Below are 72,089 nucleotides of genomic sequence, written 5' to 3'. Positions count from 1 at the left end.
CAGCACAGAGGATCAGGTAGCTGACATCTTCACCAAAGCATTGGGTACAGAGAAGCTCCACAGATTTAGGGCTTCGCTTGGTGTACATGAGATGGAGTTGAGCTCGAGGGGGAGTGTTGAGATATCGAGCTCGTCTAGTGAGGCGGTGGACACTGAGATGACCCGCCTGGGGGATAGGCCCCACACTTACACCACTGGCATGGTTGGTGAGATCTTAGGTGATATGCGGCCAGTGGGATGACAGGTTGTGTGACAGCCATTCTAGAGACTGGCATAGTTATAGCGCCAGCTCATTTTAGTTGGGTTCACACTATAGAGAACCCGCGTATGTATTTGGTTGAGTACCTTTCATATTGTGTGTACTCTTATCTTGTATATGGTGTGTTGAGTGTTGTGAGTGAAGAAGAAGAAGACTTTCAGCCTCTCACCTTGTGTGTTCTCTATTAGGGTTTTGTGAGTGTGTGTGTGTGTGCTTGCAAGAGCTCAAGCTCTCTTCCCCCCTACATCTTTTCATGCAACCAAAATTGTTTTGGCACTCACAAAGCGAAACATGAGAAAAAATGTCAATGTCACTCTCACGCTCTGAAACCTAGAAAATCTATAGGTAAAAAGAAGTCTTTGAAGAGCTGGGGAATGTTGTCAGGTAAATACAACCCTCCAGATTCCATTGAGGATCTTCCTATACTCGATAAGTGAGACACAGAACCCATTTGAATCTCTTCAAGACTTAAAGTTTGGTTCTTGTCAAATTTATATCTGTTGGTAAACAAAATAACATTAATCAATCCCCAATATCCTTTATCATCAAATTACGACTAACTAGGAAAATCCAAATTCAAAATTTGATTCATTCAGATTTTTGTAATAATTGGATTTTTCCTCGAGATTTTTCTACAATAAAATGCTTGAAGGACCAAAAGTTGATGTTTTTGAGGATGAGTGAATTGAATGTTGTAAAACCACCACAAAATCAGTCACTTGCACTTCAGCTCAACGTCATAGGGTTTTTCATACTCGTATGTTTCCCCATGTAGACGTATGCAACACATGGTGTATGAATGCATATGACAAAAAATAACATACTTTCCCTCATCAATATAGATGACGTTACTTTCTATCTCAAATTTTCATGTATTTAGAATAATTCTATATACACCCTCTAAACAAATTACTCAAAATAAGGCACAAGAAGTTTATGCATTTCTCCTTGTGGGAAAAAGATAAATTTCCCTTAGTTTTTCCCTATAGTATTCAACATCATGAGCTTCTATAGGGGAGGCACCGCATACCTAGCTAGGTGCAGTTGGGGGTAGGGGACAGCCAGGCCCCCACCCTAGAGATGGCAGTCCCAGCCCTCAACCACACCTAGCTAGGAACGCAGTGTGCCTCCCCTAAAGAAGCTCATAATGTTGTCGTAACTGGTAAAGCGGGAATTATGGTGGGAGTTTGTCTAAAACTTCTTTTGAGGGGTCCGCATATGTTTGAGATGATGAGAAAATACCGTACTTCAAATAGACTTTCGAACCTGTGTGCATATGTTGTGTCTGATGTATGAAAAAACTATGTTTTGCTTTAGTAGCAGGTTATTTTTTAGGGACGGTAAAGAAGAACAAACATGAAATCGAGACTGAATAGACACATTGAAATGACAAAGAAAATTACATCAGTTGTCTATACACACAACCCAAAGTTAGTGACAGACTGACATGCCCAACCAAAACAAAAATACTGAATAACATGATATGTTAACTTTCCGTGTACTAGGACGGAACTGATGTGAGCAGGGAAGCCACTATGTTAGAATCACTCAACCAACTGCATGTTAAAGATGGCCCACATAATTAAAACTAACCCCACAACCATAAAGACATGTGATCCAGCACTCAACCCACAGAAGTAGTAAAGCCTGTATGGAACCCTATTAGGTCCAGTCCCTATCACTCCACCCTAAACAACTCCATTACGACATCTGATCCACTATTATTGACTCCATAAATCTAGGCCTTGAAGACGACATCATCCCTACCTCTTTATTCCAGCACCTAATGTGGGAGATCATCAGATGAAGTTTCTTCAGTCTCTAGGTCCACAACATAGTGATCTACCCATCTTATCGCTACATTGTATTATACTTCTGTATGGATTCCTCCCCTCTACTCCAAAACATAGGGTTTCCTCAATCCTCCATTATGGTTTTTTTATCCTTTGTCTTGCTCTAGCTAGCATAGCATCACCCTTTAGAGATTTTAGATGTTTTCATTTCATTTTTCATTTTGTGCCTCAGGGGATGTATCCATATGATGATATCGATCTACTATCATGGTCTCATAGGCCATTTTGGCCTCTCACTAAAGACATTAATATAGGTTTCTTTCTCTCTCTTGATTTTAATATTCTCTGCCTTTCTTTTCCATTCCCCATATCTTCTGTGCACCTCTACCATGATATCAAATATAGGGCACGTAGACCTCAAGCATGCAGATCCAAGGACCTATTCAATGGCTAGAATCTTTGCAGCTGAGGCATTATGGGGGCTCATTTGCCCTGTTTTACAATGTTTGAGAAAAAGGGGTCACCTATGCGGTGTGGTGAAACTTTCCCAGCAATTGAGCAGCTTCCCTGATGGTGAACGTAGCAGCATTTTGCTGATGCACACCCTCTTCTTCGGCATCTTTGCCCTTCCAACCTTTTCTAACAAGGAAATCCTCTACATTTTCTTCCACCTAGGCTGCATTTCTTATTGAGGAGGGAATCTTGTAAGTTTTCATCAGCTGTAATTTATTTGGAGGATAAATGGAGGTACCATAGGCTAACCCAGTACACAGGTACCTACCTTACTGAAATTTCCCTCGGATGCAAAGCTGGATGGATATAGCTATGACATTTAGAAAGGTCTGGTAGAAGCAGTCTTGGAGACCTATGACCTTCTTGAGCTCATTACTCTTCTTGTAAAATGGCGTAATCAAAAGCAGAGGGTCTGAGCAGTGACAAAATCAGGACATTGAGAGAAGACGCTGTCAAGCAAAAATCTGAGAAGTGTTTTGGGCTTGTGTATATATGGGATGCATGGTTTGCCAATAAGCTTTGCCCTGAATGCCCTGGCAAATGTACAAACTGAGTGGCTTTGCAGTGAGCTAGTACATGCGTTTTTTTTGGGAGAAGATGCTAGAGATTTGGAAGTTTTTTATTGCAGCAGTATGTGTGCGGGTGGTTGCCAAATGTAGGGCACCGATCGATTCAAAAGAGAGGCCGCCTTTGGAGCATGGGGAGTTGACATGTTTGGCAAGTCGAGGTGCAGCTGATGATTAATGCTGAAAGCTAGGGAAAAGAGTGATTGTAGCCATCCTTGAGGCCTTAGAAAAAAATAAAAATAATAATATAAGTGTGGCCAGTTTGAAGGGTCCACGTGGAGGCTTGTGCTGCAGCCAACGCCTTCGCCAGCACGATGAGGGAGATGCTAGAAGGTTGGCGAAGAGTGGTGAGTCGGGTTGGGTACGCCTGGAAGGGAGACCTCTCGACAAGAGAGAGCCAAGAGAGAAGAGAGCTGCAGAGGCTGCTGGTCGCAACACACAGAGGAGAGAGCCTGAGAGAGTTGAGGGTTGCTGGTGGGGCGCTTGTGCCCATTTCACAAGAGCATCCTCTAACATAGTCGTAGACATCTTTTCTCATGGAAGGTCAATAGACTCCCATGCGTTCTATTCTTTTCAAGGTTTGTTCTCAAGCCATGTGAATATTTCCAATTGCAACATGCGCTTGCTCCATATAAGGTTTGGCTTTGCTTGCATCAATGCACAACCAAAGAACTTCATCTTGACCTTTCCTATATAATCTACCTGCTATCATCAAATAATTTTGTGCTGCTTGAAAAGATGCAGGGGGGAAGAGAGCTTGAGCTCTTGCAAGCACACACACACACTCACAAAACCCTAATAGAGAACACACAAGGTGAGAGACTGAAAGTCTTCTTCTGCTTCACTCAACACTCAACACACCATATACAAAGATAAGAGTACTCATAATATGAAAGGTACTCAACCAAATACATACACGGGTTCTCTATAGTGTGAACCCGACTAAATGAGCTGGCGCTATAACTATGCCAGTCTCTAGAATGGCTGTCACACGGCTTGTCATCCCACTGGCCGCATATCACCCAAGATCTCACCAACCATGCTAGTGGTGTAAGTGTGGGGCCTATCCCCTAGGCGGGTCATCAGTGTCCACCGCCTCACTAGACGAGCTCGATATCTCAACACTCCCCCTCGAGCTCAACTCCATCTCATGTACACCAAGTGAAGCCCTGAATCTGCGGAGCTTCTTTGTACCCAATGCTTTGGTCAAGATGTCAGCTACCTGATCCTCTATGCTCACATAAACAAGGTCAAGGTCTCCTGCCACCAAGACGTTCTCTCTGACATAATGGTAGTGGACCTCTATATGCTTCGTGCGAGAATGAAAAACTGGGTTCCTGGCCAACTGTATACTGCTAATGTTGTCACAGAAAATGACAACTTGTCTATCCACTGATAGACCCAAATCTGCAAGTAGCTTTCTCAACCAAGCTACCTCACATGCTGCCATAGCAGCTCCTCTCTCTGTACTGGATAGAGCAACCGTAGGTTGCTTCTTGCTGCTCCAACAAGTCACAGCAGCACTCCCCAAAGAAAACATGAAGCCACTGGTAGATCTTCTATCTGAGATACTACCAGCCCAATCAGCATATGTGTACCCATGTACACATATCTTTGTCCCAGTCTCATAGAATAGTCCACAATGCAAAGTAGACCTCACATACCTCAGTATGCGTCTCAATGCATCCAAATGCGATTTCTGTGGAACCTACATAAACTGACTCACCAACCCAACTGCATAGCTCAAATTTGGTCTGGTGATCGTCATGTAGATCAAGCTTCCTACTATGCACCTATACATAGTAGGATCCTCCAAGATCTCTCGTGAATCTGCACTCAACTTGCCATTCTGATCCAATGGCACGGAAATAGGCTTATAGTCTATCATATCATACTTGGACAACATGTCCAAGCCATACTGTCTCTACAGTAATCCCTCTGGAGAGAGAGAGTGGTCATCTTTTTTTGGTGTGGTTGGCACAACCGCAGCGTAGGCAGAGGAAAAGCGAAGAGAGTGGCAAGTCAAGGGACTTGGAGTGGGGAGCCGCCTTGGCTATGCAGAGCCTGGAGTACAGGCAGAGACATTAGAGGTGGCCTTTTGTTTGTTTGTGTGTGGCTCGGGTGAGCGTGCAGGCGCTTTGGTGATGAGCGTAGAGAAGGTGGAGCTGCCTTGTGTGAAGGGAAGGATGCCTCTTGGGTAAGCGGGCAGAGCCAACCAGAGAGAGAAGGATGCTGTAGAGGACAGACGTGGAGAGAGTTGCAGCTGCTGGCGGCGACTGGGAGATGCCCATGCACAGTGGTTGCGGTGTGACTGAAGCTAAAGCACAGAGGGCTGGCGATGGCTGGGGAAGTCGCCTAGGAGGTCCCTGACTTGTTTTCAAAGCTGGTGAGCGACTGGCTGGAGAGCCTTTGTAATACAATAAGAGGGGACAGAGTGAAGCAATGAAGGAGGGTGGTGCCGACTTCTGAGAGAGCCACCTGGGGAAGCAAGGAAGCAGGTGATTACGGGAAGACTGCTGCATGGGCGAATGTGATGTGTTTCTAAGGAAAGGTGACAGGGATTAGCCAAGATTAATGGGGACAGCTTGGTGAGTATACACCTTGCGTTGATGTGAGAGTGTTTGTATGGTTGTGTGAGTAAAGGCCTCTGTGTCGGAAGAAGCTTGTATGAAGTGTTGACTGGGAATTAAATTGCTGGGTGTTTACCTTGTCTATGGTGCCCCTGTTTTGAGCTATCTTTCTGGTGTGGGTGGGTGGTGAACTCTGTGAGAAGTGTTCCAGCTGGTGGTGACTGGCCGTTTGTAGTTGTTGTATCAAAGTTGGGAGGTGAAGGGCTATAGAGGCTGTTGAGATATCGAGCTCATCTAGTGAGGCGGTGGACACTGATGACCCACCTGGGGGATAGGCCCCACACTTACACCACTGGCATGGTTGGTGAGATCTTGGGTGATATGCGGCCAGTGGGATGACAGGTTGTGTGACAGCCATTCTAGAGAGACTGGTATAGTTATAGCGCCAGCTCATTTAGTTGGGTTCACACTATAGAGAACCTGTGTATGTATTGGTTGAGTACCTTTCATATTAGGTGTACTCTTATCTTTGTATATGGTGTGTTGAGTGTTGAGTAGAGAAGAAGAAGATTTTCAGCCTCTCACCTTGTGTGCTCTCTATTAGGGTTTTGTGAGAGTGTGTGTGTGCTTGCAAGAGCTCAAGCTCTCTTCCCCCTACATCTTTTCATGGTATCAGAGCGTGGTTCGTGCTAAGGGCTGAGCTGCAAGCAAGAGAACCACAGGAAGCGGTACGCTTCAACTACTCTTCCCTATTTGTGTTGGATGGTGACTACACCCTTGTCGGGAGCTCTACGAGAGGCACCGGCAAACGATTTCTGATTGAGGAGCTTTCTTTCCGGGAGTAAAGCTATAGGGAAACTATAAAGTCCTATCGGACAAAATTTTCAAGGTCGAAAACACGTTTTGGGCACGTCTGGACCTCCATTTTTCAGAAAGCAGGCGATTTCGAGCACTGCGGGTAAGTCATCGATTCTCTGCAGAACTCTGTTTTAAGAACTGCAAGAAGACAGATTGACTGTGCAGACACTATGGGTGCTGCAAAGAGGTCAACAGTTGCCATTGGGTGTATGTATGCACATTGAAGTCAGTGATTGTGACATTTGAGAGTACTACAGTACCGCTGCAGAAAATACAGCAGTTTGTGTAGGAAAAACCAGTGTCCTGTTCCTGGTAAATTTGTGTATCTGGCAAGATGTCAAATGATGGCATAACCGAGATTTTGGCTGAGAAGCTTGATAAGAATAACTTCCATGCTTGGAGGTTCAGGTTGACAAGTTTCCTGATGGGAAAGGGCTATTGGGACTACATAGAAGGTGAGCATGAAGAGGCACCAGAGATACCGGACATAAATCCGACTGCTGCAGATGTGAAAGAGTTTAAAGACTGGAACCAAGGAGCCAGGAAAGTTATGTATTGGCTCTCCATTAGTATACAGGACACCATGATTGGGCATATTCAGGATGCCAAGTCCTCCAAAGAGGCGTGAGACACCTTGGTTAAACTCTATGAAACAAATACCAAGGCACGCAAGATATAGTTGAAGAACGAACTTCATACTGTAGAGAAAAAGAGCATGTCCGTGAATGACTATAAATTGAAGATAAAGGGTATTGTGGAATCCCTTGCATCTATTGGTGTGTCAGTAGATGATTATGATAAGGTGGAAGTCTGTCTACGTGGTCTCGGGCCACAATACAAGGCGTTCAAGACGTCTATTCAGACTCGGGAAAACATTCCCAACTTTACAGATTTGGTGTCTATGCTGATTATAGAAGAGAAGAGCTTGGGTGAAGACCAATAGTCTTCACAAAACAAAAACAGTTCAGAGCAACAGGCCTTCTACACAAGTTTAGGAAGAGGACGAGGTAGAGGAGGCCGTGGACGCGATCAAGGAGGTGGCCGAACAGGTAATCAGAATTATGGCTAGCAGCAGCAACAACAATCCTAGAATACACAACAACAACAACAACAACAACAACAACAACACGCAGGTGGAAGAGGAAAATTCAGAGGCAGGGGGAGTCAAAGAGGCCGTGGAAATTGGCAAAGGCAGTATAATGATGCACGTGAATGCTATTATTGTGGTAAGCCTGGACATGTGCAGGTAGAATGTTATAAGAAGCAAGCTGACATGCAAAATGGGAAAGTGCAGCAAAATAACTATGCATCTTGAAGCAGAAATAATGAGGATAATGAAAGGTTGTTTGTTATGTAGCATGTCGTGAATGCCATTCTCTATTAGGGTTTTGTGAGAGTGTGTGTGTGCTTGCAAGAGCTCAAGATCTCTTCCCCCTTGCATCTTTTCAGAGGCATGGTCTTTTTTTTCTTGTTTTCACCTCACAACGCTGCTGCTTAATAGCTATAGACAGCTGAAGGGCAACAAAAGTGCTGCATGATAGACTCAAAATGCCAATGGCACAAAGCAGCAAGCATTGGTAGAGCCCTTTTCATTCTCATTTTCGTAGAAATGTTAGGTCTGGACTAGGCCAACAATAGCACAACTTAAATTGAGCATCAGATTCGTACAACAAAAGTGTTCATAATCAGCATGACGCCAAATCTGCAGATTTATAATGTGTATCTCAATCATCACAGAAGACAAGCTGCTTGAGAATCATGAACATCAGCTACATGCTATGATCAAAGAATACGCAGCACTAATCAATGAAGAAATAATTGGCTTATTACTGCTTACTTGCGCATGAGTGTGTCCCCAACTTTTTCATTTATCAGCATAAATGTTGGCTTATCTTTTGAGTTTCTACAACACACGCTAAGCATATGGGTTATTCTTATTTTTTTTTAAAGGCTTTTTGAGAATGATTCATGAAAATGGTTCACAAGAAGTTTTAGACATGTTCCCATGTGGGAAAAGGGGGTCTTTTCCATTGTTTTTCTTATAGTAGTCAACATCATGAGCTTTTGCAGCAAGGGAGGGCACCGCATGCCTTGCTAGGTGGTGTGGTTGGTGTGGTTGGGGACAGGGAGCTGAATGGGGCCAGCACACCCCCTGCCCCCAGCAAGGAATGTGGTACCTCCCCAAGCACAAGCTCATGATGTTGTCGAATTCAGCAATGTGGGAATTATAGTGGGAATTTGTCTAAAAATTCTTGTGTGTATCAGAATTCAAAAGAAACAACACTTCTAGGCCACGGAAAATAGCTACTTTTGAGATATACGAAGGTGCACATGTGCAAATCCTTCTTGTTATGCAACATGCTCAAGTACTTTTGCAGAGCAAATCCTTCTTATTATGCAACATGCTCAAGTACTTGTGCAGAACAAATCCTTCTTATTATGCAACATGCTCAAGTACTTTTGCAGAGCTGGCATCACACAACTATTTATACTTCCTGGATAGTGATGAGCTGAACAACAATCTATTCATTTGCAAAAATCTGATCATCACCATCCTTTTGTTGTGTAAAAAGTGATTACCCCCAAAAAAAAGCCATTGATTTAACCTGGAGTCATGGTTTCATCTTGTTCTTACTTGTGGTAAAAATGAATGATTGAGAGAGTACCGCTTGTTTTTTAAGATTGATTGCAATGCATCATTTAGTAGCGGGTCTTAAAAGGACTATGAGACAAAACCTGTGTACAATCATCATGTCCAATGGACATAAAAAAAACTGAAAAGTACAAAGAACTGTATACAAGGACTCCAAGTCATGGGGGAAATCTGTATGAGATATCATCTATATCTAGGCTTAAAATCATCTCTAGAACTAGGCTCAATGTGAAACATGATCTCCAAAGTAGTACACTGAGGGGTGATACAACATGTGGGGTATATCCACTAGCTCCACCTGGATCTATGATGTCATACATGGGGCATGGAGCGACTTGCCATCTCCTATATACATCTCTTGTGTCTCCACAAAATCACGTCAATTTGTGCCTAGTGAGGACCTAGAGGTCGAGGTCCTAGTGGGCGGGGTCTCCTCATCGCTCTTGCCACTAATCTTCTAGCGATGGTCCCTCCTCGAGGGGCAGTGTGTGAAGTATAGCAAGGGGGTCCTGTGGCATATGTGGGCCGAAAGAAACTAGTAATCCTAGTCTGAGATGAAGTGTTGCTCTGGCTCTACTCTGTTGCTGTAATAGACTCACCCTATGGCGTTATCTCCATGAGGAAACTCCCCAAATATCTCTAATCTGGATACCTCATCTCCCTCTGAAAGTGGGCCAAAGCCCTCTCTGAAAAGACAGAGGTATGTCCCTTGAATCTCATAATATGTTGGGCATCTACATACATAATGAGAGAGAGAGAGAGAGAAAGCTTTATTACCGTCTACTAGAGATCGGAATCAGCCTATGAGACAAATTGATATACAATCGTCAATGTCCTCTAGATATCTAGGTAAAAGAAAAATATGTAAGGTACATAATTGAAAACTAAAAGCTAAAATATGAGGACCTGAATAACTGAGGGCTAATTATGAAGGAGGGAGTGATGGAGCTCTATCACTAGGGTAATACTATATGCATTGGGTATATAATCATGTAGTGCGAAACTAGCTAGCTCCATCCAATGCTAAACTAGGGGTGTAAGATGGTATATATCAATGGGGAGGAGGTTAGGAACCCCTGCAAGACCCTCCCAAGATCCAAGCGAACATGAGTGAGCCTCTCCTAAATGTAGCTGGTGGTGCGATCGAATCTGGCTAATCTCTCTGATAAAGTCTAGGACACCAATACCCAGGTACTCTCTATCTCTCGCATGCTCAAACCTCCTCTGCACATTGTAGTGTAAACCCCTTCTGCAGTGGTGGGGTTGGCAATGTAGTTCTAGTAGAAGTCTGTGATCTAGGACTGGTGTCCATCTCTCTGTGTCGTCCTCTGTTTGTAGAGTAACCCCTCTCGATGTCACTGTATCTCTATCAAGAACTACCCAAATCATCTCTAGTTCTGGTAACTCCATGATCTGGCAAAAGAAGCGGGGCTCCCCAAAGAGTGTGGGGTATCTCTCTCCGATAGTACTATATGCGTTGCATCTACACACAAAATTCTCCTCACTCTACCTCCTTTTGACAGAGTCTACAAATCCTCTCAGCTAGACGGATGTGCAATGGTTGGCTCATCTCAATCTTGAGCTGGTGTGATGACACTCTGAGCTGGACCAATGGCCACCCTAGCCTTATGTGACAAAAAAAATCCATGTATCCTGGTTTGCTATATGAATCCATCTCTAGTGATACTCAAGAACTGGTCTCTATAATATAGCATCTTCGACAGTATATAGAGACTATGTGTCCAAGTCTCCTAGACATATCTCTACCATAGGTCTTGCCAAAGAACTTTGTTCCCCTCGTTGTGAGAGAGACAAATGTGTGGTGCACGTGGATCATGGCAAATGGTCGATGTCAATACCATGCTGGGTGAACCACTATCATCTATGCATACCATGATCTCCTATCTCCATTCTCTGCAAGCACTTTGGAGGCCACAGAAGCTCTATGTGATAGTCGATCTGGTGGTAGCTCCTTAATCCTCTGTATGAAGAAAATCATCTGAAAGAAAGCCTCTACTAACATAGGGGGTGCAGCAAACTCCGCTTGGATGATATCATGTGGGACAGATGGTTTGCTTTCTACAGATCATGCTGCAGATCATCCATGAGAACATAAGGATCTAGGGTCTCTCAATTTGAGACCATAAAGAGGTGGCAAGTCCTGGTGCCCAAACTACTACAGTATATATCCAAGCAAGTGTGACCAACGTGTCAAAGAGCCACCCCTTTGTGCAGGGCTCCTAGAAGTGTGCCTGGTGGCATTGTCTCTCTAGCATGGCCACGACTACATATCCACAGGTGAGTCTATCTATGGCTGCCTAGGACATAGTGAATCTCCCCCTAAGGATGTCACAAATGTAGCCCCTAGGTACACATGAGTCTACCACTTCCACCTGTTCGCCTGCTAGTGTGAAGAGAGCCTGTCGTCACCGTAGTGTGGAAGATCATGACCTTGGTTTTCCCAAGGTTCACTGCTATAAGCCCCCTCTGTGTACAGAAGTCATCTAGTGCGTGAAGGTGATGTTGTAGCCCCTCCTATGACTCAGAGACTAAAATGATATCGTCCCTACCTCCTCCACCATGGATAATGTACTAGTGTACTTGAGATATCATCCCTACCTCCTCCACCATGGATAATGTAGTAGTACTAGGACCTATCCTTGGCATACTCTCCACCAATCAATGTCACCATTTCTAGAGTATGTACCACTCCAAAGAGTGGATATTCAAGTTACAATTTATAGGTGACATTAATTGGTATCGCTAATGGAGGACATGGGGAAAGTCATTATGGGCAATTCTTTTTGAATGATTCATGGTTGTATAATCCTAATTTAATAAATTTCTTAATTAAAAGTTGTTTAAATAACTTGGAGAAGACTGATAAATATCCTAAAAGTGCTCTAGCAACAACCAAGGAGCAATTTTTCCCTCCTACATGATTTAAACTCGAGGGACACTTTAGACTACCATAATTTGAGTGATGGTAAAGACCCTTTATTGAAGCATCTATAAATATAGGTGAAAATATGGGGGCATCATACTGTAGATATTATGCAGACAAGAAGGTCCGCTTGGGTCAATAGAAAGGTGAAATTCAAGATTTTCAATGTGGGGGATTGGGTACTGGTGTCTTCAACCTTATTTGGAGCCTTCCTCAATATACTAACCAATTGATTGGTTGGGTGCCTCTCCAATGAATAAAGAATCAAGCAAAACAAGAGGTAAAAGGAACATTCAGCTTGAGGGATTATTTTGGTACTGATATTCCAAAGCTAGTAAATGGATTTTGAGGGATTATTTTGGTACTGATATTCCAAAGCTAGTAAATGGATTTCGATTGAAGACCTATTTTGGTTCTGTTCCAGTGCGGAATGTGGAGGTCATTAAAATTTTGGATTTCGGCGGGTGCCCGTAGAATGAGGCAAATCATAGAAAAGTGTGGTCAAATTTTGATTTGAGGGAGATGAAATCTTCTAGAGAAGCGGGACAGAATCAGCTGTATAATTTTTTGACCTTTCAGTTTTATATGGTCACATATCTTGCCTTGTCGCATGAGTCTGTGTGCGTTCGAAGAGCTCAAGGTATGTCTGCTCAAACCAATTTACAACACCTAAATTTTTTGCGCGCTCAGCTATTTGCAGGCATTAGCTATGGTTCAGAGTCTACAGAGCTCCTAGGTCTTCAGTTTGCAGGCACAGGCACACAGAAGAGGGAGAATCCAATTCAGGAGGAAATTTCTTACTCAGAAGGAAATTTTGAGGGGATTCGTCAATCTCAGGAAGTTGAAGAGGTGTCATATGACTCTTTTGGGATAGGTCTATGCAATTCTAACATAGAGCTGTGAAAAATTGGCCTATGGGAATTTGCCAATTTACCTTAGCATGATTGGGGTCAGCAGGTCAAAGCAGTTCCCTACATGCAGGTTTTGACAAAGAATAAGGGTCATGTTGCGCTGGGTGTGCCTTTAACCCCACAACTCATTAGTGAGGTGTTTAAGCTTCCACATCCTATGGGTGCTGATATCTTGATGGTGATCGATCATGCTATAAGGGTAGAATTTGGCTCTCCACCAGTGGGGGCAAAAGGTTACTTTATGGTTCGCCATACATACCCTCTTCGTTGATCCCATCTACAATGGTATTTGTCTCAGGTAATGCTTGTTGGCTAGATTAGATTGCATGAGTAGGGAATGCTTTCAACTTTTATATATTGCAGAACCTGGATGAAGGATAGGAGAATCCTTTCAAATTGGTGGCCTGTGGATCAATATCTGATCCTAGTTTTGCTGTTGCTGCTGAGAAATTACATGTAGAGTTGATAACTCCGAGTCAAATTTTAGGAAAAATTTCAAGCCACCAGGCTTTAATAGACCTACATGCAGTCACAACTCCATTGTGGCCCATGAAAAAAGTAGAAACAAATGACATACAACCCATAAGCATGCTCAATTAGCTCCTACCAACGATGATAGAAACTTACCAAAACTCTTCTCAAAAACACTTAGTAAACACTAAAACATAGTAATCAAGCTAGTTGCATAAATACACGAGCTTCCATGCCATAATCAATGGACAAATGACTTAGAATCAATGAGAAGAATAATGCTAATGCTTTCTATTTGTCAATGGCATCACTGAATACACACAATGAGAGCAATGGAAGCCTATAGAATCACCTTCACCTGCTAAATTATAGAGTTCAACTTTATGTGATAGAAGATACATTGAAAAAGTCCTTACCCAATCCCTAAAAATGCTACATGTAAACCTAGGGCTTGGTGAAATTAACCCTTTGGGTCAATTGCTTAGGTAAGAAGAATAATCATAATTTGGAAGCTCAAGACCCCACTTAGGCTCTCAATTAAATATATTACAAGGGCAATTTCATTACACAGACTGAAAGAATTAATAAGGTGAAATCTGCAACCAAAAATTAATTGCCGTTGTCGCTTATGTCTCCATTTTTGTAGCTATCTTCTTGTTCCTCCCCAACACTCCCCCACACCTACGTCACTGTCCATCCCTAGACATTGGAAATGATGTTCAAAGCCTTTGTTGGTGGTGGTGTGTTGACATAGAAAGCTACATTTTGAAAAGTCTACATCAAAAACGTTAATATCTTTTAGCAAAAACCCCTTTTTTGGCAAGAAAGAAGGCTATAGGTAGGCTATAGCAAAACTGTTGGTTGATGGAGATGTATTTACATATAGCCCCATTCTATCCCATTCTGCCAATGAGGTTAATTTTAAAGGCCTGCTTGCCATCTTCTTCTTTGGTGCTCCTTTTCTTATGATTCAATGATATTATGCAGAGGATTATGTAATTCCATAGCCTGGTATGCCATGAGCCTTACTCTACTAGATCTATTACCAGTGGCTTGAATATCTTTGTTTGAACTTCGCATAGTAAGTTCTCATTTGAGGATGTTTTTGGGACCGGTTGAGCTGCCATTTATGTTGATTTTCTAGAACTGCCTTTCGCCATTCCTCTAGTGTTATTACCTGATATCCTTTGAGCTCCTAATCTGGGAAATTTGGCATTGTTTTCTTTCTGTAGAGTAGGACTTCATGCTTCAATAGGGCATAAGGCAGTGTCAGTTGATTGTATTTTTTTTTTGGCCATGCAATACTCAAAAAATGCAAGATTTGTTGTTGATGGTAGTATGCACACCTCCCTTCCATGCACATTTTTTGAATAGGCTCTAATTCACTCGTTATTTGCTCTTTGAGATCTTTTTTGACCTATGAGATTTCTTTGATTTCTTCAATTGTATTGCCTTGGCCACTTGTTCCTGCTGCCTTGCTCTCTTGCAGGTCTTCTTCTTCTTGATGTGTGCTTTAGCAGGTCCAATCCTTCCTGTGAAGATCCCTGTTCCCACCGAGCAACGGATTCAGGATACTGGCAGCGGAAGTAACACATCAAGTGCGGGTAGGGGTCTCACACTCGGGGCCTCGCCCACGGATATCCGGACAAGAGACTAATCCGTCGGTTTGTCCAAAACCGAAACCGGAAAAACTTCCTTTACCCGGAAAGCACGGGCGATTCCACCAGGATAACTCTTTACTCTAACGTAGTCAAGATCATTACTGATCAAACTGATCTGACTGCACCTTTAACGGTACTTGGTCAAATCAAGGAAGAACTTGCACTTGGATCATTGGGATCAACGCTTTTTTCCCCATCAAGAGGCACAGCCGTTGATTCCTATCCATAGAACAATTTCTATCCGGGATTTACTTCATCTATCGTAATAATAGAATTTAAATCTCGATTTACGGATCCATCAGTCCAGCCTAACCCCATCCGATCCCATGGGTTAGCCAACCGCCCAACCACTGTAGTGATGGGATCCAATTTGGAATTTGGTTAGGTTTTGTCCCGGGTACCAAGGAAAGAGTTCCAAGGCCCCCTAGCCGGAAGTTCATGCAAACATAAAACTAGCCACACCACTTACACACCCAATATGAAATTGCCTTTTTCTTAGCATCAGCTAACTTTAAAACAATCCTTTAAGGAAACCATAGTACCACTGATCACAATCTTCCAATTTATCCAGTTGATTCATAATTTCCCATCATTCCTTCACATCAGAGTATCTATGGCATCATTGGCAACTAGAACGCTCACCACCTGTCCACACAGGGGCCTTTTCAATAGTTCCTAGCCCATAATACTCGGCAATATAATCACTTATAAAAATCAAGATGGACTCTCGTTGAAGATCAGCAAGATCAACCAACAGATCCATATAAAGAGCCATGGACTCATCCATTGAAGACCAGCAAGGTCAATCAACCAGATCCATGCCCGTTTTCACAAAACAACTCTTACTCCTTGTTCCAATATCTTCCTCGACGCACGCGTGGGTATCCTAGGCGACCCAGAGCCCGAGCACCGTATGGTCAGCACCCTCTAGGATCCTTCGCAGGTGACCTAGCGCTTCACTCATAGGCCGCTTCCTTGGTCCCTCATCCACCGTACCGGAAGCTCACCATTTTAATCGAACCGAGGCTGGTCAAGACCTCGGTCGACCTTGCTACGCGAGACGTCCTCCATTGACTCTCCGTCAGCAGTTGCAACTTTATCAGTTCGGTCTCCACGACCTTAATCACAAGACGGTCAAAATGCTTCCCCAGCATTCTTGACATAAAACAGCCATTTGCAAACAGCATTTACAAACAGTTTACAAATACAGTTTCTATATTAACTCTCATTTTTCCACATTATCTCTCATTAATCCACATTACTTATTCCACATTCCATTTATATGTGTACTCATCCAATCACCTCATTTTCCATCTCTTCACTTCGAATTCCTTCACATCACATATCATATATTCACATCCATATCCACATCCATACATCCACATCCACATCCACATTCACATCCATACATCCACATCTACATGCTTATCTCCATTTTCACATCTTCATTTATACATCCACATCCCATATCCACATTCATACATACACATCCATATCCACATCCATACATCCACATCCACATCCACATTCACATCCATACATCCACATCTACATGCTTACCTCCATTTTCACATCCTCATTTATACATCCACATCCCATATCCACATCCATACATACACATCCATTCATCCACATTTACATCCACATACATACATACATCCACATCCACATTCCACATTCACATCTATACATCCACATCTACATTCACATTCACATACATCCACATCCCCATTCCCATTCTCATCTATACATCCACATCTACATCCACATACATACATACATCCACATCCACATTCCACATTCACATCTATACATCCACATCTACATCCACATTCACATACATCCACATCCACATTCCCATTCACATCTATACATCCACATCCATTCACATTCACATACTTCCACATCTACATTCACATTCACATACATCCACATCCCCATTCCCATTCACATCTATACATCCACATCTACATCCACATACATACATACATCCACATACATACATACATCCACATCCACATTCCACATTCACATCTATACATCCACATCTACATCCACATTCACATACATCCACATCCACATTCCCATTCACATCTATACATCCACATCCACATCTACATCTACATTCACATACATCCACATCCACATTCCCATTCACATACATCCACATCCACATCCACATTCCCATTCACATCTATACATCCACATCCATTCACATCTATACATCCACATCTACATCCACATTCACATCTATGCATATACATCTTCATGTATATATCCATTTTCACGTTCCTACATCCACATCTACTTCTACATTCACACATCCACATACATACATCCATTTCCACATTCCCATTTATATAACCTCATATACCTTCACATCTAATCTTTTACATCACATCCATTCTCGCCCTATCACAACCCATATACATCTTATCTTATCACATACACTTCTTACCTCATCCCCCCATACACATTTTAATTCATCTTATCACCTCGTAACTTATTTCATAAGCATCTTATCACCTCTTATCACACCTCTTATCACATCCTATCACATCTCTTATCTATTTATAGAATACAAGAGATTTCTTACATTTGATATAAGATTTCTTTACACATTTATTTATGCATAAATTCTATTTAAGGAGATTAATACTTTCGAAGTAAAAATCAATCTTTTATGCATCTTCCTATGCATAAATTCATTTTAAATGAAAATGACACTTTTGAATTAAATTTCAATCTTTTATGCATTTTTCTATGCATAAATTTATTTTAGATGAGAATGACACTTTTGAATTAAAAAATCAATCTTTTATGCATAAATTCAATTTGGTAGGAATTACACTTTTAGAATAAAAAAATTTCTCTTATGCATAAAATCCATTTATGATGAAAAATCACACTTTTAGTATAAAAAGAATATCTTTTATGCATACCTATATGCATGAAATCTAATATGATAAAAGTAACACTTTTGATATAAAAAATTTTCCTTTATGCATACTTCTATGCATGAAATAAAAATGGTAAAAATAACACTTTTGATATAAAAATTTATCCATTATGCATACTTCTATGCATGAAACAAAAATGGTAAAAATAACACTTTTGATATAAAAATTTATCCATTATGCATACTTCTATGCATGAAATAAAAATGGTAAAAATAACACTTTTGATATAAAAATTTATCCATTATGCATACTTCTATGCATGAAATAAAAATGGTAAAAATAACACTTTTGATATAAAAATTTATCCATTATGCATACTTCTATGCATGAAATAAAAATGGTAAAAATAACACTTTTGATATAAAAATTTATCCATTATGCATACTTCTATGCATGAAATAAAAATGGTAAAAATAACACTTTTGATATAAAAATTTATCCATTATGCATAATATTAAAATTCAATTTCTCCATGATTATAATGAAATTCTTTCAATTAATCTAGGATGATAATTCCTAGAATATGGTAGGAAGTCCTCTTTTTATGCTTTGAATGAGATTATTTTATGCATAATTTTTATAAAAATTTTGCCATAGCTCCGCTGCTATGACTGATAAATCTCAATTTTTCTAAGAGATAATGCTTATCATTAAGAAAATAATTAAAATAATCTCTAATTGGATTATCAATCCATAATGGATTGAATCATTAATATACATAAACTAAAAGCATAGAAAAAAGCCATTAATTTGGCCTCAAGCATAGCTTAATCTTGGGTTAAGGAAAAGCTTTATGAAAAGCTTGATTTGGATTGAGAACGGTTCATGAGTATGACCATTTCTTGAGTGAGAGAGAGAATTTACATAAAAATCATTAGAATCTAAACATAAATGAAAATTAACTTCAATAGCATTATGTAACTCTTCACTACTATTCAAACTTCAATAGCATTAAAAAAAAAACATACCAATTAAACTTCTCAAGCTTGAGAGGGGTTGAGAAGAGAGAAACATTGAGAAATTATAGAAAGATCAATATTCACTAATTACCTTACAACTTGCTTGATTCTTTGTTCACGGTAGAGGCCCCCAACCAATCAATTGGTTAAGTATGTTGATGGAGCCACTAATTGGGATTGAAGAAAGAGGGAAGCTCCAAAAACTAGTGAATTATTAAATGAATTCACAGTTCTTGGCTTAGGTGGAGTAGAGTAACGATGCATAAACACTATCTCTTTTTCAACAAGGGGGAGGCTTCTATTTATAGGAAAAATTGAGCTCCTAACCAAACAAACTGATTCTAGAATTTTCTAAATCAGTTTGGTCAATATTTGACCATTTTTAGGTCAGTTAAGCTAACTTTTTGGAACTAGACTTGAATGAGGAGAGAGGAGAGATGAAATATCTCAATTTTTATGAGTTTAAAACTCATTCAAGCATGTGAAATATGCACCTCCTTTAAAGAACTCCTCTTCCTTACATATGGAATCATTTTAATATTGCTCATAGTTTTTTTACTAATAATCCTTGTACATTTTCAACTCTTCATCTTATGTGAAATATGCACCTCCTTTAAAGAATTCCCCTTCCTTACATATGTCATATTTTTAATATTGCTCATAGTTTTTTACTAATAATCCTTGTACATTTTCAACTCTTCATCTTATGTGAAATATGCACCTCCTTTAAAGAATTCCCCTTCCTTACATATGTCATATTTTTAATATTGCTCATAGTTTTTTACTAATAATCCTTGTACATTTTCAACTCTTCATCTTATGTGAGCATTTACTCATTTTTGGGTATTTTCTTTTTACAAGTTGGATTTATCTCCTCCCTACACATGGATTGATGCTATTGGTCCATAGGAACCTTAATTGGACCATAGTCTAAAGATTTCTGAAAATCTAGACCCTTAGACTAAGGTTCTTTAAACCTATTTCCAATTAATTCCAATTGCACATTGGAAAATTCTTTTTGAATTTCTGTTTCAGGGGAACTCATCTGAATTATAAAAGATATTTTTCTATCCAAAAATATTCAAAATCTGAATATTCTCTCTCTAGAATAATTTTTCTCTCTCTAGGCTAAAATAGTTAGCAACAGGGTCTTTATATTTCTGAAGAGGGTTGATTACAGGGGAAGATACTAGACATCAAAAAGGGGCTGGGGGAGGAATCTTACATTCTACCCCACTTAAAAAACGCGAGATGTCCTCATCTCGCAACTTGTGATAATTTCGCAACATTCACGAATATGAGACTTAGAAAAAAAATTTAATCAAGATTAACCACCAAGATAAGTCTTAAAGAGAGCAAGATTCAAAATACGAACAAGATTTAAACTTTATTCGTTCTCGGAACTTATACAGTAAAGATAGAGGAACTCTTTACACTTCCATAAGCCCGTCCATCATATGGTCACAAAAGCAGTCCTCACAAGCTGCACAAGTATAAGGTAACTCATCTATGGGAATGATTCTGTGGGTTATTGCTGCGCCTATCTCAGTGGTATGAGGTGTTCTAACAAAAGGACCTCTGAGAGGCAAGCCAAAAACGGGGTAAAGGCATATCTTCTCATGAGGAAGAAAACACGCCAGTAAGAAGACCCGCTCAGAAAACCCAGGATGCCTTGATCTCATGACGCAGTAGTATCGGGGACCCAAACCCAAAGCTTCAATAACCATGGCCAAGCGGACATTGTTACGAAAGTGCTGCTGACCCCAGGGTGTTACCCTAGTTATGTTTTGATAGGTCCGCCATTTGGTTTGCGCTACAGAAGTTCCCAAGTGAGGGAAAAGTGAGCGCTCATACTGCTCTATAAAATCCTTCTTTACAGATTCACTTGCGTCTTGAAGGTGAGGAATCATTATGGATAAAACTAGTTCTTGTTGCCAAGCCATGAAGGAGATTAAGAAAGAAAGGAGATCGATGGAAGTAAGATTACTGTGAGCGACAAGTAAAAGTTACGACTTATATAAAGGAAGGAGCTAGCGTAACTTAGAAGCCAACGGTAACTTGCCACTGAAGTTTTACCGTCTTTCCATGATTTGGGTTTGACACATTTTTCTATAGAAGGCATTAAGAATTTTGAGATGAAGAGATAAAAGAAGCTTGTAGGCTAAGTCACCTACTTTCATTGAATTCAGATATAAGGCTCACAATATCTGGGGGATAACTTCTTAAACTCCCCAATAGATAAAGAACTTCTTTTGGGCCGTACTCGAATGAAAACCAAAACCTTGGTATCCAAAACACCGATTTTCACTTCTGAACTCATTGTTTGAATCCTTAAAATAGGCGTGACTCCTGAGAAGTATTCTAGGAAAAGGGTCTTCCTTTTTTAAACAGAAACTTTCTTTTATTTTAGAGAGGGAATAATTATAAGATCAGAAAGGGAGATTCTTACTCCTGTATACCTTGAAGGTTGGGGAGGAATCTTACATTCTACCCCACTTAAAAAGTGCGAGATGTCCTCATCTCGCAAGGTAGAGGACATCTCTTTTTCTTAAGATCCAATTTTATTCTGGGGTTCCTTATATTCTGGTCAACCCAACAGAACACTAGGATAAATATCCCTTATATAGAACTCATCATTAAATAACAATTCATTCAGATTATATCATTCATATCTTTAACATGATAATGGTCCATTAGACCGAAAAGTTTCCTTCGGAACATTCCTCCACGGAAATTCAGTCAAGCAAGTCCTCAATTTGACATCCCTTAACTTGATCTACCGATCAAGTATTAACAGCAGCAATCTGACAGCACAACCCACTAATCTCATAGTGATTTGCTGAATTCATTATCATCATTCTAGTTATGAATATCATCACAGGGACTCGTCCCATTCCCCCTCATTGTGGTTTCATTATATTTCAACTAATTTTTAAAAATCATCATTTTTCAATCAGAATTTTCAATCAGAATCCAAATCAATTCATCCATTCTCAAACAGAATTAAAAATCATATCAATCACATTCAAAATCATCATCTAGATAGCATTAACGCTTATAATTTCAAGTCTTAGATTTACTCGTATATACTGTCAGTAAAGAGCTGCAGTATACTCTCGGTATATACGGGTAGTCACGGCCCTTGGAATTATAAGGTAACTACTATCATGTCTAGGCCTCAAGAAAGTCAAGGATTCTATATAATTGCGGTACTTCCATCTGAAGACCCAACTACCAAATTACGAATTTCAGTTTGAATATCAAATTGTATGAATTATCTCACACAATTATAACCTTTTTGTGTTTCTTCATAAATTTTTGATATATTTGTCTTCTCAGTTGATCTTTATTAACCAAATGCTCTGATACCAACTGTGAAGATCCCTGTTCCCACCGAGCAACGGATTCAGGATACTGGCAGCGGAAGTAACACATCAAGTGCGGGTAGGGGTCTCACACTCGGGGCCTCGCCCACGGATATCCGGACAAGAGACTAATCCGTCGGTTTGTCCAAAACCGAAACCGGAAAAACTTCCTTTACCCGGAAAGCACGGGCGATTCCACCAGGATAACTCTTTACTCTAACGTAGTCAAGATCATTACTGATCAAACTGATCTGACTGCACCTTTAACGGTACTTGGTCAAATCAAGGAAGAACTTGCACTTGGATCATTGGGATCAACGCTTTTTTCCCCATCAAGAGGCACAGCCGTTGATTCCTATCCATAGAACAATTTCTATCTGGGATTTACTTCATCTATCGTAATAATAGAATTTAAATCTCGATTTACGGATCCATCAGTCCAGCCTAACCCCATCCGATCCCATGGGTTAGCCAACCGCCCAACCACTGTAGTGATGGGATCCAATTTGGAATTTGGTTAGGTTTTGTCCCGGGTACCAAGGAAAGAGTTCCAAGGCCCCCTAGCCGGAAGTTCATGCAAACATAAAACTAGCCACACCACTTACACACCCAATATGAAATTGCCTTTTTCTTAGCATCAGCTAACTTTAAAACAATCCTTTAAGGAAACCATAGTACCACTGATCACAATCTTCCAATTTATCCAGTTGATTCATAATTTCCCATCATTCCTTCACATCAGAGTATCTATGGCATCATTGGCAACTAGAACGCTCACCACCTGTCCACACAGGGGCCTTTTCAATAGTTCCTAGCCCATAATACTCGGCAATATAATCACTTATAAAAATCAAGATGGACTCTCGTTGAAGATCAGCAAGATCAACCAACAGATCCATATAAAGAGCCATGGACTCATCCATTGAAGACCAGCAAGGTCAATCAACCAGATCCATGCCCGTTTTCACAAAACAACTCTTACTCCTTGTTCCAATATCTTCCTCGACGCACGCGTGGGTATCCTAGGCGACCCAGAGCCCGAGCACCGTATGGTCAGCACCCTCTAGGATCCTTCGCAGGTGACCTAGCGCTTCACTCATAGGCCGCTTCCTTGGTCCCTCATCCACCGTACCGGAAGCTCACCATTTTAATCGAACCGAGGCTGGTCAAGACCTTGGTCGACCTTGCTACGCGAGACGTCCTCCATTGACTCTCCGTCAGCAGTTGCAACTTTATCAGTTCGGTCTCCACGACCTTAATCACAAGACGGTCAAAATGCTTCCCCATCATTCTTGACATAAAACAGCCATTTGCAAACAGCATTTACAAACAGTTTACAAATACAGTTTCTATATTAACTCTCATTTTTCCACATTATCTCTCATTAATCCACATTACTTATTCCACATTCCATTTATATGTGTACTCATCCAATCACCTCATTTTCCATCTCTTCACTTCGAATTCCTTCACATCACATATCATATATTCACATCCATATCCACATCCATACATCCACATCCACATCCACATTCACATCCATACATCCACATCTACATGCTTATCTCCATTTTCACATCTTCATTTATACATCCACATCCCATATCCACATTCATACATACACATCCATATCCACATCCATACATCCACATCCACATCCACATTCACATCCATACATCCACATCTACATGCTTACCTCCATTTTCACATCCTCATTTATACATCCACATCCCATATCCACATCCATACATACACATCCATTCATCCACATTTACATCCACATACATACATACATCCACATCCACATTCCACATTCACATCTATACATCCACATCTACATTCACATTCACATACATCCACATCCCCATTCCCATTCTCATCTATACATCCACATCTACATCCACATACATACATACATCCACATCCACATTCCACATTCACATCTATACATCCACATCTACATCCACATTCACATACATCCACATCCACATTCCCATTCACATCTATACATCCACATCCATTCACATTCACATACTTCCACATCTACATTCACATTCACATACATCCACATCCCCATTCCCATTCACATCTATACATCCACATCTACATCCACATACATACATACATCCACATACATACATACATCCACATCCACATTCCACATTCACATCTATACATCCACATCTACATCCACATTCACATACATCCACATCCACATTCCCATTCACATCTATACATCCACATCCACATCTACATCTACATTCACATACATCCACATCCACATTCCCATTCACATACATCCACATCCACATCCACATTCCCATTCACATCTATACATCCACATCCATTCACATCTATACATCCACATCTACATCCACATTCACATCTATGCATATACATCTTCATGTATATATCCATTTTCACGTTCCTACATCCACATCTACTTCTACATTCACACATCCACATACATACATCCATTTCTACATTCCCATTTATATAACCTCATATACCTTCACATCTAATCTTTTACATCACATCCATTCTCGCCCTATCACAACCCATATACATCTTATCTTATCACATACACTTCTTACCTCATCCCCCCATACACATTTTAATTCATCTTATCACCTCGTAACTTATTTCATAAGCATCTTATCACCTCTTATCACACCTCTTATCACATCCTATCACATCTCTTATCTATTTATAGAATACAAGAGATTTCTTACATTTGATATAAGATTTCTTTACACATTTATTTATGCATAAATTCTATTTAAGGAGATTAATACTTTCGAAGTAAAAATCAATCTTTTATGCATCTTCCTATGCATAAATTCATTTTAAATGAAAATGACACTTTTGAATTAAATTTCAATCTTTTATGCATTTTTCTATGCATAAATTTATTTTAGATGAGAATGACACTTTTGAATTAAAAAATCAATCTTTTATGCATAAATTCAATTTGGTAGGAATTACACTTTTAGAATAAAAAAATTTCTCTTATGCATAAAATCCATTTATGATGAAAAATCACACTTTTAGTATAAAAAGAATATCTTTTATGCATACCTATATGCATGAAATCTAATATGATAAAAGTAACACTTTTGATATAAAAAATTTTCCTTTATGCATACTTCTATGCATGAAATAAAAATGGTAAAAATAACACTTTTGATATAAAAATTTATCCATTATGCATACTTCTATGCATGAAACAAAAATGGTAAAAATAACACTTTTGATATAAAAATTTATCCATTATGCATACTTCTATGCATGAAATAAAAATGGTAAAAATAACACTTTTGATATAAAAATTTATCCATTATGCATACTTCTATGCATGAAATAAAAATGGTAAAAATAACACTTTTGATATAAAAATTTATCCATTATGCATACTTCTATGCATGAAATAAAAATGGTAAAAATAACACTTTTGATATAAAAATTTATCCATTATGCATACTTCTATGCATGAAATAAAAATGGTAAAAATAACACTTTTGATATAAAAATTTATCCATTATGCATAATATTAAAATTCAATTTCTCCATGATTATAATGAAATTCTTTCAATTAATCTAGGATGATAATTCCTAGAATATGGTAGGAAGTCCTCTTTTTATGCTTTGAATGAGATTATTTTATGCATAATTTTTATAAAAATTTTGCCATAGCTCCGCTGCTATGACTGATAAATCTCAATTTTTCTAAGAGATAATGCTTATCATTAAGAAAATAATTAAAATAATCTCTAATTGGATTATCAATCCATAATGGATTGAATCATTAATATACATAAACTAAAAGCATAGAAAAAAGCCATTAATTTGGCCTCAAGCATAGCTTAATCTTGGGTTAAGGAAAAGCTTTATGAAAAGCTTGATTTGGATTGAGAACGGTTCATGAGTATGACCATTTCTTGAGTGAGAGAGAGAATTTACATAAAAATCATTAGAATCTAAACATAAATGAAAATTAACTTCAATAGCATTATGTAACTCTTCACTACTATTCAAACTTCAATAGCATTAAAAAAAAAACATACCAATTAAACTTCTCAAGCTTGAGAGGGGTTGAGAAGAGAGAAACATTGAGAAATTATAGAAAGATCAATATTCACTAATTACCTTACAACTTGCTTGATTCTTTGTTCACGGTAGAGGCCCCCAACCAATCAATTGGTTAAGTATGTTGATGGAGCCACTAATTGGGATTGAAGAAAGAGGGAAGCTCCAAAAACTAGTGAATTATTAAATGAATTCACAGTTCTTGGCTTAGGTGGAGTAGAGTAACGATGCATAAACACTATCTCTTTTTCAACAAGGGGGAGGCTTCTATTTATAGGAAAAATTGAGCTCCTAACCAAACAAACTGATTCTAGAATTTTCTAAATCAGTTTGGTCAATATTTGACCATTTTTAGGTCAGTTAAGCTAACTTTTTGGAACTAGACTTGAATGAGGAGAGAGGAGAGATGAAATATCTCAATTTTTATGAGTTTAAAACTCATTCAAGCATGTGAAATATGCACCTCCTTTAAAGAACTCCTCTTCCTTACATATGGAATCATTTTAATATTGCTCATAGTTTTTTTACTAATAATCCTTGTACATTTTCAACTCTTCATCTTATGTGAAATATGCACCTCCTTTAAAGAATTCCCCTTCCTTACATATGTCATATTTTTAATATTGCTCATAGTTTTTTACTAATAATCCTTGTACATTTTCAACTCTTCATCTTATGTGAAATATGCACCTCCTTTAAAGAATTCCCCTTCCTTACATATGTCATATTTTTAATATTGCTCATAGTTTTTTACTAATAATCCTTGTACATTTTCAACTCTTCATCTTATGTGAGCATTTACTCATTTTTGGATATTTTCTTTTTACAAGTTGGATTTATCTCCTCCCTACACATGGATTGATGCTATTGGTCCATAGGAACCTTAATTGGACCATAGTCTAAAGATTTCTGAAAATCTAGACCCTTAGACTAAGGTTCTTTAAACCTATTTCCAATTAATTCCAATTGCACATTGGAAAATTCTTTTTGAATTTCTGTTTCAGGGGAACTCATCTGAATTATAAAAGATATTTTTCTATCCAAAAATATTCAAAATCTGAATATTCTCTCTCTAGAATAATTTTTCTCTCTCTAGGCTAAAATAGTTAGCAACAGGGTCTTTATATTTCTGAAGAGGGTTGATTACAGGGGAAGATACTAGACATCAAAAAGGGGCTGGGGGAGGAATCTTACACTTCCTCTTGGCCTATTGTCGGCATTGGTTCTAGAGCTGCTACTACCTCTCTATTAACTGCCTCCTTTTCAGTAGGCTTCCAGTTGTTTTTGTAGGTTAGCCATCTCCTTTTGTATTTTTAGCTCTCTTTCTATGAAATTGCTCATCTCAGTACATGATGTTGTACTTCTTTTACCTTCAATAACTTTATATAGATCTTCATTTTCCCTTGTAATTGCTTCATCTGAGGATGTGCTTGGGGTGGTGGCTAGGTTCAGATGTGTTTGTCTAATTCCTCTTCTCAGCATTTGCTCTTCTTTCATTGGCCACTTGGAGTGCTGCCCTTCCAGCCCTATACTGGTGTTCTTTAGTTGCAATCTTCTTCTCGACTGTGACTACTCTTTTGGTTAGCTGATTTATTCTTTTTATGAATTTGGCAATTCTTATGCATTCAACTTCAAAGACTTTTACTTTGTGCCACTTGAAGAGATAGATCATCTCTTTGTCTCTATAGATCCTCAATGTAGAAATTGAGGGACTTGATGGTGGTGGTCAGTGTATCTCAAATTTTCTATACCTCTATTTGCTTACTCTTTGACCATGTATTTTCCATGTGAGCTTTCATGATGAGTAAGGACTCTCCAATATCCAATTTGATTTCTCCTTGTGGTAATACAAAGACTTGTTCCTTGTTGCCGCTTGGGCTCACTTAATCCTTGTCAGCTTCTCCATCCAATTCCTCCTCTATGAGTGGAACTACTCTTTCTTTTGTCTTTAGGGAAATGGGTGCCATATCTTCTATTGGCACTTCTTCTGCTATTCCCTTTCCTTTTGCTATTCTCTAGACTTTATAGAGCTAGGATGTCTCGTCTTTGCTCTCTATGGCCTTTGCATTATCATCTTCAGTTTTTATGCTCTTTTGTATTTCTATTTCTTGTCTTTCCACCTCATGAGGTTATTCAAGGATAGGCTCTATCATTTGCTTTGGTGAAGGCATTTGCTATGAGTAGAACCATGTGGTTTCACCTTGCATACTTTCTACTTCAAATAAGGTTCTCATATGAAAAGGTGGTGGACATTCTCCTTGCTTATCCCCTTCTTCATCTTTGTCCTTTTCTCCTTCCTCTTACAACTCTAAAAAGTTATGTGTTACTATGTATCTCCCTTTTGCTCACCTATGTTGTTAATGCAAAAGAAGGATGGGTCCTATCACATGTGTGTGGACTATCTCGTGCACTAAATAAGAACACAATCAAGAATCAATTTCCAGCCCCTCATATAGAGGACATTTTTGACAAGCTACAAGGTTCATCTTACTTTAGTAGGATATTCTATATAACCATTTGCATCCATGGATGTAGGAGTCATTCTAGAAAGAAATGAGTCATAGTCATCCACTAGTGTCTTAGTCACATCTCTATACATATAGTCTATACCCTGGTGGTGATGTTGTCATGCCATACATACATATAATCGTAACCTTGGTCTTATATGGCCCCATAAGTTGCCTCATTAAAGATCATCCTAGGATTACTTTGTAGTTTAGGTCTTGACCAAAATCTAATATAGCAAAGATATGCTCGTATTTCTCCACGACTCCACGACTACATTCTCTCACAATCCAAATGGATGTTCTAGATCACCATCGGCTAGCTATAAGGTCATTCTTATTTTTCTTATAGCTCTTTGCCCACATAGCTTTCATTGCAATGATAATTCCTATTCCCATGTGTCAAGGATAGCTAAGGTTTTCAACCCGTCCATCTTTATAGGAAGCATGTCATTTCCTTTATTCCTATTGGGTTTCTCGCGCTTATTTGCTTTGTTTAAAAAGAAATTTTTCGTGTTGAGTTGAATGTTACTAAAAGCTTTGTCACTAATAAGTCACCTCCTCCTATGTTGTATCCCTTGCATCACAGCATTTTTGACAACCAATTGATTCCAGATTTTTGGTTTGACCTTGAGGAAGTCCATTAGAGGCAGTGTTGATGTCCCAGGAGTTGAGAGAATCACATGTAGGTTCAAAGCATTCTTTTCTTCCAAAGTGATTTGTTAAAAGAAGGGAGAGGCAAAATTTCTATGCCTACATCAATTCTTCTTATGTAAGATGGTAGCATCACCAATGTATTGGCTTGTCTACAAACATCCTCCTCATCACCACTTATCATGTCATCGGATTGTTGTCTCACTTTTGGAACTAAGGACTCAAAGAGGTGAATGATAGAGAAGGGAGACGATGTCTCTAACATGGCATCGTTGTCATTGAACTCCCTCATTGTTGCAAGAGTTCATCAGCCATATAGAGCCAAAATCACTTCCATGTTGAAATTTGAGCATTATGATGAGCTATGGTGGATCAAACACTAGAATCAACATCATTAACAAAGTGATTAGCAAATAATTAAGACATAATTAGTAAATAATTAGGAAATAGATTAATGTAGGCATGGATACTCAAAAACCAGCAAATTCTCATTAGGGCTATGCCTCAATTTATAGAGTTTACATCAAGCATCAAATCGCATTGATTTCTCCATGATTCACTCCCAGAATATCTCCACCTCTTGCCTGATTCTCTCCACCTTTTCTCTTTTCCTTGAATATCTCCCAGAATAACTCCACACTCCTAAATTCTCTCATGCTACCCTTTATTCTCTCCCAGTAGATTCTTCTCACCTTTTCACAGGTTCTTTCACAATTACATCTTCTCTTTTATAGCCTCTAACCAAGGGCTTGTTCGCACACACACCCTATTCACTTGTATATTTCAACATTCCAAACTCCAGCTCTTGCTTTGATGAACGTTCTTAGTTTCTACTTCAGAGACCTCAAGTATAGCCTTCAAGGTGGGTTCGTGAATAGGACTCTTTCTTGTTGAGTAGAGAGATGGTCCTTCCAGCAAGGTTTGCATATCTCTAATGAGTTCTTGGATCTTTACCAAGATAACCTTTCCTTGGATGGGATCCAAGCTTCGATGGGATAATGGTGTCTGCTAGGATTCTATCTAAGGTCTCATTCACATTATCCACGACTATCAAGCCACTAGAGTCCATCTCCTTCTCACTTAGTTTCTCTTCAAGTTGGTTTTGAATGATTGGTTCTCATTCCATCTCTTTTTCTATATCTCTTGTCAAAGAGGCATCTCTAGTTTGCTCCATACTACAGCTGGAATTTGAGTATTTAAGGCCAAGCATTTTGTCCCACTTTCTCTATTTCCCTGTTTCTTTCTTTCTTTCCTTCTAGAGCATTGGAACACTTTAGTTTTTCACCCTTTTGCTTTGCTTGTTTGGCTTGCATTCTTATGACTACCAATATAGACATGTTTCCAACCCCTTTATGTTTTGGCTCTAATTTTAGCTCCTTAAGCTTGTTTGGGGTCTATAGAGATGGTTTGATGATAAATTCTCTACACACTCTATTTGGTGTTTCTAGATCAATAGATTCCCATGATTATGACTCTGAAGTGTCAATTCCAATAGAATTTTGTTGTCCTTGTTTCCTCGGTGTTGGATCTCTTGGATTTTTTACATTTTCTCCACTTTGGCTTAGGCTTAGTCTTATCTCTTGGAGGACATTCTTGAAGCATAGGCTCTTCCTTAGAGTTTAGTGCTAACTGATCAGCTACTACCTTCTTACCTGGGAGTTTACTAGGCTCTACCGATCCGGAAAGAATATCAATCTCATTCTTTGATGATGTAGGTGAGGGAACAACTTTCAATGTAATTGAAAGTCCTTCTCTCAACTTGAACATCATTTTAAAGCCTATGTGTGAATGCTTGCCTTAGTGATCAACTATGCATACTTCACAAAACTTTGGGCTTTTTCTTTTGGCTATGGCTCTAAAGGGCAATCCTTGGCCAATGGGATCCATGGCATTTATAGCAATGCAGAGATTGTTCACGTTGAGAACTCTTAGATTGATGCACTAAAGCTTTTTCTATGCTCAACTCTCTCTCAACACAATTTGCTAGTGCCAATTCACTCTCATTTCTCTCCCTTTCCATGCTCCTTAGAGATGATGTAGTAGTTGTGGGAATACGATTTCCTACTCCAAACCCTGGGTTCACTTCATTTGCATTTGAGATAGTGATTTTCTTAGGATGAGACACTTAATAGCTTTGTTCTCTCAAGTATCTAATCATATAATGGCATTCTAACATCTTGTGATCAGACCCCATCCTCTACAAAAGTCACACCACCATTGGGTTTTGGTAGGATTAAAATGGATTGTAATTTTGAGATAGATGGGTTAACCTAGAGTTAAACCTTAACTTGTGTACTACGAGATCTACCAAAGCTTGGATATTTATATTCTTACTTGACTCACTAGATATTGATTGATTCATTTTGCGAAAGATCACAATTGTCATCAAACCGTTGTGAGCATCAAAGCAACACTCATCAAAGTTGATGTGGTTCTTTGAAAATAAGTTGATGTACAATTCTTTATCCCATAGCCCTTCTAGAAAACAAGAGATAAGTCTCTTCTTACTGAGTGTCTCTAACTCATGGCATTGCACAATGTATCATTTAAGCTTGTTAATGCACCCATGCATTGTCTCCCCACTGCACATGTAGTTGTTGGAAAAAAATAGGGATAGGGACGTTGGTGATTGCACATTTAGGGATGGGGATGAAACTTTGCACGGGTGTCCATGAGGATGGTGTGGAAACACATGCAAAGTTTCATCAACATCCGACACCAAATGTGGGAATGCATGCACCCAAATCCCCATTTTTGACATAGGAAATTAACATGTTTGTGCTAGAAAATTAAGCATAACAAACTCAACATTCCATTGAAAACTCTCAAACAAAACATAAAATTTAAATTTGACGTTGCATACCATAACATGGACCATGAGCTACAAAATTAAGCATTACAAACTTTAAACATTCCATTGACAAATCTTGAACATGACATAAAAATTTAAATTTAACACTGCATACCATAACGTTGACCATAATGAAGATAATTAAGCAAGACAACGTGATACAAAAATGTTTCTAAATTGCCATAATGTGCCCAAATACAAAAATGTTTCTAAATTGCCATAATGTGCCCAAATACAAAAATGTGTCCAAATACAACCATCTAATCACTATTTAAATTTACCTCATAGTACGAGCCCTTAGCATCCTTGCACGAGGCTCCTAGGTAACCCTCTTAGCAATACTACGCTAGGTGGGCACCACTCAATCCTAACAGGCATCCCCAAAAATCTCATGAGCTACACAAGCCTCCTCTAATACAAATCACTCCTCTAATACAAATCATTCCTCTACAGCATGGGGGGACTCTGCTACTTGGGCACCTCCACCACACTACCACCTGCTATCTATGTGCCTCAAGCTCTCTATCTCTGTAAGATCTCCATCCCCACCGCGCAACAGATTCGGGGTGCTAGCAGCGGAAGTAGCACATCTTACGCGGGGCAGGGTCCCACTCTCGGGGCCTCGCCCACGGATATCCAGAGACAGGTGACTAATTCCTCGCTTCTTCCAAAACTGAACTTGGAAAAACTTCCCTTGCCCGGAAAGCACAGGCGATTCCTCCAGGATAAATTTTACTCTAACATAGTCAAGGTCATTACTGACCAAACTGATCCGACCGAACCTAAAGTCACTTGGTTAGATCAAGGAAGAAACTTGCACTTGGATCATAGAGAATCAACGCTTTTTTCCCCATCGAGAGGCACAGCCGTTGATTCCTTTTTCCATAGAACAATTACTATCCGGGATTTACTTCATCTAGCATACTACAATAGAAATTGAGTCTCGTTTTATGGATCCATCAGTCCAACCTAATCCCATCCAGTCCCATGGGTTAGCCAACCGCCCAACCACTGTAGTGATGGGATCCAATTTAGAATTTGGTTAGGTTTTGTCCTGGGTACCAGGGAAAAGAGTTCCCAGGTCCCCTAGCCAGATTTTCAAGCAAAATTTAACTCCAGTCACACCACTTACACACCCAATATGAAATGGCCTTTTTCCCAGATTCAACTGTATTTAAATCAGTCATTTAATGAAATCATAGTGTTACTGATCATAAACTTCCAAGTATCCGGTTGAATCTTAATTTCCAATCATTCTTTCATCGGAGTATCTATGGCATCATTGGCAACCGGAACGCTCACCACCTGTTCACTCAGGGGCCTTTTCGATAGTTCCTAGCTCATAGTACCCGGCAAATATTCACTTATAAAAACCAAGATGGAATCCTCGTTGAAGATCAGTAAGATCAACCAACAGATCCATATAAGAGAGCTTTGGACTCATCAATTGAGGACCAGCAAGGTCAATCAACCAGATCCATACTCGGTTTCAGAAAACAATTCTTACTCCTTGTTACAATATCTTCCACGACGCACGCGTGGGTATCTTCGGTGACCCAGAGCCCGAGCACCGTATGGTCAACACCCTCTAGTATCCTTTGCAGGTCACCTAGCGCTTCACTCATAGGCCGCTTCCTTGGTCCCTCATCCACTGTACCGGAAGCTCACCATTTAAATCGAACCGAGGCTGGTCAAGACCTCGGCCGACCTTGCTATGTGAGACGTCCTCCATTGACTCTCCGTCAGCTGGTTGCAACTTTATCAAGTAGGTCTCCACGACCACATTCTCAAGATAGTCAAAATGCTTCCCCAGCATTCTTGACATAAAACAGTCATTTACAAAAACAGTTTCTATAAAACAGTCATTTACAAACAGTTCACAAAATACAGTTTTTATAATGAACTCACGTCTTTCCAGATTGTTCCACATCAATCCATATTACTTAACCCAATTCCAAATCATAAGAGTATCCATTCTTGACTAGATACATCATTTTCCATCCCATCACATCAGATTCATTCACTTCACATAACATCCATTCCTATCTTTCTTAATTTACATTACATGCTCATATATCGACTTCATATCCATTCACATACATATTCGCATTCATTATTTGACATACACATCCACATTCGTACATCCACATTCGTACATGCACATTCACATCTACATACATACATCCATTTTCACATCCACATTCATACATCCACATCCATATCCATACATCCATACATCCACATCCACATCCACATTCATACATCCACATCCACATCCATACATCCATACATCCACATCCACATCCACATTCATACATCCACATCCACATCCACATCCATACATCCACATTCACATCAACATCCATATATCCATTTTCACATCCACATCCACATCCACATCTGCATCCATACATCCACATCCACATCCATACATCCATACATCCACATCTCCATACTTCCACATCCATATTCACATTCATACATGCACATCCATATCTACATCCATACATCCATTTTCACATCCACATTCGTACATCCACATCCACATTCATACATCCATACACCCACATCCACATCCATACATCCACATCCATACATCCACATCCACATTCATACATCCACATCCATATCTACATCCATACATCCATTTTCACATCCACATTCATACATCCATACATCCATATCCACATCCACATCCATTTTTAGAATGTAAGAGAATTCTAATTTTTTAATGTAAAGATTCTTTACGCATCTAATTAGGCATAAAGACAACTCTAGCAGGAATAACACTTTTATAAAAATCCTTTTATGCATCTATTTAAGGAAAATAACACTTTCGAATTAAAAATAAACCTTTTATGCATTTTACTATGCATAAATTCCATTTTAATGAGAATAACACTTTCAAAATAAAAATAAATCTTTTATGCAACTATCTATCCATAAATTCAATTTCAATGAAAATAATACTTTCGAAATAAAAATAAATCTTTTATGCATCTATCTATGCATAGATTCAATTTCAATGAAAATAATACTTTCGAAATAAAAATAAATCTTTTATGCATCTATCTATGCATAGATTCAATTTTAATGAAAATAATACTTTCGAAATAAAAATAAATCTTTTATGCATCTATCTATGCATAGATTCAATTTCAATGAAAATAATACTTTCGAAATAAAAATAAATCTTTTATGCATCTTTCTATGCATAAAATCAAAATTGATAAGAATAACTCTTTTGGATTAAAAGTAAAATTCTTTATGCATCTATCCATGCATAAATCCAATTTAGTAGGAATTACACTTTTAGAATAAAAGAATTTCTCTTATGCATCTAATTTATGCATAAAATCCATTTATGATAAAAATCATACTTTTAATATTAAAAAAAACTTTTATGCATTCAAATCATTTATGATAAAAATCACTCTTTTAATATAAAAGAATTTCTTTTATGCATCTGCTTTATGTATAAAATCTAATTTTGATGAAAATAACTTTTTTATAATCAAAATAACAATTTCAATATGCTTCCTTCTATGCATAGAATTTAATTCTAAAGAAAGTAACACTTTTTTAATAAAATATTTTTAGTATGCATTTTTCTATACCTAGGATGAAAAATAACACTTTAAGAATACATATATGATGGGAATTACTCTTTTTGAATTAAAAAAATAAAACTTATTTTACACAATTTTAGAAAATTTCACCATAACCTCCTTTGTATGGCTGACCATTTTTCATTTTTTAACTCCCTAAAATTAATTAGAAGTTCACCAAGAGTATTTAAATCATTCTAATGTAAACATTTTCTACTTATCAAAGAGAAATAGTATGAAAAGCTTGATTTTATCCATTAATCATTCATCTAGGATAAAGAATGGTTGGATTTACTAAAGAAGAGAGGGGAATGCCTTTTTTCAATGAGGCATAACATCATATTCATTTTAGAGAAGACAAAAATTATAAAAACCATAAAAATTAAGCATACATGGGAATTTATGTATTTCCTTACTTCCATTCATCAATTTACTTCAATAGCATTAAAAAGCCATTCCAATTAAACTTCTCAGGCTTGAGAGGGGTTGAGAAGAGAGAAACATTGAGAAATTATGGAAAAAGATCAAAATTCACACTTTACCTTATAAATTGCTTGATTCTTTGATCACGGTAGAGGCCGCCAACCAATCAATTGGTTTGGTATGCTGATGGAGCCACCAATGGAGATTGAAGAAGGAGGGAAGCTCCAATTTCTTCAATTTGGAGAGAATTTTAAAGAATAGTAAAAATTATCATTATTTCAGCATAATTCTGGCATAGTATAATTCTCCTATTTTTTTACAAAGGGCTCAGGTTCTATTTATAGGAGAGGGAGGCTCTAACCAAGACCAACTGATTTCTAGAATTTTCCAGATTCAGTTTGGTTAAATTTGGACCAGATTTGGACGTAGTGTGGTTCCTTTTTTATTCGGTTTGATCCAAGAGAGAGGAGAGAGAAAAATATCACATTATCTTTTAGTTTAAAACTCATTCAAGCATGTGAAGTAGGCGCCCCCTTGAAGGGACTCCCCTTCCTTACACATGTCAAAATGGAATCATTATACCCAAAATATCTCATTTTTTTAGTAATACTCATAGTTTTTTACTAATAACTCTTATACATAGTCAACTCTTCATCTTATGTGAGTATTTACTCATTTTTGGGAGGATTTTCTTTATTTCTTCCATTTATCTCCTCCACACATTTGGCTGAATCTGATTGGCCCCTCAAAACCTTAATTTAAAATTTTCAAAAAATCTCGACCCCCAGGATAAGGCCTTTTGAACAGATTATAATTTATTTCGAATGCACCTTCTGAGAATCTTTTTGAACTTCTGTTTCGGGGAAACTTATTTAAATACAAAGAGATATTTTTCCATCCACAAATATCCAAAATCTGAATAATCTCTCTCTAGGAAAAAACAGGTAGAAACAAGATCTTTGATATTTCTGAAGAGGGATTTGACTACAAGAGAAGATACTGGACATCCTCAGAGGCTGGGGAGGAATCTTACATTCTACCCCACTTAAAAAACGTGAGATGTCCTCATCTCGCAAAACTAGAGGAGAATTCTTTTTCTTAAGATCCAATGGATTATGGATTCCTTATATTTTGGTAAACCCAAACAGAATCCTGGGAAAAAAAACTCATTATTAATAACAATTCACTCAGATCATAACATTCAATTCCTTATCACAATAATGGTCCATTAGATCGAAATTTCTATCTGAACAGTCCTTCATGGAAATTTTTCATTTATGCAAATTTTTAATTTGACCTCCCTTAACTTGATCCACTAGGTCAAGTGTTAACAGCAGCAATCTGCCAGCACAATCCACTAATCTCATAATGATTTGCTGGAGTCATTAATGTCATTCTAACTACGAACATTATCACAGGGACTCGTCCCATTCATCCTCATTGAGGTCTCATTTTACGGATCCATCAGTCCAACCTAACCCCATCCAATCCCATGGGTATGGGATCCAATTTAGAATTTGGTTAGGTTTTGTCCCGGGTACCAGGGAAAAGAGTTCCCAGGCCCCCTAGCCGGATTTTCATGCAAAATTTAACTCCAGTCACACCAATTACACACCCAATATGAAATTGCCTTTTTTCCAGATTCAACTGTATTTAAATCAGTCATTTAATGAAATCATAGTGTTACTGATCATAAACTTACAAGTATCCGGTTGAATCTTAATTTTCAATCATTCTTTCATCGGAGTATCTATGGCATTATTGGCAACCAGAACGCTCACCACCTGTTCACTCATCAGGGGCATTTTTGATAGTTCTTAGCTCATAGTACCTGGCAAATATTCACTTATAAAAATCAAGATGGAATCCTCGTTGAAGATCAGTAAGATCAACCAACAGATCCATATAAGAGAGCTATGGACTCATCAGTTGAGGACTAGCAAGGTCAATTAACCAGGTCCATACTCGGTTTCAGAAAACAACTCTTACTCCTTGTTCCAATAACTTCCACAACGCACGTGTGGGTATCTTCGACGACCCAGAGCCCGAGCACCGTATGGTCAGCACCCTCTAGGATCCTTCGCAGGTCACCTAGCGCTTCACTCATAGGCCGCTTCCTTGTCCCTCATCCACCGTACCGGAAGCTCACCATTTAAATCGAACCAAGGCTGGTTGCTACGCGAGACATCCTCCGTTGACTCTCCTTCAGCTGTTGCAACTTTATCAGGTAGGTCTCCACGACCACATTCTCAAGACAGTCAAAATGCTTCCCCAGCATTCTTGACATAAAACAGTCATTTACAAACAGTTTCTATAAAACAATCATTTACAAACAGTTCACAAATACAGTTTCTATAATGAACTCACGTCTTTCCAGATTGTTCCACATCAATCCATATTACTTAACCCAATTCCAAATCATAAGAGTATCCATTCTTGACTAGATACATCATAAGAGTATCCATTCTTGACTAGATACATCATTTTCCATCCCATCACATGAGATTCATTCACTTCACATATCATCCATTCCTATCTTTCTTAATTTACATTACGTCTCATCACATCCATTTCTCATTACATCTCATTCGTTCACATCTTATATTATTCATTCACATTCTGATTCACATGACATCTCATCTCATCCATTCGCTCATATCGACTTCATATCCATTCACATACATATTCGTATTCATTATTCCACATACAAATCCACATTCGTACATCCACATTCACATCTACATCCATACATCCATTTTCACATCCACATCCATACATCCACATTCATATATCCACATCCATACATCCACATCCACATTCATACATCCACATCCACATCCACATCCATACATCCACGTTCACATCTACATCCATATATCCATTTTCACATCCACATTCATACATCCACATCCACATCCACATCCATACATCCACATCCATATCTACATCTATACATCCACATCCACATCCACATCCACATTCATACATCCACATCCACATCCATACATCCACATCCACATCCACATCCATACATCCATACATCCACATCCACATCCACATTCATACATCCACATCCACATCCACATTCATACATCCACATCCATATCTACATCCATACATCCATTTTCACATCCACATTCGTACATCCACATCCATATTCATACATCCATACATCCACATCCACATTCATACATCCATACATCCACATCCACATCCACATCCATACATCCACATCCACATCCATACATCCACGTCCATATCTACATCCATACATCCATTTTCACATCCACATTCGTACATCCACATCCACATTCATACATCCATACATCCACATCCACATCCACATCCACATCCATTTTTAGAATGTAAGAGAATTCTAATTTTTGATATAAAGATTCTCTACGCATCTAATTAGGCATAAAGACAACTCTAGCACGAATAACACTTTTATAAAAAACATTTTATGCATTTATTTATGCATAAATTCAATTTTAAGGAAAATAACACTTTCGAATTAAAAATAAAACTTTTATGCATTTTACTATGCATAAACTCCATTTTTATGAGAATAACACTTTCAAAAAAAATAAATCTTTTGTGCATCTATCTATGCATAAATTCAATTTCAATGAAAATAATGCTTTTGAAATAAAAATAAATCTTTTATGCATAAATTCAATTTCAATGAAAATAATACTTTCAAAATAAAAATAAATCTTTTATGCATCTTTCACATGACATCTCATCTCATCCATTCGCTCATATCGACTTCATATCCATTCACATACATATTCGCATTCATTATTCCACATACACATCCACATTCGTACATCCACATCCACATTCACATCTACATTCATTTTCACATCCACATTCACATCTACATCCATACATCCATTTTCACATCCACATCCACATCCATACATTCATACATCCACATCCACATCCACATTTATACATCCACATCCATACATCCACATCCACATTCACATCTACATCCATATATCCATTTTCACATCCACATTTATACATCCACATCCACATCCACATCCATACATCCACATCCATATTTACATCCATACATCCACATCCACATTCATACATCCACATCCACATCCATACATCCATACATCCACATCCACATTCATACATCCACATCCATACATCCATACATCCACATCCAAATCCACATTCATACATCCACATCCACATCCACATCCACATCCACATCCACATCCACATCCATACATCCACATCCATATCCACATCCATATCTACATCCATACATCCATTTTCACATCCACATTCGTACATCCACATCCACATTCATACATCCACATCTACATTCATACATCCATACATCCACATCCACATCCACACCCATACATCCACATCCACATCCACATCCATATCTACATCCATACATCCATTTTCACATCCACATTCGTACATCCACATCCACATCCACATTTATACATCCATACATCCACATCCACATCCACATCCATTTTTAGAATGTAAGAGAATTCTATTTTTTTGATATAAAGATTCTTTACACATCTATCTAGGCATAAAGACAACTCTAGCACGAATAACACTTTTATAAAAATCCTTTTATGCATCTATTTATGCATAAATTCAATTTTAAGGAAAATAACACTTTCGAATTAAAAATAAACTTTTATGCATTTTACTATGCATAAATTCCATTTTAATGAGAATAACACTTTCAAAATAAAAATAAATCTTTTATGCATCTATTTATGTATAAATTCACTTTCAATGAAAATAATTGTTTCGAGAAAAAAATAAATCTTTTATGCATCTATCTATGCATAAATTCAATTTCAATGAAAATAATCCTTTCGAAATAAAAATAAATCTTTTATGCATCTATCTATGCATAAAATCAATTTCAATGAAAATAATACTTTCGAAATAAAAAAAATCTTTTATGCATCTATCTATGCATAAATTCAATTTTAATGAAAATAATACTTTTAAAATAAGAATAAATCTTTTATGCATCTTTCTATGCATAAAATAAAAATTGATAAGAATAACTCTTTTGGATTAAAACTAAAATTCTTTATGCATCTATCCATGCATAAATCGAATTTAGTAGGAATTACACTTTTAGAATAAAAGAATTTCTCTTATGCATCTAATTCATGCATAAATCCATTTATGATGAAAATCATACTTTTAATATAAAAAAAACTTTTATGCATATGTTTATGCATTCAAATCATTTATGATGAAAATCACTCTTTTAATATAAAAGAATTTCTTTTATGCATCGAATTTATACATAAAATCCAATTATGATGAAAATAACTTTTTTTAATCAAAATAACAATTTCAATATGCTTCCTTCTATGCATAGAATTTAATTCTAAAGAAAGTAACAGTTTTTTAATAAAATATTTTTAGTATGCATTTTTCTATACCTAGGATGAAAAATAACACTTTAAGAATACATATTTGATGGGAATTACTCTTTTTGAATAAAAAAAATAAAACTTATTTTACACAATTTTAGAAAATTTTGCCATAACCTCCCTTGTATGGCTGACCATTTTTTAATTTTTAACTTCCTAAAATTAATTAGAAGTTCACCTAGAGTATTTAAATCATTCTAATGTAAACATTTTCTACTTATCAAAGAGAAACATTATAAAAAGCTTGATTTTATCTATTAATCATTCATCTAGGATAAAGAATGGTTGGATTTACTAAAGAAAAGAGGGGACTGCCTTTTTTCAATGAGGTATAACATCATATTCATTTTAGAGAAGACAAAAATCATAAAAACCATAAAAATTAAGCATACATGGGAATTTGTATATTTCCTTACTTCCATTCATCAATTAACTTCAATAGGATTAAAAAGCCATTCCAATTAAACTTCTCAGGCTTGAGAGGGGTTGAGAAGATACATTGAGAAATTATGGAAAAAGATCAAAATTCACACTTTACCTTATAAATTGCTTGATTCTTTGATCACGGTAGAGGCCCCCAACCAATCAAATGGTTTGGTATGCTGATGGGCCCACCAATGGAGATTGAAGAAGGAGGGAAGCTCCTTCTTCAATTTGGAGAGAATTTTGGAGAATAGTAAAAATTATCATTATTTTAGCATAATTCTGGCATAGTATAATTTTCCTATTTTTTTTTACAAAGGACTCACATTCTATTTATAGGAGAGGGAGCCTCTAACCAAGACCAAATAATTTCTAGAATTTTCCAGATTCAATTTGGTTGAATTTAGACCAGATTTGGACCTAGTTTGGTTCCTTTTTTATTCAGTTTGGTTCCTTTTTTATTCGGTTTGATCCAAGAGAGAGGAGAGATAAAAATATCACATTATTTTTTAGTTTAAAAATCATTCAAGAATGTGAAGTAGGCGCCTCCTTGAAGGGACTCCCCTTCCTTACACATGTGTCAAAATAGAATCATTATACCCAAAATATCTCATTTTTTTAGTAATACTCATAGTTTTTTACTAATAACCCTTGTACATAGTCAACTCTTCATCTTATGTGAGTATTTACTCATTTTTGGGGGGATTTTCTTTATTTCTTCCATTTATCTCCTCCACACATTTGGATGAATCTGATTGGCCTCTCAAAACCTTAATTTAAAATTTTTAAAAAATTTGGACCCCCAGGATAAGGCCTTTTGAACAGATTATAATTTATTTCAAATGCACCTTCTGAAAATCTTTTTGAACTTCTGTTTTGGGGGAGCTTATTTAAATATGAAGAGATATTTTTTCATCCAAAAATATCCAAAATATGAATAATCTCTCTCTAGAATATTTTATCTCTCTAGAAAAAAATAGGTAGAAACAAGATCTTTGATATTTCTGAAGAGGGATTTGACTCTGGACATCCTAAGAGGCTGGGGAGGAATCTTACTTTCTAGCCCACTTAAAAAACGTGAGATGTCCTCATCTCGCAAAACTAGAGGAGAATTCTTTTTCTTAAGATCCAACTGATTATGGGTTCCTTATATTTTGGTGAACCCAAACAGAATCCTGGGAAAAAAAACTCATTATTAAATAACAATTCACTTAGATCATAACATTCAATTCCTTATCACAATAATGGTCCATTAGACCGAAATTTCTATCTAAACAGTCCTTCATGGAAATTTTTCATTTATGCAAATTTTTAATTTGACCTCCTTTAATTTTTAATTTGACCTCCTTTAACTTGATCCACTGGGTCAAGTGTTAACAGCAGCAATCTGCAAGCACAATCCACTAATCTCATAGTGATTTGTTGGAGTCATTAACGTCATTCTAACTACGAACATTATTACAGGGACTCGTCCCATTCATCCTCATTGAGGTTTTTCTTAGTTATTACAATTCAGCCAAAATTCAAAAATCTTCATTTTTCAATCAGAATCCAAATCAACTCATCATTTCTCAAATCAGAATTTAAAATCATATCAACCACATTCGAATTCATCATCTGGATAGTATTAATGCTTATAATTTCAAGTCTTAGATTTACTCGTATATACTACCAGTAAAGAGCTACAGTTATACCCTCGGTATATACGGGTACCATCATGTCTAGGCCTCAAGCAAGTCAAGGATTCAATACAATTGCGGTACTTCCATCTTAAGACCCAATTATTAATTTATAAATTTCAATTTGAATATCAAATTGTTATGAATTTTATCACACAATTACAACCTTTTAGTGCTTCTTGATAAATTTTTGACATATTTGGCTTCTCGGTTGATCCTCATTAGCCAAATAGCTCTGATACCAGCTGTAAGATCTCCGTCCCCACCGCGCAACGGATTCGGGGTGCCAGTGGAAGTATAACATCTTGCGCCGCAGGGCAGAGTCCCACACTCAGGGCCTCGCCCCCACGGATATCGAGACAAGTGACTAATTCCTCGGTTCTTCCAAAATCGAACTTGGAAAAACTTCCCTTGCCCGAAAGCACAGGCGATTCCTCCCCTCTAGGATAAATTTTACTCTAACGTAGTCAAGGTCATTACTGACCAAACTGATCCGACCGAACCTAAAGTCACTTGGCCAGATCAAGGAAGAAACTTGCACTTGGATCATAGAGAATCAACGCTTTTTCCCCCATCGAGAGGCAGAGCCGTTGATTCCTTTTTCCATAGAACAATTACTATCTGGGATTTACTTCATCGAGCATACTATAATAGAAATTGAGTCTCATTTTATGGATCCATCAGTCCAGCCATGGGTTAGCCAACCGACCACTGTAGTGATGGGATCCAATTTAGAATTTGGTTAGGTTTTGTCTCGAGTACCAGGGAAAAGAGTTCCCAGGCCCCTTAGCTGGATTTTCAAGTAAAATTTAACTCCAGTCACACCACTTACACACCCAATATGAAATTGCCTTTTTTCTAGATTCAACTATATTAAATAAAAATAAATCTTTTATGCATCTATCTATGCATAAATTCAATTTCAATGAAAATAATACTTTCAAAATAAAAATAAATCTTTTATGCATCTATTTATGCATAAATTCAATTTCAATGAAAATAATACTTACGAAATAAAAATAAATCTTTTATGCATCTATTTATGCATAAATTCAATTTCAATGAAAATAATACTTACGAAATAAAAATAAATCTTTTATGCATCTATTTATGCATAAATTCAATTTCAATGAAAATAATACTTTCGAAATAAAAATAAATCTTTTATGCATCTATTTATGCATAAATTCAATTTCAATGAAAATAATACTTTCAAAATAAAAATAATTTTTTTTACATCTTTCAGATGACATCTCATCTCATCCATTCGCTCATTCGCTCATATCGACTTCATATCCATTAACATACATATTCGCATTCATTATTCCACATACACATCCACATTCGTACATCCACATTCACATCTACATCCATACATCCAATTTCACATCCACATTCATACATCCACATCCACATCCATACATCCATCGATCCATAGCCACATCCACATTCATACATCCATATTCATACATCCACCTTGAAGGGACTCCCCTTCCTTACACATGTGTCAAAATGGAATCATTATACCCAAAATATCTCATCTTTTAGTAATACTCATAGTTTTTTACTAATAACCCTTGTACACAGTGAACTCTTCATCTTATGTGAGTATTTACTCATTTTTGGGGGGATTTTCTTTATTTCTTCCATTTATATCCTCCAGACATTTGGATGAATCTGATTGGCCCCTTAAAACCTTAATTTAAAATTTCAAAAAATTTGGACTCCCAAGATAAGGCCTTTTGAACAGATTATAATTTATTTCAAATGCACCTTCTGAAAATCTTTTTGAACTTCTGTTTCGGGGGAACTTATTTAAATACGAAGAGATATTTTTTCATCCAAAAATATCTAAAATCTAAATAATCCCTCTCTAGAACATTTTCTCTCTCTCTAGGCCAAAACAGGTAGAAACAAGATGTTTGATATTTTTGAAGAGGGATTTGACTATAGGAGAAGATAGTGGACATCCTGAGAGGCTCGAGAGGAATCTTACAATCTCTCTAAATAACATACTATGGTGTAAGCAAACTCTTGGTCAACTATAGTAAGCCTAGCATCATGTCCCATTTCCCAAATGTGTAAGCATATAAACTCAAGCAATAAACCCCACTCAAGTAGATGCCTTTACAAAGTGAAGGGCCTCGACAATAGTAGAGTCCTTATCTCGGCGATGGTGGATACCTCATGTGGTGATATAGGGATTCCTGAATCAATAATACCCAATCTACACAAATCTTCCAAAATCAATAATAACCAATCTACACAAATCTCTACTATATTGCACTCAATATCCTAGTCGATGTCACTGTCGGTGAATCAAGCTTTGTAAATCTAGCGATGGCATTGGCCCCATGGCCCACCTATATAGCAAACTCCTAAAGTCTCTATAGCTAGCCTCATACTCCTATCCAAGTGGAATATGAGTAATGATGTCTATAGTATCATAAATTTGTGGCTCCATATCATCAATGTCCCACATCTGGTAAAGAGATTTATTGATACTCTCTCTACAAATCATGCAATGGTGTCATGTGCGCATAGCATGGACCAGGCATGCTAAGTGGAAATGATGGCCACATCCTAAGGTGTACCAACTTGTGCCATCATATGCAACTAAGCAAATATGACAAGTTGTATCATCCCCAACATCAATGTGCCATGATGGAGATAGTGCTAGCACATGGTCCACTCTTAGGATGATATGGATAAATTGGGTGGCTAGCCAAACTCTATGGATAGAGGGCTACCTACTTTGGTATCCAAAAATTTGCAAGTAGTGATCTACCCTAAAGTATACAATCCAATGCTCTAAATCCACCTCTTAGATGCGAGTCCTCTCTATAGCATGAAGAGCACTCAATCTATGCCTCTCCTCGTCCAGTAATCATCGTAGGTCCTCCAACTCTAATATCTATAAAAAACAAGATAGAAGAAACTTAATAAAGCTCACTCAAGTATTTTAGGAAAATAAGGGGTAACAATAGTATGAACCTGGGTGGTAGAGGATGTGGTCTCACTTACAAGTGGTGGCAGTGATGGTGCACCATATGAAGCTTAAGTATTTTATGAAAATAAGGGATAACAATAGTATGAACCTGGGTGGTAGAGGATGTGGTCTCACTTACAAGTAGTGGCAGTGATGGTGCACCCACAACACTCTCTAATATATGTGCAAGCATGATGCCCATAGTGTCTATAGTAGGGGCCTAATAACAAAAACCATATGATTTGGAAAGGTGACCACAAGGACAACCATAAGATAACTTGATTTCAAACTATAAGGTTTAGTGTTTACTCAAAATCTCTAAACCAAATGCTAAGGATCATAGTGGGGCAACCTGCAAATCGACAATTGACTCCATGCCAATCACCTAAATGGAGGATAAAGGAGATAATGTCAAGTCTTTATGCCAATGATGAGGTAGTGGTGGTATATGGGCCAACTCACCAAGCCTCATGTCATGATCTTGAAGATTACCAACACCTAATCTAGCTCTCAAGCAACCATTGTGATAGTCCACCACTAGTACAAACTGTGCAAATAGTTGTGCATGGTAAAATAAAGGAAAACCTATCTCGATGGTGGTGAGGAAAAACACCATAATATGCAATGTATCAAATAAATATGTGTGTTCACATGGTGGGGTGGATACATTAGTTGCCTCTGCTATAGCGATCCTTTATCAAGAACTACTCCATGACTATCTGTGAGTACACGCTCGAATGTCAGGTAAACAAAGAACATCATGATAGGATAGTCTCACCTATCTGGTAGTTGGGTTGACTCCACCAATCAATCCTCGTCTATAATCATCCTCAATCAAACAAGCTATCCTCAATGGTCTCTCTCCCTCTCTCTCTCTCTCTCTTTGGGGGAAGACAAGGCCATATTACTGAGTTCCTAAAACCCCAAGAGATGCCCAGTGGTGGCAAGACTATCTCAAGGGAGGTACAAAACTAATAAACAGCGTTAGGTCCACATACAAGAAACCCTTAGAGATACCCAAGCTAGGCCTATCTCAAGGGAAAACAAAATATGATACAAAAATTGGTACAAATCTACCTAAGGCCAACATATAGGTAAGGGCAACCAAGATGCAAAAAGCCACCCAAAATACGAAAGAAAAATAGGGAAAAAAGTAAAAAAAAATCAAACAAAAGAAGGCAACTACCAAGGCAAGGGGAAGGCTGCTGTAATAGAATCTTTACCAAGACTAATTACACTCCTACCTCTTAGCAAAACTGCAAGATTGGAGTTGATACCATCAACACTCCTTTCTCTTAGGCAAAACCTCAAGATTAAAGTGTATACTTTCTAACTAGGCGACGGCGGCGTGACAAATTAGCAATGATTCACTCTGCCATCTCAGGCAGCTGAACCTCAAGTTTGGAGTGTATACTTTCTAACTCGTTGGCGTGCACTTAGCCTCATGCCAATAAACTAGCATGAGTTACCCGTGGAGGTGGCACCCTTCAATTGGCTCTCTCTCTCTCTCTCTCTCTCTCTCTCTCTCTCTCTCTCTCTAGCCTAACATTTTTATTACCCAAGTGTGGTAGATTGGTTTTCCCAATTTGTTCATGTTGACACATCAAGTCTCACGTCTCATTGGATAGATCATTGTGGTCTCTTGGGATTGTTCCCACAACATTAAAACTCTCTCTCTCTCTGTCTCTCTCTCTCTCTCATGCACACACACACACACACACACACAAACACTCTCTCTCTCACACCTCTTCTAATTGACAAAGAGTGTGTGTGTGTGTGTGTGTGTGAGTGAGAGAGAGAGAGAGAGAGAAAGAGAGAGATCATGTCCTCTCTCTCTCTCTCTCTCTCTCCCTCTCTCTCTCTCTCTCTCAGAAAACAAGGTTGCATTACTATGTACTAAATAGATCCCATACGTCACTATATGAGCTTGACATTATGGGATGTACAAAACTGAAAAGAGCATATCAAAAACCAAACTCAGCTAGAGTGACTAGCAAGAGTAGGCTAAGGTGGCTGATACAAGATATGATGAATGAACGATCGAGGTGGTGAATAGTGCCACTCAATGCCTCTACTAAAGATCTTGAAAATGTGGAAATACTCCTTCATAAATTGAAAAACTGGAATTGCCACCGTGTAACTACTCTAGAAGATCCTATAGATGCCTCCTATAAATTGCAAAGGGAGTGAACAATCTTTGACCATATCATGACCAATGTATCCACTATAGATGGAAGCTCATTAATCAACACATGTAAGCAATGGGCCTTCCAAATACACTAGGCTGCTATGCTGGCAATGGTGGCGAACCTCTTATCATAGGAGGAAGTAAATAAATTTGTGCAAACATTGTAAGAATGTCCAAAATGCCTTGACAATAGCCTTTAATCACTAGCATGAGAACCGGGTTTGCATCCTCCCCCTCAAAAATCCAAGTGAGGCTCCATCCCAATGGAGAGCCAACTCACAATTCCCCAAGTGACAAAACCTACATGCAATCCAATTGTAGACGTAAGAATGCATGTTGCTCTCTATACCATGTGAGCCTCAAGGCATGTCCATAAGTAGTGCTTGGGTGACTCAACTACATCTCAAACAAGTGGAGTCAAGACATGTGCACATAGCCCAAGTACCAACAACTGGCAACCGAGCATGAGCAACTATCCACATGAAATACATTACCCTGTGAGAGATAATATCATCCCAAATGTAGCTTAAAAAATTGGAAAGGAAATCAAGTGTCAATCTTGCATGTGACCAAGCCTTGAGTTGTGTAGATTGGGTGTGATGTTAAATATGTCTACCTATCCAAATAGAGTACTCAAAGAAAGTCATTGTAGAATCTAGCACAATCATTGATGGTGGACAAGACCACTCACCCGATTCCCAAGAGATCTAGCATAAAGGTCTACCCTCCCATATCCATAAATGCCACTAGATGAGCTAAGTGGTGACAATGAAAGTGTCAATGTGACATAGCTTTCCCTTCCTACCCACTATAATATGGGACCATGAGATAGACGTAGTAAAAAATTCATGCTCTCATATCAAAAACCAATCAAAAATATATAGCAACTATGAAGATCAAAGTACTAAAGTGAGCAAGCTAAGGAGCATCCATCAAAATAACCCCACCAACCTTAATCATAACCATCATGTGTAGCTCTCAAGGAATCTAGGATAGCCTCTACCATGCAAGTAGCAACTCACCATTTGATTTCATATTAGTGAGCAATGGTGTCAACATCCAAGCACCTAGTGAAAGACCATTATAGAAAGGAGGAACCAAGGTCCATATCCCAGGTCTCCCATTCAATATGGGTGCACTCTCCTAACTACCATCCCTATGAATCACGCACCCATTTACTCCAAATAAGTGGCTAATGCTCAATCTCCTTGGGTAAGTCAAGCTCTCCCTCTCACAAAGATGACCATGCTTTCAAGATACAATGCATAAAAGGAGAGGTGGTAGCCTTCAATGGAGCATCGAAAATCCATCTATAAGAAGGCTTCCAAAGGCCTCCTAGCTTAGGCATGGAATCCAGAAGAGCACCCATCTCCTTACCTGGAAACAAACCCCAGGATAATAAGCTTGGCCAGCAAAGCTCTAATCTGCATCTCCAAATCAATAGTATGCATTCCACCCTCTGCGCGCAAAAGTATCACTGTATGCCAAGATCCTCTAGTGCAAGTGTCCTGAGAACCGTTGGATCTAGCCCAAAGAAAGTTGTAAACTAGTTGCCTCATCTGAGAAACAACTCTAGAATGCAACATCTAGCATGAAGCCGTGTACCAAGCTATGGACAGTATAACATGATTGACCACTAGAGATCTCCTTGCTTAAGATAAATGCACAACAGACCACTAGAGCTCTCCTTGCTAAATATAAATGCACAACATACCACTAGAGCTCTCCTTGCTAAATATAAATGCACAAAAAACCAATAAGAGCTCTCCTTTCTAAAGATAAATGTACAACAAACCAATAGGAGCTCTCCTTGCTAAAGATAAATGCACAACAAACCAATAAGAAGAGAGCTTTCTACTGATGGAGGCTAGAACCAGATCAAACTAGTGTGAGTAGGCACTACGTCAAGGCCTATCTGGAAGCCAAGGTATCTGTATGACCATGCTCGACCCAAGAGAAACCAAATTGAGTACCCCAAGAGCAAGTCTCCTCCACACCAACAAGAAATCCAAAGGATTTATTCCAATGGATTCTGGCTCCACTAGCTAGGCAGAAAAGATCTAGAGTGGCTCTCAAGGAATCCTGAGGGAAAAGCATGTATAAGGCAATATCATTGGCATACTCTGAGTCTAGCAACTCATCATGTGCTCTCATAGGTAGCTGTAAGCCCTAGATCTCAAGATACTAACTACATAAGAAGATATGACATAGCCTCTGCAAAGAAAAGAAATAAATGAGAAGCCAAGGGGCTTATTGAATAGATCTAGAGAGAGTGTAAGACTCTCCCACAAAACCACCAATGGTGATAGTACTACAAGATGATCTATACAGGCATGCGACACTCAAGTCCAAGAAATAGCACCCTCAAGAAAGTCCTAGTTCACTTTGTTATAAGCATTCTCAAAATCCAAAAGAAGAATCATGAGGGGATTCTTCTTTTTTTGGGCCCACTCCATTGCCTCATAAAATGTGAAGATGTTATCCAAGATGCATCTATCCTGGATGAATCCCTTTCGTAAGCTGTATATCAAGTCTAGCAAAAAGGTTTTCAAGTGAGAGCTAATCATTTCTCTCTCTCTTTCTCTCTCTCTCACACACACACACACTATCTATCTCTCACACCTCTTCTAATTGGTAAAGAGAGAGAGAGAGAGAGAAAGAGAGAGAGAGAGAGAGAGAGAGAGAGAGAGAGAGAGAGAGAGAGAGAGAGAGAGAGAGAGAGTGTGAGAGAGAGAGAGAGAGAGAGAGATAATGGCCTACTTGGGGGGCAAACAAACTAGCTACTATGGCAATGGTTGTAGGGCAACACAGATCTCTGCGCAAAAATGTTGGAACTCATACAAGATAATTTGATTAAAAAATCCCCAAAAATTAAATGGGCCACCCATTGATAATGGGTGCCCATGCATGTAGTATCTCGATCAAGATATGTATCTTGATGGAGATACTTTTTTTTAAAAGAAATTGATTTTTTTTTCTTGCTCAATTGAGATGACCTTGTGACAAAAAATCAAGGCCACATAGATATCTCGATCGATGTACCTTTCTTACAAAATTTTTAACTCATTTTTAAATAGACTTTATTTAAATTCTTTCTAAAATAAATATCTCAATTAAGATCTCTAAACCAAAAATTATTTTTTTAATTAATGAAGCCACATATTTCATTGCAAAATTTTAGGAACTCAATTGAGTTATGTATGTGGCAAATAGCCTTGTCAATGTGGCATGCCCTCATGGGCATATCTTGATTGAGATATTTAAATTTTCTACTTAGCACTAGTTGGTTTGGTCTAGTTGGCACAACACATGGCATGCTGACTCGCATAGCATATCTCGATTGAGATAAGCCCATCGAAATAAGCCCAGACACCACATAGAAAGTGTCACACTACTTGGCAAAGTTGAAAAAGTGTGTCACCACCATCATGCTACCACCCTTATGCAGCATGTTGGCAATATGTACTAAACACCCATTTTGTATTCTACACAACATTTAAGGAATCTGAATTTGTAGAAGTATCTGCTATGGTGGCTACATTTGACTCTTTCTTATTTACCTCTTTAGCCTTAAGCTTATGGCAATTCTTAATGACATTATCAGATGCCTTTTACGATAGTTGCACTTGATTATTTTCTATCCTTTATCACCTATTTTCTCAGACTTATTATTGTTGCTTATGGAAGGAGATACAATCATAAACCTGCTAATAGGAGAAGAAATATTGGAGTTGGCTGCCTTGCCATTTCTTCTCTGTTATGCAACCACAAATCCCAAGTGCCTGCACAGAATTCATACATGTTTGCAAATGGTGGCTCTCGATCCTTGGGAGGATACCCCAGGAGGTCAACAAGCTTGGGACCGGCAGGACCTTGTTTTGAGTGTGGTGAGGATCATTGGGTGAGAGATTGTCCAAGGAGAAAAGGGGCAGCGAGATCAAGTAGGGAGTAGCCTAGCCTAGAGTGCCTAGATATTGTGTGGGATGTGGCATTGAACATGTGGCCAAAGATTTTCCCTACACTGCAAACAAAATAGAAGAGCCAAACCTAAAGGGGAAAACAACTCTTGGATTGATCGAACTCATTCCATCTTCGTCTCCCTCAGAAAACGAGGCTGAACTTGAGAATGAGGTTAGATCATTGAGGGTAGTGACTCAAACTAAAGGGGAAAAAGACCATTCCCCAAAACAAGGAAGTGCGGTAATTGAGCACGTTCAACCCAAAGGAAGGCACAAAAGCCAATTGAAACAAGACAAAGTGAGAAGAAGTGAGGATCATAGTTCTTCCAACAATTTTGATATTTGTGATTCAGGATCATGGGAGTCCATAATTCTTGAGCTACCGAATGGGGTTAGGAGAGAATTCGTTGTAAACATCCCAAGACAATGGAAATTGATTAGGCAGAAACAAACACACAACAAGGGATGCTCGAAAGCAAGCCAATTTGGGTAGTCACTCGTGCTCACAACACCAACACCTCTAAACCAAAATGAAAGGAAAATCAAATAGGGGAAATGTCAGAATCTATTAAATGAAAAAAGAAACGGGGTAGACCTCCTAAGAAATCAACTCCAAATGCACCTGAATTACTCCAAAGCAAGGAAACATGAACAAAGGTAGATACTCAATGTGCTCAAATAGGAACACTCATGGGAGATGAGAAATAGCACAAACTTCTTCGAGTGAGAAACCACAAGCCCTTTCATATCCAACCAATGCCCAAAGAAGTAGTTCGAAAACGAGCCTTGGGAGTTCTATTTTGGGGTTGACAAAGTAAATGAGACCCTGGATATTTGCTGAAGGCATACAAGGCACGTTTCAAGGTTGATACTGTAATACCACCATAGATGAGATTTTTAGTATTTGCAATGTGTACATGGGCACGTCGTTTTTTAAATGAAATCATCTTCTCAGTTTTTAATTTTTGTTACCCAAGGAGAATTGTTTTGTGGAAATAAGGGGCAAGAGGGTGCTATATGTACTCCTCTCTTGAGTAAGAGTTGGTCAATGGTGGTCCCTCTTGTTCAATTTTAAGGTTATAGATGAGAAAAGAATTCAAATTGTGTGTGTTGATATATGTGCCGCTATGTGCATTGGCATATGCATTGTCAACATATGTGCAGCATCGGTATATGCATTGGCATATGCATTGTCAACATATGTGCATCGGTATATGCATTGGTATATGCAATACATAGATGGCGATACTAACACTCATATGGATGCACATACCGGCCTTGGGAAATTGTTTGAAGACACCTAGCTCTCATTTTCACATTTCTGTAACTCTTCTCGTCTCTCACCCAAATTAAGGTATGATGCTCTCTCTCCTCTGCACTCTTCCTCACTTGTTTCTCCATCCCTATCTCTATGTGTATGGGCTTGTGTATGTGTGTGGGCTTTTGTATGTGTGTGTGTGGGCTTGCTTTTGTGTGTGTGTGTGAAATTGTGTGTATGTGGGTGGGTTTTGTGTGTGTGTATCCATGTGTGTGGGCTTGTATATATGTGTGGGTTTTGTGTGTATGTATGTGCACATTTTACCCTAACTTGGCTATGTTTTTTGCATAATTTTGTTCATAAAACCATCTTTTTTTTTGGTAGATTTATATAGGGCCCATATCATAAATATAACATACACACCTTGCTCTCAAAACAATATAACCAACAAAAATACATTTCACAACCTTATCACCCAGTTTGCGATGTTGTTGTATAGCCACTAAAGCATAGGCCAAAGAATCAAATACATGATTCAAGTGACCAATTGATGGGTTGCTTGCCATTCCAAGCCTCATTCAAAGTGATATATTACAAAGCCTTAGTAGGACACCTATTTAAAATGCAAGTTATATACAGATAGCTTCAAGACAAAATGCATGTGACAACTATTTGCTCTTAACCATACATCATGCCATTTCCATTAATGACTCACTTTTCCTCTTAGCAACACCATTGTGCTGAGGCATATATGGCATTATACATTGGTGTTTTATCCCATGACCAGCCAAAAATGCATCACTCTTTAGACATGTACTGCCCACCTCGATCAGATTGGAGAGTACCTACAGTACAACAGATACATTTTTAGCCATAAGCACAAACTATTTAAAGCACAAAAACACTTTGTACTTTGCATTTAATGGATACATCCATGCATGCCTGGAGTAATCGTGGATGAAAGTCACAAAGTATAAATGTTTAACCAAATGATGAAGTTTGAATAGGACAACAAACATCACTATGTACAAGTTGCAATTTGCAAGTGGACTACACAGAACCATTCTTTAGAAATGAAGAATGTTGTATTTTGAGTCTTCACAAACATGTTTCAATGGTGCCTCAAGAGGAAGAATGTGATATATTACAAAGCCTTAGTAGGACACCTATTTAAAATACATGATTCAAGTGACCAATTGATGGGTTGCTTGCCATGCCAAGCCTCATTCAAAGTGATAATTTACAAAGCCTTAGTAGGACACCTATTTAAAATGCAAGTTATATACAGATAGCTTCAAGACAAAATGCATGTGACAACTATTCGCTCTTAACCATACATCATGCCATTTCCATTAATGACTCACTTTTCCTCTTAGCAACACCATTGTGCTGAGGCATATATGGCATTATACATTGGTGTTTTATCCCATGACCAGCCAAAAATGCATCAAACTCTTTAGACATGTACTGCCCACCTCGATTAGATTGGAGAGTACCTACAGTACAACTAGATACATTTTTAGCCATAAGCACAAACTATTTAAAGCACAAAAACACTTTGTACTTTGCATTTAATGGATACATCCATGCATGCCTGGAGTAATCGTGGATGAAAGTCACAAAGCATAAATGTTTAACCAAATGATGAAGTTTGAATAGGACAACAAACATCACTATTTACAAGTTGTAATTTGCAAGTGGCCTACACAGAACCATCCTTTAAAAATGAAGAATGTTGTATTTCGAGTCTTCTCACAAACATGTTTCAATGGTGCCTCAAGAGGAAGTAAGCATATCAAATTTTTGCAAATGCAACAACTAGCAAAATTTAGATAATAAAAATGAGCTTACCATTGTTTTGCATCTGAAAGTGTCTTCACATCAGAAACTGCATTTAGTGAACCTCCACAAACTTGTCATAAAAATTGAGCCTATACAGCCCATGAAACAAGGTGCTAGATGCAATAATTATATCACCAGAATTCAAATCTTGAATAGTACATCTATTATCCACAAATTTGACTACATAAGCACAAACACTGACAAAAGATTCTTCTTAATCCTTGGTACATACAAAGCATCTACAAGTGTGAGAGAGCTACCATTTGTAGTAGTAAGCAAAATTTAACCAATTCCCTTCACTAGGTAAGAAGCATTGTTGGCACACACATATGACAATATTCTTATTAGGGACAGCCTCAAGACAGGTGAACATATCATGATGTGAGATAATATGCTTAGTAGCTCTACTATCAAAATACCATACATCAAAGTTAATAGATATTGCCATACATGCATCATCTACAGATGCATCATGCTGGCAATATGCACTTATTACCCAATTTGTATGCTGCACAACATTTGACTCTTTCTTCTTTGCCTCTTTACCCTTAAACCTAGGGAGCTCTTAATGACATGATCAAATGTCTTACAATAGTTACATCTGATCTTTTTCTTGCCTTTATGAACTATTTTCTTAGACTTATTGTAGCTAATAAGAAACAATTTTGGAAGAAAATGCAGTCATAGGCCCGCTAATAAGAAAAGAAACATTGGAGTTGGCTGCCTTGCCACATCTTCTCTATTATGCAGCCACAAATGCCAAATCAATTACACATTGCCTAGCCCTATGATGCCTAGACTATGGCTTGTACAAGCAAGAGTGTATTCACCAATGAATCTTCCTATAGCATCAAGTCTATCGTCAATAATGTCTCTAAGTGAATGAAAAATTCTGATATGACTCTAGTAATGCATTAGGAATAGTTTGCATAAGAGAATGATTTGGAATATTCTCATGTGCAACAATCAACTACTCTTTGAGATCTTTAATCTCAGCAAAGGAAAAATTCATATCATCCTCCTCCTAAATAATCTTTGATTCTAGCTCTTTAGGCAGGTATGAGATTTTTTTATCATTTTACGACCTGCATACACACAAGCTAGAATATCCCAAGCTAGTTTTTCTATCCTAGCTAAATAAATATGTGGGGTGATATTATGTTTAATAGAAAGCGTAATTAAGGCATGATCCTATGCATCCTTACCATGCCAAAATGATCCTATTTAGTAGTTGGTAAAATAGTAGAGTAGTAGCAAAAGAGCTGCTTGAACCTGCAATAGTAGTAGTAGCAGTAGAGCGATTAGGACCTGCAACATCATAGATCCTACATCCCCAGAGACTAGAAGTTCATCCATACTGTGCATAATGTTCCACACTCCTTTTGCAATGAAAACATGCTACCATGTATGCCCACAGTGGGTATTTGCTATCCCCATCTAGTTTGTCATCAGCAAAGACAGTTCATGCAAAATACATCATTGTTATTATTAGCCATGGTTGATGAGACTAAAAGTGATGAAGAAGCTGCTTATAATGAAGTAAAGAATAAATAGAAAAAAACATGTGATATGTAGCATGGTCCACAATAGTATATGTATGCCTATTTTGCAAAAAATTGCACTGTCAAAATTTCTACAAAAAATGATGAATACGCTTGTGCAAAACTTCTAATGCAAAAATGTAGCCCAAAATAGCCTCACATGGGATTGTTGAGCTCACTTACTCATGAAAGCTTACCTCATTCAGAGAATGTGAGTCATAGAGTCGTGGTAGCATTTCTCAAGGAGCTGATGCTTGCTCTAATATCAATTGTTGAGACTAGGGTTGTCACAAATGCACACACAAAGCTCGACAATGAAGGAGAAGCTTCTGAGCACACAACATAGGAGATTGTATTGATAAATGTTTGATAAATGTGCAAGTACAAAGATAAGTTGAACCTAGAGTGATGGGTGTATATACAATGCACAAGGGAAAAAAGACTCCCAGTGAGGGAAAAAGGTGCCCTCGACAGTGAGTGTGTTCACACACATCACTGCCTATATATGGCAACACAGGAGAAACACATTGTGCTCAAATATAACACATATCATCTCCTAGAGAAGCTTAAGAAGGAGCGAGTGCATGTCAATGATTGGGGTTATGTTGTGGCTCATGTAATTTATAAGGTTCTTTTCCTTGTAGCGTATAGTGAATTCTAGCATGAAATGAAAGTGTAGCATGTAGTAATGTGTGGCTTTTTTGCTTGTAGATGCACCCCATGATAATTAGTGTATCACTTTCAACAAAGATCTTTTTTGTTTGGAGATACTCGTGTCTTTGTCTACCAAAAGTAAAAAGCAATATCTCTAACCTCCTTTTTAATGATGTTACTCTGAGGTCATTCTCATGGTTGCATAAGTGTAGTGGAAAGGGTCCATATATTCCTTGTTTCAAGTGCAATAAAAAATCAAACAATTAGTAAGATGGTTGTGAGGTGATTAAGAAGTAATTATCATATTAAGTCATTCATCATCTTCAAGCATGCTATTACTTAGTTATAATCTTAAAGCCTTTATGGGTAAAGAGAGTGCTTTCTACTCTCAATAGACCATAATCTTGCTTCAAGAAGCATGCTATTACTTAGTTATGATCTTGAAGCCTTTATGGGTAAGGAGAGTGCTTTCTACTCTCAACAGACCATAACATTGCTTCATGATCTACTCAACTTGAAAAACCGAAACTTGACAAAATGTGTCGGTTAGTGTGTTAAGCATTGTTAATAAGAGGGTTGTAGGGGGATCAGGGAGGAGTAATTATCATATTAGTCATCATCTTCAAGCATAGTATTACTTAATTATGATCTTGAAGCCTTTATGCGTAAAGAGAGTGCTTTCTACTCTTAATAGACCATAACATCGCTTCATGATCTACTCAACTTGACAAAGCACATTGATTAGTGTGTTAAGCATTGTAAGTAAGAAGGTTGTAGGTGATTAAGGAGTAATTATCACTTTAGTCATCATCTTCAAGCATACTATTACTTAGTTATGATCTTGAAGCCTTTATGGGTAAAGAGAGTGCTTTCTACTCTTGATAGACCATAACATCGCTTCATGATCTACTAAACTTGACAAAATGGAAACTTCAAAAAACATGCAGGTTAGTGTGTGAAGCGTTGTTAGTAAGAGGGTTGCAGGGTCTAGAGAGTAATTATCATATTAGTCTTTGTGCATCATTTTTTGGAAAGTGTAGCATCAATTGTTGGATGAAGAAGCTATACACTAGCTTTTTCATGAATGACAATTTCAATGTGGGTAACTATCTTTGAAGTTGAAGTTCTGGCCTATTTTCCTTACACTATAATTGGTATAGCTAGGTGGACCTTCAACTACCTGATTATGCTATATAAGCATGATGATTATGAGCAAGTATATCAAGATTTGATCTTGAATTGTATAATCGGAGACTAATTAGAGTTCCTTAGGCTTGGGATCCACAGGTTTTAGTAGGGATGGTTTGGTTTTTGGCCTGCCCAAGGTTTTGTCTACCTTCTTTTGTTCGTTTCCTGCTTCGTTCATTAGTACATTCGATACGCACTTTATGATTTGTAACGCAACCGTGGTTGCCTCGGCTAGGAGCTGTGATTTAAGTCATTGTCTAGTTCTGTTGCGTCTCGCCATTATATTGTCTGGCAGTACGTGTGATCTTGTTTCATGGTTGCGCGATCAGCATTTACATTCTTGTCTAAATGGAGCGCTTAATTAAATTGGTCTGCATGTTCTATCTTCTTGAAGATTTCTATCCATACTAATTTTTCCTTGGCAAAATGAGAAATGTTTATGGTTTCAATTCTATCATCGGGCTTTTGCTCCGCCTGAGAGCAATTATTGCTGATTTCGATCAAGTATGAATTATGAAGTATGAAGTATAGTAAGAGTTGCTAATTGAGACACATTTTATTTATTGACAATGAAGTAGAGAATTTGGTTAAAAGCTCAAGAGAGCCTATTCAAGGAAAAATAATTATAACTAAAATAGATATATTCTGCCAAATACAAAACATGCACAAATATGACATACTTCGAGATGAATGTAGTGAAGATCTTTGAAGGTATACAAGAGAGCTATAGAGTTACAATATAGCAATTGCGATGAGGTGAAACATGTCATATTAATTTTGGCTAAAGTCGACATTGTAAATGTCTATCCAAATATTTTTCCATGCTATTGAAAGTGGTAAACAAGCTCGTAAGAGTTCTAAGTTGTATTTACTTAAGCCCACTAGTGCATAGATTTGGCTCTCTTTAGGAGTTGGCCAGTCAAGTGTAAGATGGACCAAAACTTAGGGCATATAGTTATTTCTCTATAAAAGAAACCCTCTCTAAATAGAAGACAACTTTTTGACTATACACAAAAGAGCTCTCAAGTGAGAGTGTTTATCTCATTCTCTACTCTAAGCTATAGAAGATTCAAACACTCTTGCTGAAGCTCCTATCTTGTAAAATCATAATGATTAATTGAGTGGGCTTATGCTTCTCTTTCTCTTTCTCTTGATTCTATCAATACAAACTCTTTAATCTTGCTATATGTGATTAGTAGTGATTAGTTAGAGTTTGCTTGCTTAGCAAAGTAGATTAGTACTTGAATGGATGAGTTGAGTTAATATTTTGAGCATTTGTTGTTTAATCTTGCATGTGGATTGCATGAAAGTCTAGTTCTTGTGAGAATTAGTTATGAAATGCATGATTGCTTTCTTGCTTGAAAGATATGAGACTCTTAATTAAACTTGATTAATGGAGTGATTGGCTAATGAATACATTAGTTGATCACTCAATTAATGAATACATTTATATCTAATTTCTATGATAGCTTCATTTGAAATCTTAAGAGTAAGATAAAGTACATGGATAGCATGATATTGCTTCTCCATTTCATTAGAGTTGGTTTTGTCATGTCTTATTAAGCCAAAGGTCACCCACCAATTGGGAAGCTAGAGGCACGTATGTCCTTGACATGACATGCATCCTCTGTGGTTAAGCTTCCCCAAGTCGATCACTTCGTAAACTGTGAGTGAGATTTGGAACCACTACATAATAATGATGCTTCCAATGGCACCGCTATCGGGGAACGATAATCTAAGTTAATGTGCTTCACTTTGTGTTGAGGGGTTTAGTTTTCTCCTTGTGTTGTAACACCCTTGGATTAGGAACGGGTTGGAAGAGGGATCCCAAGATCGGATTTGTGTTGTTTGAACATTCAGTTATTGAGAGGTCTCATAAAACTCTCATACCCATTGTGGTCAAGCATGGCTTCCAAACATATCATTAATTTGTGTGTGTTTTTGTTGGTTTTTTGTTTTGGCATTTGTGGGCATAACTTGCAACAACGAGCTACACTAACTGCACTTCTCCCTCAAGCTCATCATAGTAGTCAAGAGACGAGCAAGAAACCTCACAAAAGTAGGAAAACTTTAAGTTTTGTATTTTGTTTAGTACTTTAGCATTTTGATGAGTGTGTTGTTTAGTTTTGTATTTTGTTTAGTACTTTAGCATTTTGATGAGTGTGTTGTTTAGTTTTGTATTTTATTTAGTACTTTAGCGTTTTAATTAGTGTGCTATTTAGTTTTGCATTTTTATCATTTTGATTAGTGTTTTGTTTAGTCACACATACATACGTACACACTTGATACCCCACACACATATACACACACATCCTACATACACACCAAATTTTGCACTTTCTACATAATCCTAGGCACATCCACAATCTGCACACACACACATTCTGCATTCACATCATGCATAATCTTGCAGACTCACCACATTTTGCTCAATCCTGCATCTACACACACATATTTTTACACATATTCATGTAAACACACATATGCACACACACGTATTCTGCACAATAGCACACACATATTTTGCACAATAGCACACACATATATTTTGCATAGCCATACATGCATACACACACATATACACATATTAGCATGCAAATCCACACATATGTGCACACACACACACTAGCATGCAAATCCACACATCTGTACATACACACACATTTTTTGCATAAAAAACTACACACAATAGTACACACTCTCACACAGATCCTTACACAAGTACACGAACTTTTTTGTATAACTTTTTTTAAAAAATGAAAAAATAAAAACTGGTACACGCACAAAAAAGGAAAAACAAAAATAAATAAAAAGATAAAAGGAAGGGGTGAGAGAGCTTGGACTTAACCTTGATTAGATATTAAATTAAGTAATTGGAAAAAAAGGAGATCCCATTAGGCCCCGACCCCATTCTTTGAAATATATATATAGAGGAGAGCATAGCTCCCTCCATAACTTCCCTCTTGTTAGCTTAAGGGTGGAAATTGGAATGAAGTGCTATATATACCCTTGAATCCTCAAGAGTGGAAATAGCATATGGGACAAAGTGAGTACATTTTCCTTCAGTAGACTTTAGCCTTCAACTTTCACTTTAAAGGTGTGAACAAAAAAAGTCACTTGTGAGGCATAAAACTCACATGAGGAACACAAAGGGAGAGCAGGGGGCATTGTCTTCGACACTTGACCTGAGACAAGACTCGAGACAAAGGGTACACAAAAAAAAAAACAACAAAAGAAAAACCCAAAAAACAAAAAAAAATCGAAACAAAATAAAATGCCCTAGTATACTCAACCATACACATGGCCATGCTAGTGTAAAAATCAAGTACTCGTGTCCATTGTAAGCAAGAGAGAAAGAGCGAGAAATACACACATGATCGTGCTACTGTGCAAACTTAAGCACCCATACTACAAACACCCAAGAGTCCGTGTTACATAAGCACAAGCTCTGTAGTGCTAGTGCACAAACACCTAAGAGCCCACACAACACATCGTGCAAGTGCACACTCATCCTAGCATTATGCACCCGCTTACTTACACTCTTGTGCAACACACATCAAGAACACTTAGGTCTTTTCCAATATATTAGAAACACAGACTATATCCCAATGTGCAAGTAAAGCAATCCCTTCATGCACTTGAGATTGGGCACCAAATCTTGTCATCACAGCAGGCTCTAGCACAGCTTCTAGAGTATCAACTCAAGATAATAGTACATAACCTGCTAAGTCTTTAGGTGTCATTAACAAAGACTATTCTTCTAAGAGTGAGTTTTCAATGGGAAGTGGAAGCAAAGCCCCTTATCGGACGGTTTGATCACTGTGGGTATACCCACAAATAGTCTTAACAAAGATGCGGCCTAAATTGCATATCTCTTCAATATAAGACTTATCTATGTGTGAGAAAGCTATCGAGGAGAAAAACTCTATTACAATCCACAAAACCAATTGGTTAATGCTTGAAGAGTTTTCGATGCCCATCAAGGCGCCTGAAGTTCACCTCTCAAGGAAACAGGTATATAAGTAGGATGGGCATTTGATATCTCTTAACCCCCTCTTTTGAGCAAAAGGATCCTATGGGTTACATCCACCCCAATATGGGGAATAGGTCATTCTTTCAGCCGACCCCAAGGTAGGAGGATAAAAGAGGGATGCCAAACAAAAGCCACACACGAACAACACCACCAAGTCTGCTGACTCAAGCTGACAAGGAAAAAGCTAAAAATATCGAGGTAAGCTCGAAGGCCTTTGCCACTTTTACAAGCTCTTTGGATGAATTTTTGGTAAAGCGGGTATACACGATTGAATTTTGCATTTTTTACATAAGCATAGAGGGCACTGTGCATAAAATAATATTCATTCCAGGAGGAATTTACCCCTTCATACAAACCTTGTTTTATTATTGGGAGAAGGGAATAACAATGAGGACTTAAGAGATGGGCAAAACCACAAGTACATCAAAGTGTGCGAAAGCGTATTGTGATAGAACATATACAATGGGAAACCAGCCTTTTTAGATGCTCACATATTTGGACTCCAACTACTCTAGCTACCCCTACAAGACTCGTAGATATATCTTATGGATTCCATACACCAAGATGTGGGGAACCTATGCAAAGAGCAACTAGGCTAGCAGTAGTGGAGCAACACATTGGACCTGAGATAAGGCTCAGCTGAATTTCCTTTTATAGACTCTGAAAGATCGCAGTTGAGTGAGACAGGAGGCTATCTGGCAAGAACACCACCTCACATTATGAGAATACCAGTAGCTCCCCTAGAATAACACGTGTTGGGGTGGTAAAGCCCAATGTGCCAACCCTAAGTATGTGAGCGATCAGGCACCATTGTTTGTAGTCTAATTAATAAAAGGACTCTCTCAAACCCTAATCACACATTGTGACAAGAGTCCATACAGTGTGTCTCTCTCTTCTTCTTCTTCACCTCCATCTCCATGCACACACACACGCTCCAACTGTAGACTTCAATTGGTATCAAAGTAGGTTGGAGCTTCTAAGCAGTGTGTGCCGAATGCACATAGGGTCAAAATCTGAGATTAGGCTGAAGTTTTTTCAACGTGTAGAGGATCATTACTACTTTGAAAAAATCCCATAAGACTTATGATCTGCTACTTTTGGCATTCGAGATCATTTCGGCCTCCATTTGGGCCATGCAAGGCCATGCAAGGTATACACAAGCATTTTCATCATTTTCAACAACACGTCAAGTTTTGCATTTCTATGCTTTTTGGGCATCTAGTGGTTACATTACTATGGCAAGTGTATATTGATATACGGTCAGCTTGGAATGTAGCCTTTATGACGGTCGAGGTGAGGTTTTATTGAGCTGGGAAACTTCGGTGATATAGGTTTTTGGAGCGATCCCTCGAGCACCCCTTTTCTTTTGGCATTGGCTTATGGATGGATTTATGGTCACACTAAAGCTACATTTGCAAGACATTGACTTGCTATGCATTTTTGAGTTAATTTAGATACTCATTTTACTATGTTAGGTGTCCCCAATTGTTGACCAGAATTCAATGTGTACTTTGTGATTTGTTATATTTTGTCAATTAGCAATAAAGTTTTGCAAGAGAAGATTTGCTATGCATTTATGTTCCAGGATTAAAGATGCCATCCTCTTTGGAGAATAAGTTGCTCAACGTCAAGAAGTTAGATGGCACTAACTTTCTGTTCTAGAAAGAGAAGATTTACAATGTCTTGGTGCAAAAAAAGCAGATCAAGCCTATCAAGCTGAAAGGGGTCAAACCAGAAGCTATGCCATAAGAGGAATGGCAAGACTTGGATGAGCTCACGACGACTTGCACAAGGTGCCCAATACTAAATCAAGAGTTTCTTATACTTTGGCAATGTTGGGTCATCACATGAATTTTAGATTTAGCCATCAATGGCTTTTTTTTTGGGGTAATCACTTTTTACACAACAAAAGGGTGGTGATGATCAGATTTTTGCAAATGAATAGATTGTTGTTCAGCTCATCACTATCCAGGAAGTATAAATAGTTGTGTGATGCCTGCTCTGCAAAAGTACTTGAGCATGTTGCATAATAAAAAGAAGGATTTGCTCTGCACAAGTACTTGAGCATGTTGCATAATAAGAAGGATTTGCTCTGCAAAAGTACTTGAGCATGTTGCATAATAAGAAGGATTTGCACATGTGCACCTTCGTATATCTCAAAAGTAGCTATTTTCCGTGGCCTAGAAGTGTTGTTTCTTTTGAATTCTGATACACACAAGAATTTTTAGACAAATTCCCACTATAATTCCCACATTGCTGAATTCGACAACATCATGAGCTTGTGCTTGGGGAGGTACCACATTCCTTGCTGGGGGCAGGGGGTCTGCTGGCCCCATTCAGCTCCCTGTCCCCAACCACACCAACCACACCACCTAGCAAGGTATGCGGTGCCCTCCCTTGCTGCAGAAGCTCATGATGTTGACTACTATAAGAAAAACAATGGAAAAGACCCCCTTTTCCCACATGGGAACATGTCTAAAACTTCTTGTGAACCATTTTCATGAATCATTCTCAAAAAGCCTTTAAAAAAAAATAAGAATAACCCATATGCTTAGCGTGTGTTGCAGAAACTCAAAAGATAAGCCAACATTTATGCTGATAAATGAAAAAGTTGGGGACACACTCATGCGCAAGTAAGCAGTAATAAGCCAATTATTTCTTCATTGATTAGTGCTGCGTATTCTTTGATCATAGCATGTAGCTGATGTTCATGATTCTCAAGCAGCTTGTCTTCTGTGTGATGATTGAGATACACATTATAAATCCGCAGATTTGGCGTCCTGCTGATTATGAACACTTTTGTTGTACAAATCTGATGCTCAATTTAAGTTGTGCTATTGTTGGCCTAGTCCAGACCTAACATTTCTACAAAAATGAGAATGAAAAGGGCTCTACCAGTGCTTGCTGCTTTGTGCCATTGGCATTTTGAGTCTATTATGTAGCACTTTTGTTGCCCTTCAGCTGTCTATAGCTATTGAGCAGCAGCGTTGTGAGGTGAAAACAAGAAAAAAAAGACCATGCCTCTGAAAAGCTGCAAGGGGGAAGAGAGCTTGAGCTCTTGCAAGCACACACACACTCTCACAAAACCCTAATAGAGAATGGCATTCACGACATGCTACATAACAAACAACCTTTCATTATCCTCATTATTTCTGCTTCAAGATGCATAGTTGTTTCGCTGCACTTTCCCATTTTACATGTCAGCCTGCTTCTTATAACATTCTGCCTGCACATGTCCAGGCTTACCACAATAATAGCATTCACGTGCATCATTATATTGCCTTTGCCAATTTCCATGGCCTCTTTGACTCCCCCTGCCTCTGAATTTTCCTCTTCCACCTGCGTGTTGTTGTTGTTGTTATTGTGTATTCTAGGACTGTTGTTGCTGCTCTGCTGGCCATAATTCTAATTACCTGTTCGGCCACCTCCTTGACCGCGTCCACGGCCTCCTCTACCTTGTCCTCCTCCTAAACTTGTGTAGAAGGCTTGTTGCTCTGAACTGTTTTTGTTTTGTGAAGACTGTTGGTCTTCACCCAAGCTCTTCTCTTCTGTAATCAACATAGACACCAAATCTGTAAAGTTGGGAATGTTTTCCCGAGTCTGAATAGACGTCTTGAACGCCTTGTATTGTGGCCCGAGACCACGTAGACAGACTTCAACCTTATCATCATCATCTACTCTACTGACACACCAATAGATGCAAGGGATTCCACAATACCCTTTATCTTCAATTCATAGTCATTCACAGACATGCTCTTTTTCTCTACAGTATGAAGTTCGTTCTTCAACTATATCTTGCGTGCCTTGGTATTTGTTTCATAGAGTTTAACCAAGGTGTCCCACGCGCATCCTAAATATGCCCAATCATGGTGTCCTGTATACTAATGGAGAGCCAATACATAACTTTCTTGGCTCCTTGGTTCCAGTCTTTAAACTCTTTCACATCTGCAGAGCAGTCGGATTTATGTCCGGTATCTCTGGTGCCTCTTCATGCTCACCTTCTATGTAGTCCCAATAGCCCTTTCCCATCAGGAAACTCGTCAACCTGAACCTCCAAGCATGGAAGTTATTCTTATCAAGCTTCTCAGCCAAAATCTGGGTTATGCCATCATTTGACATCTTGCCAGATACACAAATTTACGAGGAATAGGACACTGGTTTTTCCTACACAAACTGCTGTATTTTCTGCAGCGGTACTGTAGTACTCTCAAATGTCACAATCAGTGACTTCAATGTGCATACATACACCCAATGGCAACTGTTGACCTCTTTGCAGCACCCATAGTGTCTACACAGTCAATCTGTCTTCCTACAGTTCTTAAAACAGAGTTCTGCAGAGAATCGATGACTTACCCACAGTGCTCGAAATCGCCTGCTTTCTGAAAAATGGAGGTCCAGACGTGCCCGAAACGCGTTTTCGGCCTTGAAAATTTTGTCTGATAGGACTTTATAGTTGCCCTATAGCTTTACTCCCGCAAAGAAAGCTCCTCAATCAGAAATCGTTTACCGGTGCCTCTCGTAGAGCTCCCGACAAGGGTGTAGTCACCATCCAACACAAATAGGGAAGAGTAGTTGAAGCTCTTACCCTCGTACCGCTTCCTGTGGTTCTCTTGCTTGCAGCTCAGCCCTTAGCACGAACCAGGCTCTGATACCATGAAAATATGCAGGGGGGAAGAGAGCTTGAGCTCTTGCAAGCACACACACACTCTCACAAAACCCTAATAGAGAGCACACAAGGTGAGAGGCTGAAAATCTTCTTCTTCTTCACTCAACACTCAACACACCATATACAAAGATACGAGTACACATAATATAAAAGGTACTCAACCAATACATACACAGGTTCTCTATAGTGTGAACCCAACTAAATGAGCTGGCGCTATAACTATACCAGTCTCTAGAATGGCTATCACACAACCTGTCATCCCACTGGCCGCATATCACCCAAGATCTCACCAACCATGCGAGTGGTGTAAGTGTGGGGCTTATCCCCCAGGCGGGTCATCAGTGTCCACTACCTCACTAGATGAGCTCGATATCTCAACAGCCTCTATAGCCCTTCACCTCCCAACTTTGATACAACAACTACAAACGGGGGCACCACCAGTCACCACCGACTGGAACACTTCTCACAGAGTTCACCACCCACCCACACCAGAAAGATAGCTCAAAACAGGGGCACCATAGACAAGGTAAACACCCAGCAATTTAATTCCCAGTGAACACTTTATACAAGCTTCTTCCAACATAGAAGCCTTTACTCACACAACCATACAAACACTCTCACATCAACCCAAGGTGTATACTCACCAAGCTGTCCCCATTAATCTTGGCTAATCCCTGTCACCTTTCCTCAGAAACACATCACATTTGCCCATGCAGCAGTCTTCCCGTAATCACCTGCTTCCTTGCTTCCCCAGGTGGCTCTCTCAGAAGTCGGCACCACCCTCCTTCATTGCTTCACTCTGTCCCCTCTTATTGTATTCCAAAGGCTCTCCAGCCAGTCGCTCACCAGCTTTGAAAACAAGTCAGGGACCTCCTAGGCGACTTCCCTAGCCGTCACCAGCCCTCTGTGCTTTAGCTTCAGTCACACCGCAGCCACTGTGCATGGGCATCTCCCAGTCGCCCCACCAGCAGCTGCAACTCTCTCCACGTCTGTCCTCTACAGCATCCTTCTCTCTCTGGTTGGCTCTGCCCACTTACCCAAGAGGCATCCTTCCCTTCACACAAGGCAGCGGCTCCACCTTCTCTACGCTCATCACCAAAGCGCCTGCATGCTCACCCGAGCCACACACAAACAAAAGGCCACCTCTACTGTCTCTGCCTGTACTCCAGGCTCTGCATAGCCAAGGTGGCTCCCCACTCCAAGTCCCTCGACTCGCCACTCTCTTCACTTTTCCTCTGCCTATGCTGCGGTTGTGCCAACCACACCAAAAAAAGACGGCCACTCTCTCTCTCCAGAGGGATTATTGCAGAGACAGTATGGCTTGGACATGTTGTCCAAGTATGATATGACAGACTATAAGCCTATTTCCGTGCCATTGGATCAGAATGGCAAGTTGAGTGCAGATTCACGAGAGATCTTGGAGGATCCTACTATGTATTGATCTACATGACGATCACCAGACCAGATTTCAGCTATGCTATTGGGTTGGTGAGTCAGTTTATGCAGGTTCCACGGAAATCACATTTGGATGCATTGAGACGCATACTGAGGTATGTGAGGTCTACTTTGCATTGTGGACTATTCTATGAGATTGGGACAGAGATATGTGTACATGGGTACACATATACTGATTGGGCTGGTAGTATCTCAGATAGAAGATCTACCAGTGGCTTCATGTTTTCTTTGGGGAGTGCTGCTGTGACTTGGAGCAGCAAGAAGCAACCTACGGTTGCTCTATCCAGTACTACAGAGGCTGAGTACAGAGGAGCTGTTATGGCAGCATGTGAGGTAGCTTGGTTGAGAAAGCTACTTGCAGATTTGGGTCTATCAGTGGATAGACAAGTTGTCATTTTCTGTGACAACATTAGCAGTATACAATTGGCCAGGAACCCAGTTTTTCATGCTCGCACGAAGCATATAGAGGTCCACTACCATTTCGTCAGAGAGAACATCTTGGTGGCAGGAGACCTTGACCTTGTTTATGTCAGCACAGAGGATCAGGTAGCTGACATCTTGACCAAAGCATTGGGTACAAAGAAGCTCCGCAGATTCAGGGCTTCGCTTGGTGTACATGAGATGGAGTTGAGCTCGCGGGGGAGTGTTGAGATATCGAGCTCGTCTAGTGAGGCGGTGGACACTGATGACCCTCCTGGGGGGATAGGCCCCACACTTACACCACTGGCATGGTTGGTGAGATCTTGGATGATATGCGGCCAGTGGGATGACAGGCCGTGTGACAGCCATTCTAGAGACTGGCATAGTCATAGCGCCAGCTCATTTAGTCGGGTTCACACTATAGAGAACCCGTGTATGTATTTGGTTGAGTACCTTTCATTTTATGAGTACTCTTATCTTTGTATATGGTGTGTTGAGTGTTGAGTGAAGCAGAAGAAGACTTTCAGTCTCTCATCTTGTGTGTTCTCTATTAGGGTTTTGTGAGTGTGTGTGTGTGTGCTTGCAAGAGCTCAAGCTCTCTTCCCCCCTGCATCTTTTCAAGCAGCACAAAATTATTTGATGATAGCAGGTAGGTTATATAGGAAAGGTCAAGATGAAGTTCTTCGGTTGTGCATTGATGCAAGCAAAGCCAAACCTTATATGGAGCAAGCGCATGTTGCAATTGGAAATATTCACATGGCTCGAGAACAAACCTTGAAAAGAATAGAACGCATGGGAGTCTATTGGCCTTCCATGAGAAAAGATGTCTACGACTATGTTAGAGGATGCTCTTGTGAAATGGGCACAAGCGCCCCACCAGCAACCCTCAACTCTCTCAGGCTCTCTCCTCTGTGTGTTGCGACCAACAGCCTCTGCAGCTCTCTTCTCTCTTGGCTCTCTCTTGTCGAGAGGTCTCCCTTCCAAGGCGGAAACTTTTACCCAACCCGACTCACCACTCTTCGCCAACCTTCTAGCATCTCCCTCATCGTGCTGGCGAAGGCGTTGGCTGCAGCACAAGCCTCCACGTGGACCCTTCAAACTGGCCACACTTATATTATTTTTTTTTATTTTTTTCTAAGGCCTCAAGGATGGCTACAATCGCTCTTTTCCCTAGCTTTCAGCATTAATCATCAGCTGCACCTCGACTTGCCAAACATGTCAACTCCCCATGCTCCAAAGGCGGCCTCTCTTTTGAATCGGTCGGTGCCCTGCATTTGGCAACCACCCGCACACATACTGCTGCAATAAAAAACTTCCAAATCTCTAGCATCTGCTCCCAAAAAAAACGCATGTACTAGCTCACTGCAAAGCCACTCAGTTTGTACATTTGCCAGGGCATTCAGGGCAAAGCTTATTCGCAAACCATGCATCCCATATATACACAAGCCCAAAACACTTCTCAGATTTTTGCCTGACAGCGTCTTCTCTCAATGTCCTGATTTTGTCACTGCTCAGACCCTCTGCTTTCGATTACGCCGTTTTACAAGAAGAGTAATGAGATCAAGAAGGTCATAGGTCTCCAAGACTGCTTCTACCAGACCTTTCTAAATGTCATAGCTATATCCATCCAGCTTTGCATCCGAGGGAAATTTCAGCAAGGTAGGTACCTGTGTACTGGGTTAGCCTATGGTACCTCCATTTATCCTCCAAATAAATTACAGCTGATGAAAACTTACAAGATTCC

The sequence above is a fragment of the Cibotium barometz genome, chromosome 7 (assembly GCF_041138505.1).
Source record: "Cibotium barometz isolate CiBa-2024 chromosome 7, ASM4113850v1, whole genome shotgun sequence".
NCBI lineage: Eukaryota > Viridiplantae > Streptophyta > Polypodiopsida > Cyatheales > Cibotiaceae > Cibotium > Cibotium barometz.
The sequence above is the reverse complement of the archived record's forward strand: the minus strand, read 5'-3'. Positions refer to the sequence as shown.